We start from the raw sequence: 66,348 nt of genomic DNA on the forward strand, positions 1-66,348 counted from the left end.
TCTTACCTCATGCTCACTTTGAATTCATAGTTGGCCCTTCATAGAGTGCACCAAGACAGAACCAACTCTACAACACATGATTGGAAGTGGATATTTTCTTGAGGATTTCATGGACACATAAAGGGGAGGTTGCATTCTACCATCTTAAAATGTTACACTGTGTTACTGTTAAACATCCCTATTCCATTCCCAAAGTCCTTATCTAGCTGACAAAAAAGATAAGAGGGTTGGATTCTGGTATCAAGAACATAAGGAAATTTTAACTACATTCTAAAAGGGGAGAGTGCCTTGAAAGTACACTTCCCATAGAATAAGCACCATATACTTACAAGTTCCTTTCCTTTAAAGACTTTGGAGAATCTCTTAGAACTCGTTATCAATTTTTAGGGAAAATGGGAACATAGGCATCAATAATTGTGGAGAAATGGCAAAGAAGAAAGCAGAAGCTGTTCTTTGTCTCAGTACACTGTTGTTTGCCTCTTTCAGTACATGTGTTTGTGTGTGTGTGTGCATGCATGTGTGCGCTAAGCAGGGATAGAAAGGTTACACAGAAGCGTTTAAGTGGCCATGGACCAGTGTACTTTCTGTGAATTCTCCTGGAAATTCTCCCAATTATTTACATGTTCCATGCTAACGGGCTTGCCCATCACAGCCCTCTGGAAGAGCGGACTCTGGTCCTTTATAAGAGCCAGAGAGTGTCTCTATTCCCTGGAGCTGACTGCCTCTGTTTGTTTTCATTAGTGGAAATGAAAACAAATGGAGTCCCTAGGTGCCCTAGGCAGAAGGGATGCTGTGCACCCACACTGCTGCTGCCTGCAGACTTCTAAGCTCATTCAGAAACCTTGCCAAGAGAGGATTGCTTCTGCCATGGCTCTCCCCTTCAGGGCCTCGGGACACGTTATTTTGAATTATATCAGAAGAGGAGACTGTTGGCCAATTAAAATGCAGCACTACTACTAACTTATTTCCAACCGAATGAAAGCTATGTAGAATCAGTCTCCTCAGATATTACCATTTCTAGGTGAATGCTGAATACTTGCTTCCTCAGCCTGAATTTAGCCACCATCCTCATACAACACTCAAGCTCTATTGCTGTCTATGGAATTTTGCATGAACAAAGGATCTCATAAATAGTCACAGTGATTTGTTGGAATTTGTGTTTACAAAAGTTTTTTTCCTGCTTTGCAAACTCAGGCTCAGATCTGCAGCATTGTAAAGCTGTTTGCCCTCAACAGATGTTCTGCCTCTTGCTGGCTGTGTTATTGGCTGCACTCATTTGCCTCACTCTGCTATTCACTTCCATAACACAGCCTGGAAATGTTATTTCTCCTCTCCCCTGTACAACCCTCTCTACTAGTGACTTGTCCACTGCTTCACTCCTGAAACCACAGCTACTGAGCTCTGTATCCTCCTCTGTATTGCAGTCATTTCTGCTTCCATGGCTCTTCACAGTTGGACACTAAAAGCAGTGATGACTAATGCCTTCATTTTTTCTCTTGACATCATCTCCCCATGTTTAAGCTTTTCTGTCACAGTGGGAGACAGCACCACTAGAAAAATTCGGTCACCCAGCAAGGATGTCTTAGAGTAATGTTGACCCTTCCCTCTCTTTTGTTTCTTTAGTATTTTAAGCAATCTCTATATGCTGCTGAAATGTGTTTACTCTAATCTTTATCATCTTATCCATTATTGTAGTCAAATACCTAGTCCTATCTCTAATCCAACCTGTTGTAATAGTATCCTCACTGAACATCACATCTGGGGCTATAATTCAACAAATGTTTACTGAGAAATGAGGAAACATTTATTGAGAAGTTGCTTCTGTATGTAGACTCCCTTTTTGTCCATATTCTCAAGCTTCTGGAGAAGTGATTTTTTTGTTTCACACAGACAAGTAACTCCTTTCTTATTTTCCTCCAAAGGGTTATGCCATTGGACCCTTTGGTCCTCTTGGAGGACCTCTTGGAGAGGTACCTTTGAGCATCAAAGATGAAAATAAGAGGATGAGCATATTATTTAAAGAGGGGGTTATCTGAGACAAGTCATAGCTCTGTGACAAGTCAACAGTACCTGGGTGTCAGTGGACCCTAAGGTAGTTTGCCTATGGTGAGTTGTGAAATTTGACAGTGTGTTATAAATCAAGTGTTTTCCCTGATTAATAAACTGTCTCTTGTATTCTGTGCCAAGCACTGTGTTTGAGGCTGTGGGAGATACAAAGATGTGGAGATGAGGTTTCTTCCTCTACTTATTTATTGTGAGTTCCCACTTTGACTAGGATCTCCACCCCTCTCTCCAGCAGCCACCTGCACAGACAAGCCTATAGCAGCTGCAAGAAGGGGCAGAGAGTTAGGAGGGTCAGTGTGACACCACAAGCCGCCCACTAAAGATATCAACATCCAGTCTAATGTTCTGTGGGGTTCTGAACACCTTAGTGTCTCTCCATTGTCCTCACTCTCTATGAATCTAAGTAGTTCTCAAGCCTGGGTGCACATTAGAATTATTGGGAAACTTAAAAAATAGATATAAAATCTAAAATTGTTAAAATGATAAGTATTATGTTGTGTATATTTAAGATAAGATATATATAGAATAAGATACATATAAGATAAAAAATGTAGTGGGCCTTCAGGCCTCAGTAATTCCTTCAGGAGGTGGAGCATAACTTTCCACTCCAATTGTGGGCTGCCCATTGTGTGACTTTCTTCCAAAGGGTACAATATGGAAAGTGGGGTAAGTATATAATGAAGAAACCTGCCAAACCTCAGCCAGGTGATCAAGGATCTCAACAGTGATAAGATATGTTGATAACATGTGCCATTGGAATGTGGTAGAAATGGTACTTTTCTCCTGTAGTCTTTCTCTCCAAAATCTGTAACTCAAATCTAATCATGAGAAAAACATCAGAAAACTCCCAATTGAGGGACAGTCTAGAAAATACCTAACCAGCAATCCTCAAAACTGTCAAGGTCATCAAAAATAAGGAAAGTATGAGAAACTGTCACAATCAAGAGGAGCCTAAAGAGACATGACAACTATGGGATCCTGATACAGAAAAAGAACATTAGGTAAAAATCAAGAAAATCTGAGTAAAGCATGGACATTAGTCAATAATAATGTATCAATATTGGCTCATAATTTTCCCAAGTGTCCCATAGTAATATAAGATGTTAATAATAGGGGATAATAATAAGCTGGGTGTGGGGTATATAGGAACTCTCTGTACTATTATTTCAATAATTCTATCAATCTAAAGCTGTTCTAAAAGAAAGAAGTTTATTAAATAAATAAATAAATATGCTTGGCTCTTACCCCAAGTAAATACAATCTATATCTTTGCATGGGGGGGTCTGGGAAACTTTTATTACAAGCTCTCCAGGTGATTTTGATGCACAGTGGGGTTTAAAAACCACTGGTTCACCTGGCCCTGCCCCTGCAGTCAAGATTCTGATGTAAGCCTGCTGTCTCATTTCACCTGCTTTTGCCTTCCTCAGCTCTTACAAGTAAATTTATTGATGGGCCTCCTTTCTTGGCCCAGGTCTAGCTTGTTTTCTGGGTCAAATCTGAGCAGGCCAAGATATCCAGCTTATAATGGGAGTGAGCTCAGGCTGGGGCTGGACATTTTCTTCCCTTACCCCGCATAGACTTGAGACAATGTTCAGTACTCCCTGGCTCCTCACAGCCAGCAATGACCCAGTGTGTAGGAATGTGCTTTTATGTTAATTCTTCTCCGTGGTCTCTTTGGGGAAACTGTTCCTACCAAGATTTCCTCTTGTGTAGGGGCCTCATACCTCTTATGTGGAGACCTTACCTTTGTTAATTTTCTTTCTTGAAGACTTTGTGCCCTCTCCTTGGTCACTGATTAGACACTGATGGGGGTATAAAGAGGCTCTAAATGACTCTGCCTAAATCTCATGTCACTGACTTTCAGTTTTCTGAAAGTTTTTCCTTTCGTGCTTCATCTGCCAGGTTAGACCTCCTGAGCCCTGTGCCATGAACTGCCCAACATTCTATCTCAAGCTCTGCAGCCTCTGGGTAAGGTTCTCCAGTCTATACCTAAATGTTAGAAATGATCCTAGCTCAACTTCATCTTGCTGGCCCTCTTTTGCTCACCATAATACATTGAGACTTGAATCCACTGCCATTATGACAACAGCCCTTCTGCCAAGTCAAACTTCCCTTTCTCTTCACATTCAATTTGTACCTCTAATGGATCTGCCACCCTGATATCCAAATACATGAGTCTGGGAGCAGCACTCTCACATCTACTGCTCTCCACTAAAACTTCTTTCTTATCCCACACTTATCCCATTCTGCTAGATTTCATCTATATATTCGCTTTGCTCTTTCTTTCTGCCATTGCCTGTGGAATTTTTTCAGTTCTTCTTCCTTGCCTCACCAATATCATCACCAGGCAAATGAAGAAAATCTGAAATTTGAAAAACAGACAAAAACAAACAGAAAGAAAGAATTTAGAAGAAACAGACAATATAGGAAGTAGAAGAAAACTTAAAAGAGAAATAAAAACCTCTAACTATTATCCTAAAAGTGATGAGAAACTATTTCATCCATGAAACATAAATAAAATGGTATATTAAAAATGTAAAAATAAGAGAGTTCTTAGAAGTTAAAATTTGATACAGAAAATTTAAAACACCATTAGAAAAGGTGTTTGTTTGGTTTTTGTTTGTGCTTTCACTTCTGGGTGGGAACTTGATAGGTACCCTTGACTTCTTGCCTCTTTTAAATGAACAAATTAGGCAGAATATTCTTTGGCTACTGCTATTGGGTGTGTGAGGCTGCTCTGGAGTGCTTGACCAAGTACCTGGTTGGATTAATGAACCTAAGTCTACACTGCAGGGTCATTCATATATCTGTAGGATCACCTGAGTTGGGAGGGGGTCTCAAGATCAAGATTTAGGTTGAGGATCAGAAAGTTCCCTTTTAGCCTCAAGTCCAAATCAGATTTTTTTTTAAATTCCAACTTTTATTTTAAGTTCAGGGGTATATGTGTAGGATGTGCAAGTTGGTTACATAGATAAACGTGTGCCATGGTGGTTTGCTGCACAGAGCATCCCATCACCCAGGTATTAAACCCAGTATCCATTGGCTGTTCTTCCTGATCCTCTCCCTCCCACCCCCTACCCTCTGACAGACCACACTGTGTTTTTTTCCCCACTATGTGTCCATGTGTTTTCATCATTTAGCTCCGACTTATAAGTGAGAACACGTTGATATTACAGAGTTGAAAAATGCAATTGACATAGATACTGCAGAGTATCTATGATGTTAGAGTGTAGGGGTTGCTTTTGTTACCTTTACTTTCCTTGTCATCAAAGTTAAGTCATTATCAGTTTAAAATAACCTGTTATAACTATAAGATATTTTGTAAGCCTCATGGTAACCACAAACAAAATCCTGTAATAGATGCACTATAAACAAATAGTACAGCATCAAAACATACTGTTAGAGAAAAACACTTAAGAGCAGGAAAACAGAAAGACAGAAATGGAGAAAGGATTTACAAAAGAAAAAAACAAAAAAAATAAGTATCAAAATGGCAGTAGAAAATCCTTACCTATCAATATCATTGAATGTAAATGGATTAAATTCTTCAATTAGAATAAATAGAGTGGTTGAGTGAATTTTAAAAAACAAGAACCAAATACATACTGTCTACAAGAAACTGACTTCACCTATAAAGACATGTACAGAAAGGGAAGGGATAGAAAAAGTGAAGAATGAAAAATATTGCAATCAAATAGACACAAAAAAAGAGCAAGAATAGATCTTTTACTAGTAACTCTTTTTTTTAAAGTAGAGTTTAAATAAAGAATGGCAAAAAAGGACAAAGAAGGCCATTATATAATGATAACAAGATCAATATAGCAAGAGACATACAATTTTACATATATATGCACTCAACCCTGAAGCAGCCAAATATATAAAACAAATATTAATAGAACTAAAAAGAGAGATTAGCTACAATACAACAACAGTAGGGGATATCACCACCTCACTTTCAGCGATGGACAGATCATCTAGAAAGAAAACCAAGAAATAAATTCAGAGTTAGACTGCACTCTAGACCAAATGGGCCTAATAGATATTTATAGAACATTCCATTCAGTAGCTACAAAATACATATTTTCCTCAACAGTATATGAAACATTTTTGAGGATAGACCATATGTTAGGTCCCAAGACAAGTCTTAATAAATTTTTTAAAAATGATATCATGTCAAATATCTTTTCTGACCACAATGAAATAAAATTAGAAATCAATAACAGAAGGAACACTGGAAACTAAAACTGCATGCAAATTAAACAACATGCTCCTGAACCATAAATGGGTCAGTAAAGAAATTTAAAAGGAAATTTAAAAATTCCTTGAGAAAAATGAAAATAGAAACAGAATATATCAAAAATCTATAGGATATAGCAAAAGCAGTTCTAAGAGGTGAGCTTATAGCAATAACTGCCTAAATCCAAAAAGTAGAAAGATTTCAAATAAACAACCTAATGATGCATCTCAAGGAACTAAAAGAGAAAGAACAAACCAAACCAGAAATTAGTAGATGAAAATAAATAATAAAGATCAGAGCAGAAATAAATGAAATTGAGGCTAAAATAAGATTAATGAAATGATAGTTGGTTATTCAAAATTAAGAAGAGTTGACAAACCTTTAACTAAACTAAGAAAAAGGAGAGAAGACCAAAATGAATGAAAGCAGAGACAAAAAGGAGACGTTACAACTGATACCACAGAAATACAAAGGATCATTAAAAAGTTTATCAACAAGGATATGCCAACAAATTGGAAAACATAGAAGAAATGAATAAATTCCTGAACATATACAACCTACCAAGATTGATTCATGAAGAAATAGAATATCAGAACAGACCAATAACAAATAATGAGATCAAAGCAGTAGTAAAATGTCTCCCATTAAGGAAAAGCCCAGGACCTGATGGCTTCACTGCTGAGTCTTACCGAGCATTTAAAGAAAAATACCAGTTGTACTCAAACTATTTCAAAAATTGAAGAAGAAGAAGAAATGCTTTCAAACTCATTCTAGGAGGCTAGCATTACACCGATATCAAAATCAGACAAGGACACAACAACAACAACAACAAGAACTACAAGGCAATATGCCCAATGAATGTAGACAGAAAAATCCTCAAAAAAAGCTAACAAACAATTAAACAATATATTAAAAAGATTATTGTACTTGGCCATAAAAAGTAATGAAATAATGTATTTTGCAGCAACTTTGATGGAACTGGAGACCATTGTTCAAATGGAAAACCAAAATACTGTATGTTCTCACTTACAAGTGGGAGCTAAGCTATGGGTATGCAAAGGCATACAGAGTAGTTTAATAGACACTGGAGACTCAGAAGCAGGAGGATTGGAGGTAGGTGAGGGACAAAAAGTCACCTATGGTGTCAAGGTACACTATTTGGGTGACAGGTACACTGAAAGCCCAGACTTCACCACTATACAACTCATCCATGTAATTAAAAAACACTGTACATTTAAAGCTACTGAAATTGTTTTAAAAAAGATGATTGATCATGATTATGTGGGATTCATCCCAGTGATGCAAGAATGGCTCAACATATGCAAATCAATAAATGTGGTACATCATATTAACAAAATCAAGAACAAAAACCATATCATCATTTCAATAGATGTTCAAAAAGCATTCAATAAAAGTTATCATAACTTCATGATAAAAACTCTTAACAAACTGAGTATAGAAGGAACATACCTCAAAACAATAAAGGCCATATATGACAATCCCACAAATAACATCATAGTAAACAGAGAAAAAATAAAAGCCTTTAGTCTAAGATCTGGACTAAGACAAAGATGCCCATTTTAACTGCTTTTATTCAACATAGTAATGGAATTTCTAGCCAGAGCAATTAGGCAAGAGAAAGAAATAAAGGGCATCCAAACTGGAAAGAAAGAAGTCAAATCATCCTTCTTCACAGATGAAATGCTCCTATATTTAGAAAAACCTAAAGAATCGACAAAAAAGGGTTAGAACTGATAAATTCAGTAAAGTTGCAGGATACAAATCAATATACAAAAATCAGTTGCATTTTTGTACGCCATCAGTGAGCATTCTGAAAAAGAAATCAAGAAAGAAATTTCACTTACGATAGCTACAAAAATACCTAGGATAAATTTACCCAAAGAGGTAAAAGAGTCTTACAATGAAAACTATAAAACTCTGATGAAAGAAATTGAAAAGGACACCAAAAAATTTAGATATCCCATGTTCATGGACTGAAGAGTTAATATTATGAAAATATCCATGCTATCCTAAGTGATCTACAGATTCAATGCATTTGATATCACAATATCAATTACATTCTTAACAGCATAGAATAAAATACAATGCTAAAATTTGTATGGAATCACAAAAAAAAAAACCCTAAATAGGCAAAGCAATCCTGAGCGAAAAGAGCAAAGCTGAAGGCATTACACTACGAGACTTCAAAATATTCTACAAAGGTGAAGTAACCAAAATAAGATGGTACTAGCATAAAAAACAGGCATGTAGACCAATGGAATAGAATAGAAAACCCAGAAACAATTCCCTGCATTTATAGTTTTTCAGCAAAAGCATTAAGAACATTCACTGGGGAAAAGACAGTCTCTTCAATAAATTGTGCTGGGAAAACTGGATATCCATATACAGAAAAATAAAACTAGACCCCTATCTCTCACCACATAAAAAAATCAAATCAAAATGGATTAAAAAATTACATTTAAATTTCAGCTTTCTACATATGGCTAGACAGTTTTCCCACCATCATTTATTAAATAAGGAATCCTTTCCCCATTGCTTGTTTTTCTCAGGTTTGTCAAAGATCAGATGGTTGTAGATGTGTGGTATTATTTCCGAGGGCTCTGTTCTGTTCCATTGGTCTATATCTCTGTTTTGGTACCAGTACCATGCTGTTTTGGTTACTGTAGCCTCGTAGTATAGTTTGAAGTCAGGTAGCATGATGCCTCCAGCTTTGTTCTTTTGGCTTAGGATTGTCTTGGCAATGTGGGCTCTTTTTTGGTTCCAAATGAACTTTAAAGTAGTTTTTTCCAATTCTGTGAAGAAAGTCATTGGTAGCTTGATAGGGATGGCACTGAATCTATAAATTATCTTGGGCAGTATGGCCATTTTCATGATATTGATTCTTTCTATCCATGAGCATGGAATGTTCTTCCATTTGTTTGTGTCCTCTTTTATTGCGTTGAGCAGTGGTTTGTAGTTCCCCTTGAAGAGGTCCTTCACATCCCTTGTAAGTTGGATTCCTAGGTATTTTATTCTCTTTGAAGCAATTGTGAATGGGAGTTCACTCATGATTTGGCTCTCTGTTTGCCTGTTATTGGTGTATAGGAATGCTTGTGATTTTTGCACATTGATTTTGTATCCTGAGACTTTGCTGAAATTGCTTATCAGCTTAAGGAGATTTGGGGCTGAAACGATGGGGTTTTCTAAACATACAATCATGTCTCCTGCAAACAGAGACAGTTTAACTTCCTCTTTTCCAATTGAATACCCTTTATTTCTTTCTCCTGCCTGATTGCCCTGGCCAGAACTTCCCACACTGTGTGAATAGGAGTGGTGGGAGAGGGCATCCCTGTCTTGTGCCAGTTCTCAAAGGGAATGCTTCCAGTTTTTGCCCATTCAGTATGATATTGGCTATGGGTTTGTCATAAATAGCTCTTATTATTTTGAGATGCGTCCCATCAATACCTAATTTATTGAGAGGTTTTAGCATGAAGTGCTGTTGAATTTTGTCAAAGGCCTTTTCTGCACCTATTGATATAATCATGTGGTTTTTGGATCCCTTCCTTACGCCTTATACTAAAATTAATTCAAGATGAATTAAAGACTTAAATATTAGACCTAAAACCATAAAAACCCTAGAAGAAAACCTAGGCAATACGATTCAGGACATAGACATGGGCAAGGACTTCATGTCTAAAACACCAAAAGCAATGGCAACAAAAGCCAAAATTGACAAATGGGATCTAATTAAACTAAACAGCTTCTGCACAGCAAAAGAAACTACCATCAAAGTGAACAGGCAACCTACAGAATGGGAGAAAATTTTTGCAATCTACTCATCTGACAAAAGGCTAATATCCAGAATCTACAAAGAACTTAAACAAATTTACAAGAAAAAAAAACAACCCCATCAAAAAGTGGGTGAAGGATATGAACAGACACTTCTCAAAAGAAGACATTTATGCAGCCAACAGACACATGAAAAAATGCTCATCATCACTGGCCATCAGAGAAATGCAAATCAAAACCACAATGAGATACCATCTCACACCAGTTGGAATGGCGATCATTAAAATGTCAGGAAACAACAGGTGCTGGAGAGGATGTGGAGAAGTAGGAACACTTTTACACTGTTGGTGGGACTGTAAACTAGTTCAACCATTGTGGAAGTCAGTGTGGCGATTCCTCAAGGATCTAGAACTAGAAATACCATTTGACCCAGCCATCCCATTACTGGGTATATACCCAGAGGATTATAAGTCATGCTGCTATCAAGATACATGCACAGGTAGGTTTATTGCGGCACTATTCACAATAGCAAAGACTTGGAACCAACCCAAATGTCCATCAATGATAGACTGGATTAAGAAAATGTGGCACATATACACCATGGAATACTATGCAACCATAAAAAAGGATGAGTTCATGTCCTTTGTAGGGACATGGATGAAGCTGGAAACCATCATTCTCAGCAAACTATGGCAAGGACAAAAAACCAAACACCGCATGTTCTCACTCATAGGTGGGAATTGAACAATGGGAACACATGGACACAGGAAGGGGAACATCACACACCAGGGCCTGTCGTGGAGTGGGAGGAGGGGGGAGGGATAGCATTAGGAGATATACCTAATGTTAAATGAAGAGTTAATGGGTGCAGCACACCAACATGGCACATGTATACATATGTAACAAACCTGCACATTGTGCACATGTACCCTAGAACTTAAAGTATAATAAAAAAAATTAAATTTAAGACCTAAAACTATAAAACTACTTGAGAAAAATCATTGAGGAAATTATCCAGGGCATTGGCCTAGATGAATATTTTTTGGGTAAGACCTCAAAAGCACAAATAGCAAAAGCAAAAATAGATAAAAGGGATTGCATCAAGCTAAAAAGCTTCTGCACAGCAAATGAAACAGTAAACAAAGTGAAGAAACAACCTACAAAATGGCAGGAAATATTTGCAAACTATCCATTTGACAAAGGATTAATAACCAGAATATAAAAGAAACTCAAATAACTCAATAGCAAAAAAAAAAAAAAAACAAATAATAATCCAATTTGAAAATGGACAGTAATCTGAATAGACACTTAACCAAAGAAGATATACAAATGGCCAACAGGTATATGGAAAATATGCTCAATATCACTAATCATCAGGAAAATGCAAATCAAAATCACAATGGGATGAAAGCTCATCCCAGTCAAAATGGCTATTATCAAAAAGACAAACATATATATATATATATATATTTTATATGTATATATTATATATATATTATATATAAAATATATACATATAAAAAATATATATATAATATATACATATAAAATATATATATATTAAACAAATGCCATTGAAGATGCAGGGAAAGGGAAATGCCAGTACACTGTTGGTGGGAATATAGATTACTACAGCTGCTAGGAGAAACTGTATAGAGGTTCCTTTAAAAACTAAAAATCTATCTACCATACGATTCAGCAATCCCTGCTGGGTATATATCCTAAAGAAAGGAAATCAGTATATCAAAGACATATCTGTACTCCCATGTTTATTGCAGCACTATTTACTATAGTCAAGATATGGAAGCAACCTGAGTGTCCATCAATGAATGAATGGATAAAGAAAATGTGGTATATATACACAAGAGAATAATATTCAGTTACAAAAAAGAATGAAATACTGTCATTTTCAGCAACATGGATGAAACTGGGGGACATTTTGTTAAGTGAGATAAGCCAGGCACAGAAAGACAAATATCAAATGTTCTCACTCATAAGTGGGAGCTAAAAAAGTTGATCTCATGGAAGTAGAGATTAGAATGGTGGTTACCAGAGGCTGGAAAGGGTAGCAGGGAGGAGAAATAAAGAAAGGTATTTTAATGAGTACAAAAATGCAGTCAAATAGAACAAGTTCTAGTACTGTAGCACTGTAGGGTGATAATTGTTAATAATAACTTATTGTATATTTCAGAATAACTAGAAGATTTGGAATGTTCTCAACACAAAGAAATAATAAATATTTGACATGATGGATATCTCAATTACCCATATTTGATCCTTACACATTGTATGCATGTATCAAAATATCACATGTAATCCAAAAATATATACAATTATTATGTATCAAAGAATTTTTAAAAAGAAAACAGAGGCACAGAGAGATCAAGTAAATTGTTCATGATGTATTAAGAGAAGGGCTCTGGATTAGAATACAGGAAAACTGCCTCTAAACTATATTCTCATTGCTAAACTTCTTAATAGTGCTTTAGTGCAATATTAGTTCTTTGGCTAGAGTCTCTCTCCTTTCCCTCTCTCTATGGAAAGCTTGTTTATTACTCAAATGCCAACTCAAATGTCATTTCTTCCATGAAACATTCCTCTCTCAGAATTCCTCTCTCTCCTCAGTATTCTCATCAATTTTTAAAAATACCCATATGACACAGATGGGGTTCCCCAGAAGCAGACCTAATATGAAGGATTTTGTGTGATTTATGAACTAAGTGGTCCCAGGAGAAACTGGTAAGGGAGTGGGGAGGCTAGACAGGGAGAAGGAAGAAGACAGGAAAAGGGGAGATTTCAGGTGAAGCCCTAGCCACAGTTTGATCCCACAGGAAAGCTCTAAAGTATAAGTTAATCCTCAGAGTTTGTCTTGACCTAAGGCAAAGGAGCTAAAATTTCACCTACACTTAACAATCGTTAGCTAAGCACCTCACCCCTGGAAGATATAAGCTTACAGATATTTCAGGCTTTCGATATGTCAAGACAAAGTGGCTTAATAGCCAAGAGAGTGCTCTCATAAGAACATGGAAGCTGGCCGGGCACGGTGCTCACGCCTGTAATCCCAGCACTTTGGGAGGCCGAGGCGGGCGGATCACGAGGTCAGGAGATCGAGACCATCCCGGCTAAAACGGTGAAACCCCGTCTCTACTAAAAATACAAAAAAAAATTAGCCGGGCGTAGTGGCGGGCGCCTGTAGTCCCAGCTACTTGGGAGGCTGAGGCAGGAGAATGGCGTGAACCCGGGAGGCGGAGCTTGCAGTGAGCCGAGATCCCGCCACTGCACTCCAGCCTGGGCGACAGAGCGAGACTCCGTCTCAAAAAAAAAAAAAAAAAAAGAACATGGAAGCTATGGGCTCTTAGAGGCAAAATCATCCAAAAACTGAGGAGGGGTTCACAAAAATGTTAAAAGGGATATGAGGGCATCAGGGCAGAGCCCCAATAGTGTCTGGTAATCTCTGCAATAGAAGTTACAGTATTACTACATCTGCACTAATCTTGATTTCAGTATGTGCATCCTTTACTATACTACTTGATAACACCTCCTGCATCTTTTTATTTGCACCTAACAAATGTTATTTTGATTAAATTCACTTTAATAATGAAGAGAGGCCATGACCAGACTTGTGAATTATCAATTCATTTCTTGGCTCCTCTGAAAATTATTGACTCTCTATCACCTATGATTAGTCCCATTCTTGTTAAAATCTTCAAAGATATCAACATCTACTGAATGTGCCCTTTTAAATCCTATGAGGATAAAGTTCAGAGGACTTAGCTAAAGACCACTCTCCAGGACTATTTTCATCTTAACAGAGAACTCATTATGAACAACCAAGTTAGCCATTGTACTACCCTTCTAGAACCAAAGAAGTTTCTACCCTCTCAACACCATCCCTTCCCGCTTCTTAATTTCAATACTGAATAAAGAAAATTTGAGGATAACTTTGTAGCTGACTTAAGGTAAAGACAGTGAGTGAATTCATATGTGAATAACTAATCTCACAACATCAAGATAGAGAGAAAGCTCTGCATGTTGAGTTGCTGCCATTGCAGTGTTGTTCATGAAACAACCTGCTTGCAGTCTCATAAAACCATTTCCTTTCAGTGCTTTCTCAAGGCTGGAAGGTGACCTTAGTGCAGAGTCATTTGATTTCCACAGAATACATATAGCAAGAACTGCAACGCAGAGAAATCCCTGAAATAACTTGTGCTATAAACATAAAGTAGAAGCAAGAGGTAGCCCTTTATGAAATTTCTACGTAATAATGCCCAACATTATTTAATACATATTGTGGGCCAGCCCATATGTGTTAGAGATGTCTTAGCTAGTTTACCCACGTAACTACACTTTGATGTGTTTTTTTAGATGAGGAAACTAAGATCTGAGGGCATGAATCGTGATCAAAGTCAGATTTCCCAAAAGTTATATAGTAGAAATCTGAGATTTGAGTACAGGAATAAATGACTGATGTCAGCATCTGAACTCAGAACCTTGTTCCCTTCTAGTTCCCCACATGGAATCAGAACATGGTGGGTCTTCAATCAAACTCTCTCAATACATATAGAGCCTGTTTAATATCAATATCATCAAATAGTTTTGAAAGTCTCACATTGAAGATAATGTTACTCCCAATGAAACCTTAAATACCTATCCAGCACTCAACACAAATGTCTTAAATACCTCTTTAGAATCCCTCATCATGTACAGCTTTGCTGAACTTACATGAATTATAAATAGAATATTGATGTATAAAAATAATAGAAATAAGGATACAAGGAAAATATTTATCCTATTAGACAAAATGACTTAGGGTTCATGTGTTTGAGAGCATTGGAACTGATCAGTAATGTTCACTAAAAGTAACAACTATGTAAATGGACCTCTGTTCTAGAACATGTGCTTAGCCATTAATCCATATTTGTGTACACATAGACAACAATGCATATATAATTCTCTAATTCAGACTTTTCATTACTTCAATCCAGCTTTATGTCTATTAATCCTTTTTAATCGAACTTCTAATTAAATAGTTTTCAATTGAACTATTAAACTGCTTGCTATTTTTTACTTAAAGTAATGAATTCTGGTATGTATGTCTGTTGAGAGTAGACAGAATTTTTAATTTTGTTTGTTATTTTAAATTTTGTTTCATTCTTTCTTAGGTTAAATGCCTGTCTTTCTTAGGGTATCAAGGTCCTACCAGGAAACAGAGGCATGCTTAAGTATGTGGGGAGAGTTTAATGAAAGGACAATATACAGAGAGGTGGACAGGATGTAGGGAAACCATTAAAAAAAAATGGCACAGTACCCAGGGCTAGTAAAAAGGGCCTGGGCCTATTATTTATTGCTAGCCCTTGGTCCAAAGGGAGGGAGCTATTATCAAGACCTAGAGATCTATAGGGTTGTATGGGAAGGCGGCTAACAGGCCCTGCGAGAAGAAAGCTAAGAACATAAATACCCAACCTTAGTCTTCTTCCTCCTTCCAATCTCCCACTACATGATGGCTTGCACCTGTAGTCCCAGCACAACATGGCGAGACTCCATTTCTATGAAAAAAATTAAAAATTAGCTGAGTGTGGTGGTGTGCACCTGTGGTCCCATCTACTTGGGAGGCTGAGGTGGGAGAATTGCTTGAGTCCAGGTCAAGGCTATAGTGAGCCACGATCATGCCACTGCACTCCAGCCTGGGTGACAGAGTAAGACCCTGTCTCAATTGAAAAAAAAAAAAAAATAGTGGGAGCAAAAGAGAGGGAGGGAGGAGATGAGGAGATGCCATACTCTTTTTTTTTTTTTTTTTTTTTTTTTGAGACGGAGTCTCACACTGTTGTCCAGGCTGGAGTGCAACGGCGCGATCTTGGCTCACTGCAAGCTCCGTCTTCTGGGTTCATGCCATTCTCCTGCCTCAGCCTCCCAAGTAGCTTAGGACTACAGGCGCCCGCCACCACGCCCAGCTACTTTTTTGTATTTTTAGTAGATTCGAGGTTTCACTGTGTTAGCCAGGATGGTCTCAATCTCCTGACCTCGTGATCCGCCCGCCTCGGTCCCCCAAAGTGCTGAGATTACAGGCATGAGCCACCGCGTCCGGCCCATACTCTTTTAAACAACCAGATCTCATATGAACTAACAAAGCAAGAACTCATTCATCACCAAGAGGATGATGCTAAGCCATTCCTGAGGGATCCACTCCCATGACCCAAAAACCTTCCACTGGGCCCCACTTCTAACATTCGGAATTACATTTTGACATTAGATTTGGAGGGGACAAATATCCAAACTATATCAAATGCTTTTGTTGGAAAGAGATGAAGTATTAGTAAATAGTAAATTAAAAGGATATCATTGAAACTAAACGTATTTATTTAAAAGATTTGAAACAATCTTTTTCTCATACAAATACTCCCACTCTACCAGAGATCCGGGCATTTGATTCTAAAATCAACATTATTATTTTCATGATTACTCATCACTAATTGTGCACCTATCATGAAATTGGCTCTTCTACTCACTAGCTGGGTATTTAATTCTGTATACCTCGGAGCCCTAATCTGTAAAATGGAGATCAAAATAATACATATCTCATGAGGTTGTTATAAGAATAAATGAGCTAATACATACAAAATGCTTGTATGACTGTGCCTGATCCTTACTGTTCTCAGTAGCAGCTATTATTTGAATCAATGTTAATATTACTATCACTTTGCTTTCTTTCAGTTCATCTGTGAAGATTAAATTAGCTATTATTATTCTAGTTTTACAGATGAGAAAAGTGAAGCCCAGAGAAGTTAAGCAACTTTCTCAAGGTAATACAGCTAATCGGTGTAGAAGTCTATCTGAAGAGTGTGTTACCAAGGACACTGTAATCTGAATTTCGTTGATATTGATCTAAAGGAAAACATTGTTTTAACTATGTTGAAAATAGACTGTTTTGGTACATTTATTCAGTGACATTTTCATTACAAAAAGATCTCTGCTTCCAGGTTTCCTTGGCCCCATTTGTTTTCCAATTTTTCCATCCCAGGTCCTCCCTCAGCAATTATAGATTGCAGGATGGAAGAGAAGAGGGAAAGGTGGCAAACAAGCAGCAGAATCAGGCTGGAGGAGGGTGTGATGCTCTTTGCCCATTTATATCCAGAACTCAAATGTTCAACTCAGCTTCAGCAACAATTCATCTTATAAATCAGTTTGGCAGGGCATCAGCTTTAAAATCCATTACATTGAATCAAGAATGGAGTTTGCAGCTAATTTGCCGACAGGGAACCCTTACATGGCAGTGACCTTTTAAGCTAGCATAAACCAATGTTCTTGCTCGCCTCTGCTTCTCTCCACACCACTGAGTCAGTTTTGCTCCTGCCTGTTTTTTCATGTGGAAAGAAGAATTGAAATGTTTACTCTCACTCTCCTTAGAAAAATAGATATTAGCAGAATGATTACATTGTTCCTTATTCTAGATTATCTCTTCGACTTTTACTTACCACAATAGCTGTCACCAAATCATTTTTCTTAATAAGAAGAGGCTTAATAACTATTTTTTAAATGCTCATTTATTTATTAGTTACTTAAAATCTGGCTTCCCCTCACCAAAACTTGACAGAAATTGTTTCTTGGAAAACCACCCATGATACCCTAATTACCAGACCCTGAAACTTATTTTTTCTTTTTTTCTTTGTCAGTGCTTCTCCAGCATTTGACCATTTGGACTACCAATCTTTTCTTCTGAAAATCTCTATTTCCTTTGCTTCCACAGCATTCAAATATTTTGGTCCTTTATTCACCCACCTGAAGACCACTCAATATCAAGCTCTTCAGCCTCTTGTAGATAACCCATGAGCTTATTTCATTAACTTCCATGGTAGACAGGATATTGACCATCCCACAGAGGTTCATATGTCCTAATCCCTGGGATCTGCAAATTTTGCATGGTAAAAGGGAGATTGCAGATGTGATTATGTTAAGGATCTTGAGATGGGGAGATATTCCTGTATTATCCAGATGGGTCAAATGTAATCACAAGGATCTTTATTAAAGAGAAGCAAGAGGGTTAGAGTCATAGCAGGAGATATAATATTGAAGCAGAGGTGAGAGAGGAGAGAGAGATTAGATTGCTTGCTTTGAAGTTGGTGGAAGGGGCCATAGCCAAGGAAACTGGACAATCTCTAGAAGGTGGAAAAGGCAAAGAAATAGATTTTCCCCTAGAGACTCCAAAGGGAATTCAGCCCTACCTATACCTTGACTTTAGGACTTCTGACTTGCCACACTCCCAGATGATAAATTTGTGTTATTTGGAACACTAAGTTTGTGGTGATTTGTTACAGCAGCAATAGGAAACGAATAAAACTGTCTTTTTCAATTTTTTATTTCTCACTGTGAAAATTCTTCCAAATTCCAGGATTGACAATTACCTTCTAGACATCCTTACCTGGATACTTCAGCAGCATCTCAAACACAACTAGTCCACCATTAAAATTATTGTCTTTCTCCAAAAATCTATTCCTCAGTGGACTTTTACAACTGCATTCATTCATTTATTTATTGACTCTTTCATTAATGTATTTATTCACAAACTAATATGTTTATGAGTGCCTACATGCTGATACCACTGAGACTCTTAGAATGCAAGTGTGAACAAAATATAAAGTTTCAGCCCCAGTGGGGATGATATTCTAGGGAAGAGATAGACAAAACCAGGAAAAAAGCAAACAAACAAATAAAATAGTTCCTGCTAGTGAAAGTTTTATGAATACTGTCAAGCAAGGTAATGGAATAGAAAGTAACGTGATGTAGGACAGGTGGGTGGTGGCTCTTTTAAATAGGATGTTCAGAGAATGTCTGTCTGAGAAGGTGATATTTGAACAGAGATCTAATTGAAGAGAAGAAGTAAGAATGAGAGTATATAGAGGACTAGCATTCCAGAAAGAAAGTACAACAAATAGAAAGGCCCTGAGACAAGAATGAATTTGAATTGTTCATGTTCAACTGATTGCAAGAAGATGGGAGTAGACTGGGCAAAGTGGGGAGGGGTAAAAAATGGGGTCAGAAAGATAGGCAGACTTTTTTGGGTCACGGTCATAATTTCGATTGTTATCTAAATGTGATAGGAAACCACTAGACAATTTTGAACAGGGGAGTGAAGTAAACTGATTTATAGTTTTTTTAAAAAAAATCACCGCAGCTTCTTTATAAAGAACAAAATGAAGACAGAAAGAAAAAGCTGTGATAATGGGGGTGATCTTCTAAAGAGGGGATAATTTCCAGAGCAAAAATATCAGGTGGTACAGAGGAGGAGGTTTACAGTGTAAGTTTAGTCATTATTATTATTCCTTACTTTTTACAGGTGGCATAGAGAGAATATCAGTTCTGGTAGAAGAGGTTGTAGATTTGATGACAGTAAAATAGAGTATGAATATGATGAAGGATTGGAAAAGAGAAAAGAAGACAGGAAATAGACTTTTCAACAAGTAGCACAGCAACTTTACCAGCGAGAGAAGTCACATTTGCTAGGCAACAGTGATGAAGGCCCACTTAGACAGTGGTTAGGAATTCTGATAGGATTTAAGAATAGTTGAAATGAGGGTAATAGAATTATGAGCTAGAAACATAGATGACTGTGGTCATGATGTTTGAGTTCAGATTAAGGATATTTTCCAATATGAATGAGGCTGAGTAACTAGGAGTGTAGTATACAATGACTGCTAAAATAATAAACTAGGAATTGTGATGTCTGGAGCAATGCAATTCAAAGACCTGTGGCTTTTGGTGGAGAATGAAGGTAAAATGATCTGGAAGTTGCAAGGACACCTACCTTACCTTGAGGTCCTATAAGTAGCATATAAGAGGGATGCAGAAAAAAACCATTATTGTCCTTAGGAAACAGCCAGATTATAATTAAAACAAGAAGGTGAAGGGAACATTAAGAGATAAAGTAAAGGAAACAGGGGATTGTGCTGATGGCAGGCCTTTGAATTTCAGAGGATGTGGAACTGAGGATCAGGGAAATGTGAGAGATGATATCAGACTTGCACCTGCATGGAGGTGGATGGAGAGAAAGTCTAGATGATGATGGATGACCTGGGAGATTTGGACTTCTGGTAGTAACTGATGAAAACACACATGGGAGGGAGGTTGATGGAATAGGGAGGAAAAAGAATTAGTCTTAATATGGTCTCTTAGAAGAAGATGAGGCATCAGTTCTATTGAGAGTGACAGTTGATATCAATGGCCTTCACAATGTTGAGTTGTGTTGTAAATATTGTCTTTCCTGGAGCACTCTGAGCCCCGTGGGCCTATTTTATAGTGGAGGAGGAGTCCACTAGAAACAGGTGCTTGTTAAGCTTGTTAACCTGTCTTGAATCTGGTTGAGAGTGATAGTGTTCTGGCCAAGGGATAAAGCTGATCTTACTAGGGCTTCTTGCCCGGATTTGCTTTTTGAGTCCTAGGCCTCCATATCCAACTCTCTGCTCAACTTCTTCATTTCAATGGCTCAAAGGTATCTCAAATTCAACAAGTTCAACACAGCACTGATAATCTCCAAACTCTATACCCCAAATTTAATCCTCTTTCATTTGTCTCCTCATGTATGGGACTATACAAATCAAAATTGAAGAGTCATCCTTGACACTCCTTTCTCCTTAACCACCGTGTCATATCTACTCTGGAGGAAAGTGGAGCAAGATGGCTGAAGAGAAACCCTACTGATCATCCTCCCCACAGGAACACCAACTTGAACAACTATGCACACAAAAAAGCACCTTCATAAGAACCAAAAATCAGGTGAGTGATCACAGTACCTGGTTTTAACTTCCTATCACTGAAAGTCACTGAAGAGGGTAAGAAAGGCAGTCTTGAATTGCCAACGCCAACCCTCCCCCATACCCTGGCAGTAGCTGTGTGGCATGAAGAGAAAATCTGTGTACTGGGGGGAGGGAGAGCACAGTGATCGTGGGACTTTTCATTGGAACTCAGTGCTGCCCTGTCACAGTGGAAAGCAATCTGGGAAAAACTCATCCAGTGCTCATAGAGGGCATGTTTAGACAAGCCCTAGCCAGAGAGGAATTGCCCATCCCAGCAGTTGGAACCTGAGTTCTGGCAAGCCTTGCTGCTCCAGGTTAAAGTGCTCTGAGGTTCTAAATAAACTTGAAATGCAGTCTAAACCACAAGAGTTGCAATTTCTATACAAATGCTGGTGTTATGCTGGGCTCAGAGCCAGTGGACTTGTGGGGCACACCACCCAGTGAGACACCAACCGGGGTGGCCAGGGGAGTGCTTGAGCTACCCCTCCCCCAACCCCAGGCAGTGCGGCTCACAGCTCTGGGAGAGACTCCTTCCCTCCATTTGAAGAGAGGAGAGGAAAGAGTAGAGGGGACTTATTCTTGCAACTTGGATACCAGATCAGCCACAGTAGGATAGGGCACCAGGCAGAGTCCCAAGACCCCCATTTCAGGCCCTGGCACCCTGAAGACATTTCTAGATGCACTGTGGGCCAGAAGGGAACCTGCTGCCTTGAAGGGAAGGGCTCAGTCCTGAAAGAATTAATTGTTTGCTGACTGAAGAGCCCTTGGGCCCTGAATAATCAGCAGCAGTGGCACCCAGGGAATACTCGCTGTGGACCTTGGGTGAGACTCAGAGATGTGTTGGCTTTAAGTGTGACCCAGCACATTTCTAGTTGTGGTGGCAATGGAGAGGGACTCCTTCTGCTTGAGAAAAGGAGATAGAAGAGTAAGGGGATTTTGTCTTGTAGCTTAGGTACCAGCTCAGCCACAGTGGGGTAGAGCAACAAGCAGCCTCCTGGGGCCCCTGATTCCAGGCCTTGGCTCTTGTATAGCATCTGAACCTGCCCTTGGCCAGAGGGGAGCCCACTGCTCTGAAAGTAGAGTCCCAGACCAGGCAGCAGTCAGCACAAGCTGACTGAAGAGCCCTTGTGCCTTGAATGAACATCAGCAGTAGCAGACAGTGTACAATCTGGGCCTGAGGTAACCGTGGCCATAGGGAGAAATTCCTCTATTTGTGGAAGGGAAGGGAAGAGTGGGAAGGATTTTGTCTTGTGGCTTGGGTGCCAGCTCAGATACAGTAGAACAGAGCACCAGGTAGATTCCTAACGTTTCCAACCCCAGGCCCTGGCTCCTTGGTGGCATCTCTGGATCCAACTGAGACTGTGAGGAACTCACCACCCTGAAGAGAAGGACACAAGCTTGGACAGCTTTTCCACCTGTTGATTATAGGGCCCTAGGGCCTTCAGTGAACATTGGCAATAGCCAGGCAGTGGTTACCATGGGCCTTGGGTGAGACCCAGTGCTGTGCTGGCTTCAGGACTCACCCAGCACAGTCCCACTGGTGGTGGCCACAGGGGTCCTTGTGTCACCCCTCCCCCAGCTCCAGGCAACTCATCATGGAGAGAGAGAGATTTGGGAGAAAGTAAGGGAAGAGAAAAAGTAAGGGAAGACAACGAGAATCTCTCCATGGTGAAACAGAGAATCCTTCCAGATCTTATTCAAGACCACCAAGGCAGTATCTCTACCAGTCTGCAAGAGCCACAGCGTTACTGGACTTGGGATGCCCCCTAATGCAGATATGGCTACAGCAACCAGTAAGTTAGATCACAACACCTAAGTCCCTTCGAATACCTGGAAAACCTTCCCAAGAAGGATGGGTAAAAGCAAGTCCCGACTGCAAAGACTAAAATAAATATCTCACTCTTCAATGCTGAGACACCAATGAACATACACAAGCATCAAGACCATCCGGGAAACATGACCGAAAAAATAAACTATATAAGGGACCAGGGATCAATCATAGAGAGACAGATATGTGACTTTTCAGACAAAGAATTCAAAATAGCTGGTTTGAAGAAACTCAACAATATTCAAGATAACACAGAGAAGGAATTCAGAATCCTATGAAATAAATTTAACAAAGAGATTGACATAATTAAAAAGACTCAAACAGATATCACAGAGTTGAAAAATGCAATTGACATAGATACTGCAGAGTTGAAAAATGTAATTGATATACTGAAGAATGCATCAGAATCTCTTAACAGTGGAATTGATCAAGCAGAGGAAAGAATTAATGACCTTGAAGACAAGCTATTTGAAAATATACACTCGGAGAAGAAAAAACAAAAAAAGAATAAAAAAGAATGAAGCACATCTACAAGATCTAGAAAATAGACTTGAAAGGGCAAATATAAGAGTTATTGGTCTTAAAGGGGAGGTAGGTAGAAAGGAAGACCAGGGTAGAAAGTTTATTTGAAGGGATAATAACAGAGAACTTTCCAAACCTAGAGAGAGATATTAATATTCAAGTTCAAGAAGGTTTTAGAATACCAAGCAGATTTAACCAAAAGAATACTACCTCAAGACATTTAATAACTAAACTCCTAAAGGTCAAAAATAAAGGATTCTAAGAAAGCAAGAGAAAAGAAACAAATGACACACAATGGAGCTCCAAAACGTCTGGCAGCAAACTTCTCAATAAATACTTTACAGGCCAGGAGAGAGTGACATGGCATATTTGAAATTCTGAAGGGAAACAAACAAACAAACAAGCAAAAAACTTTTATCCTAGAATCCAGTGAAAATACCCTTCAAACATGAAGGAGGAAGAGAGACTTTCTCAGACAAACAAAAGCTGAGGAATTTCATCAACACCAGAACTATACTACAAGAAATGCTAAAGGTAGTTCTTGAATGTGAAAGAATAGGACATTAAGGAGAGATAAGAAATCATCTGAAGGCAGAAAACTCACTGGTAATAGTAAATACAAAGAAAAATAGAGTATATTATAACACTATAATTGTGGTATATAAACTCGTATTTTGAGTAGAAAGACTAAATGATGAACTAATAAAAATAATAACTACAACTTTTCAAGACATAGACAGTACAATAAAATACAAATCGAAACAACAAAAGTTTAAAAGCAGGGGCATAAAATTAAAGTGTAGAGTTTTCGTCAGTTTTCTCTATTACTTTGGTTGTTTACAAAATCAGTCTTCTGTTGTCATCAGTTCAAAATAATGGGTTATAAGATATTATTTGCAAGCCTCATGGTAACCTCAAATAAAAAAAAATACAACAGATACACAAAAACTAAAAATCAGGAAAGTAAAACATACCACCAGAGAAAATCATCTTCACTACAAGAAAGATAGGAAGGAAGCAAAGAAGGAAGAGAATACCACAAAACAGCCAGAAAGCAAATAACAAAATGGCAGGAATAAGTCCTTACTCATCAGTAATAACACTGAATATCCATGGACTAAACTCTCCAATCAAAATACATAGAGTACCTAAATGAATTTTTTTAAAAAAAGACCCGAAGATATGTTGCCTACAAGAAATACAATCCATCTGTAAAGACACACATAGAAAATAAAGGGATGGAAGAAGACAGCTCATGCAAATGGAAACCAAAAAGAGAGCAGGAGTAGCTCTACTTAGACAAAATATATTTCAACAGAAAAACTATACAAAGAGACAAAGAAGGACATTATATAATGATAAAGGGGTCAATTCAGCAAGAGGATATAGTAATTGTAAACATATATACATCCAACACTGGAGCACCCAAATATATAAAACAAATATTAGAGCTAAAGAGAGAGATAGACCCCAATACAATAATAGCTGGAGACTTCAGTACCCTATTTTCAGGATTGGAAAGGTCATCCAGACAGAAAATTAACAAGGGAATATCTGACTTAATCTACATTAAAGACCAAATTGACCTAATAGATATTTACAGAACATTTCATCCAATGGCTGCAGAATACACATTCTTTTCCTCAGCACATGGATCATTGACAAAGGAAGACCATATGTTATACCACAAAACAAGTCTCAAAACCTTCAAAAAATTGAAATAATATCAAGCATCTTCTGTGATCACAATGGAATAAAACTAGAAATCAAAAACGAGAAATTTTGGAGATGATACAAGCACATGGAAATTTTAAAAATATGCTCCTGAATGATCAGTGGTTCGATGAAGAAATTAAGAGAGACATTGAAAAATTTCTTGAAATGAATGACAACAGAAACATGATATACCAAAACCTATGAAATACAGCCAAAGCGGTACTTAGAGGGAAGCTTATAGCTATAAGTGCCTACATCAAAAAAGAAGAAAAACCTCAAATAAGAAACCTAACAGTACATCTTAAAGAACTAGAAAAACAAGCAAAACAAAACAAAAAAAAATTGGTAGAAAAGAAATAATAAAAATCAGAGCAGAAATAAACGAAATTGAAACAAAAAACTATAAAAAGATCAACGAAAAAGTTGTTTTTTGAAAAGATAAAAAAGTTGGCAAATCTTTATCCAGATTAACTAACAAGAAAAAGACCCAAATAAATAAAACCAGAGGTGAAAAAGGAGACATTACAACCAATACAGTATAAATGCAAATAATTATTAGAAGCTACCATGAGCTTCTAATAATAGAATAAATTGGAAAAGCTAAAAGAAATGCATAAATTGCTAGACACATACAACCTACCAAGATTGAACCATGAAGAACTCCAAAACCTGAACAGACCAATAACAAGTAACAAGAGCCATGATAAAAAATCTTGCAGTAAAGAAAAGCCTGGGACCTGATGACATCACTGCTGAATTCTACCAAACATTTAAAGAGGAACTAATACCAATCCTACTCAAACTATTCTGAAAAACAGAGTAGTAGGGGATACTCCGAATCCATTCTATAAAGCCAGTATTACCCTGATATCAAAGCCAGACAAAGGCACATCAGAAACAGGAAACTACAGGCCAATATCCCTGATGAATATTGATGTGAAAATTCTCAACAAAATACTAGCAAACTCAGTTCAACAACACTTTTAAAAAATCATTCATCATGACCAAGTGGGATTTATCCCTGGGATACAAGGATTATTCAGCATATGCAAATCAATTAATGTGATGCATCACATCAACAGAATAAAGGACAAAAATTATAGGATCATTTCAATTTGATGCTGAAAAAGCATTTGATAAAATGCAACATCCCTTCATAATAATAAAAAAAACTCCCAAAAAACGCAGTGTAGAAGGAAAATACATCAACACAATAAAAGCCATATATGACAGTTCCAGAGCTAATATCATACTGAGTGGGGAAACACTGAAAGCCTTTCCCGTAAGATCTGGAACACAACAAGTATGCCCACTTTTACCACTGTTATTCAAGATAGTACTGAAAGTCCTAGCTAGAGCAATCAGAAAAGAACAAAATAAAGGACATCCAAATTGGAAGCCAAGAAGTCAAATTATCCTTGTTTGCAGATGATATGACCTTATATCTGGAAAAACCTAAAGACTCCACACAAAAAAAATATCAGGACTGATAAATTCAGTAAAGTTGCAGGATACACAATCAACATACAAAAATCAGTGGCATTTCTATATGACAACAATGAACAATCTGAAAAAAAATCAAGAAAATACCCCATTTACCTAGCTACAAATAAAATAAAATACCTAGGAATTAACCAAATAAGTGAAAGATTGCTCTAATGAAAACTGTAAAACATTGATGAAAAAAATTGAAGAGAACACACGCACACAAATGGAAAGATATCCCGTGTTCTTAGATTGGAAGAATCAATATTGTTAAAATGTCCCTAATGCCCAAAGCAATCTACAGATTTAATGCAATCTCTATCAGAATACCAGTGACATCCTTCACAGAAATAGCGAAAAACAATCCAAGTTTATATGGAACCAGAAAAGATCCAGAATATTCAAAGCTATTTAAGCAAAAAGAACAAAACTGAAGGAATCATGTTACCTTACTTCACATTATACTACACAGCTATAGTAACCAAAACAGCATGATATTGGCATTACAACAGACATAGACAGACCAATAGAACAGAATAGAGAACCCAGAAACAAATCCATACATCTATAGTGAACCTGTTTTCAATAAAGTTGCCAAGAACATACACTGGGGAAAGGACAGTCTCTTCAGTAAATGGTGCTGGGAAAACTCCATATCCATATGCAGAAGAATGAAATTAGACCCTATCTCTTGCCATATATAAAAATCAAACCAAGATTGATTAAATATTTAAATCTAAGTCCTCAGAATATAACACTACTATAAAAAAAAAAAAAAACATTGGGGAAACTATCCCACTCATTGAACTGGGCAAAGATTTCTTGAGTAATACCCCACAAGCACAGGCAACCAAAGCAAAAATGGACAAATGAGATCATATCAAGTTAAAAAGCTTCTAGACAGTGAAAGAAATAATCAACAAAGTGAAGGGAAAACCCACAGAATGGGAGAAAATATTTGCAAACTACCCATCTGACAAGAGATTAAGTAACCAGAATATATGAGGAGCTCAAACAGCTCTGTAGGAAAATATCTAATGATCCAATTAAAAAATGGGCAAAAGATTTGAATTGACATTTCTCAAAAGAAGACATACAAATGGCAAACAGGTATATGGAAAGGTGCTCAACATCACTGATATTCAGAGAAATGTAACTCAAAACCACAATGAGATATTTCATCCCAGTTAAAACTGCTTTTTTCCAAAAGACAAACAATAACAAATGCTGATGAGAATGTGGAGAAAAGGGAACCCTTAAGCACTGCTGGTAGGAATGTTAAATTAGTATAACCACTATGGAGAACAGTTTTAAGGTTCCGCAAAAAACTAGTAACAGAGCTACCATGTGATTCAGGAATCCCATTGCTAGGTATATACCCCAAAAAGAAATCAGTATATCAAAGAGATACCTGCACTCTCATGTTTATTGCAGCACTAGTCACTATAGCCAAGACTTGGAAGCAACCTAAGTGTCCATCAAAAGATGAATGCCTGAAGAAAATGTGGTACATATATACAATGGAGTACTACTATTCAGCCATAAAGAATGAGATCCTTTCATTTGCAGCAACATGAATAGAACTGGAGGTCATTACGCTAATAAGCCAAGCACACAAAGACAAACATCACATGTTCTCCCTTATTTGCAGGATCTAAAAATCAAAGCAATTGAAATCATGGACATAGAGAGTAGAAGGATGATTACCAGAGGCTGGAAATGTTAGCAGAGTGGGTTGTGGAGATGTGGGAATGGTTAATAGGTAGAAGAATATAATTAGATAGAATGAATAAGATTTAATACTTGACAGAACAACAGAGTGACTCCAGCCAACAATAGTTTATTGTACATTTAAAAATAACTAAAAGAGTATAATTCGATTGTTGGTAACACAAAGAAAGGATAAGTGCTTGAGGTGATGAAAACCCCATTTACCCTAATGTGATTTTTACACATGGTGTGCCTGTATCAAAATATCTCATATAGCCCACAAATATATACATCTATTATGTACCCACTAAAATAAAGTTAAAAATTTTTTTTAAAAATCTACTCCTACAACATAACCTGAATCTATCCACTTTTTTTTTTCCATTTCCAGTACAGACACCCTTCACAGATACTACCATAGAACAAGTCACCATGTTTTGTCCTCTGTTCTATTATAACAACCTCCCAGCTGGACTTACTCCTTCCATTCCTGCTCCTGATACAACTATCAGATTGCTTTTTGTAAAAAACATAAATCATATTGTATTCATCTCCAGCTGAACCCCTTCTATGATTTTCCAATGTATTTAAAATAAAATCCCAATTGTTTGTTCATAATATTTATGACCCAACAAGAACTGGTTCTAGCTCACCAAACTCTAGTCACACAAAACCTTCTAGCCATACAAACCCTTCGATCTTTGATCATCCTAAATTTGTTCCAAAGTTTGGACTTTTGCATTTGTTATTCCCTCTCCCTAGAACTCTCAGCTCTAGAGTTTCAAATGGATGGTTCTTTCTCATCACTCAGGCCTCAAAACAAATTTCACCTTCTCAGCACTGCTTTGTCTTACATGCAATATAAAGTAGCCAACCCTCACCCCTTGCCTGCTTCAGTCACCATCACATTACTGTTTTATTTTCTTCATCTCTGTTGTAATTTATTTTGTTTATTTACTTATTGACTTATTTTTTGCCTGTTTCTCTTTTCTAGAATGTAACCTCTAGAAAGACAGGAGCTGAATCATGTCCCCCACAATATGTTCAGTGCCTAGAAAAGTGCTTGGTACATAGTAGTCATTCACTATTATTTTTTGAATGAATATCAAAGATTTCTATTGTTAAATAATTACACTCCCCATGAACTGGGTAGACCCAGTCTCATAAGATTACCAGTTGAAAATTTTAATGTACCATTATTTAATAGGTCACTATTTAAATTGCTCCATAAACTCTTCTTTACCTTTACATTTCTGTTTTTGCCCTTTTACAAGGATGAAGCTACTCTGATTTTGAGGGACCTAGCAAAAGATTACAATATCATAATAACTTACCAGATCTAATCTGAAAAGCAATGTACTTTTTAGTGTGCAAAATTATTTGGATGAAATCATGTTCAAGGTTTAAATGCCTCTATTTACCACTAACATATTATAAAATATTTACTTAGCTCTCTTTAGAAAAAAGCAAGATCTCTCTGTCTCTCTTTCTACACAGACACACACACACACAGACACACACACACACATACACACACACGCTTTCAAAATAGCTATTTTTTAAGGTCATGTACACTCCAGAAAATAGCTTTATTTGATGGTAATAGCCACTTATTAGAAAAAGATCTGTTTGTTTCTAAAGGATTACTTTTTGTCTTCCAGAAAAATGTCAATAACCATTGGAGTATAGAGAAATCTTTACTTTCTTGATTTTTTTCACTGCACTATTTGATGTCATTTGCTGGGGAGGTTGAGATAACTGTTGGTGAAAGTACACATTTCTAAAAGAACCTGCTGAGGCTATGTGGAAAGATTCGTAATGGCTAAGAATTGCAGGCTGCTCAGTTAATTGATTTTTTCTATCTAGAGAATAGCCATTCCTTTATTTTCACTGTAGTTGGTGTATAATAGACTGATCTCAAGGTGCACAATTGAACTCTCTCCAGTTGTGAGAACATGTGCTTTTAACTGGAATGCTTGGTACCAATTTAATAAAGAAAATTATATGGGCTGACATTAACCCTTCCTATTTGTTCATGTCGGCATGTTATTATTCTCATGGCTTAGAGTTGACCCAGAAGACAAATAAGAAAAGGGCAATAAATAAGTGTATTTATGTCAAGTACCACATGCCTTTTTTCTCATTATATGTGGATTCTTTTTTCTTCTTAGGACTGGAAATAGAGCTATTTTTGGTCCTATTTCTAAGGGGTGTGGATAATATTCTTCTCTCAAAACTAATCATAATCATTATATACGCCATGCACTTTTATGAAACTGTGAATCTTTACAAACATTAATTCTCAGAGCTCCACTATTAAGCAACATAGGTTGACTCCACAAATCAGATATTCTCTTTCCTTGTTGCCAGGATACTACATAGAGTTTCCAGAGCTGGAGTCTAAGACAGCTGTCCTTTTTTATCACAGCTTCCTTAAAGGGTAGTTAACAGGCAGTTTATGGAGAAAACATCTCATTTATTTCTGGGATAGTTGAACTCTGTTGGCAGTTCTGAACTAAAATTCCACTGCAACAGTATAATATGCTAATTACAATCAATGCATTAGTTATAAGTAAAGCAAGTTTGGCCTAGCTATTTCATCCCTGGGATTCTCAGTTCAAGTAGACTTTTCAGATGAGAAGTCCAACTTAAATGAGAATGAAGAATTTCCAAGTCTCCTGGCTTGTATGGTCAGGAGATTAAGATTAGTGATTGGCATTTTATTCATGAAATGTGTCAATAATTCATTTTTTGTGTCTTTTCAAAACACTTGTTTAGGTGTTGAAGGAAGAGAAAAGGAATGCATATTTTGCAGGAAGTACAATTTTTTGGAATTCTAATAAAACAAAGATTTCTCTGTATATTAAATAACTCTTCTCTGCTATAAAGTAAAAGGACAATAGGGGAGGCAAAAATTTATCTGCATTCATGGAACATATTAAAATACCCATTGAAATTCCTGGTGGCTGGTCTTCCCTTCAAAAATACATACTTCAACTTATTTTCTATTTATTTTTTAGGGAAGCCCGCATTTTAATTAAAATCATAAACCTGAAATGTGATTATCAACTGAAAGAAGGAAAAATCACCTACTCTTCAGATACTAAACATATCAGTTAGCCTTTGCTGTATAGCAAACTACCCCAAAGCTTGGTGATTTCAGACAACAACAATTTAATGAGCAAGCAATTCAGGGGATTGGCACCTTAGATTATGTTCATCTGAGCAATTATTCTGGCCTCTGCTGGGGTCATTCATGCATTTGTGATCAGCTGCTGGGTTGCCTGGTGGATGGCTTTTTTCAGATGACCTCATATTAGACAGCTCATTCCTCCTCTGTGTGGGCTCTTATACTGCAACAGGCTGCTAAGGAATGATCCAAGAAGTTAAGCACAAGCACACAAGTCCTCTTGACGTCTAGCCTTGTAACTAACATAACATCACTTTAGTGGCATTCTATTGGTCAAAGCAAATCCCAAGACCAGGGGGTGAGACCTGGTGTATTACTTCATTCTCTCATTGCTATAAAGAACTACCTTATACTGAGTAATTTATAAAGAAAAGAAGTTTTCATCAGTGTGCTATGACTATTTTAAAAAAAAAGAAAGAAAGAAAGAGGTTTAGTTGGCTCACAGTTCCACAGTCTATACAGGAATCAAAGCAGGGGAAGCCTCAGGAAACTTTCAATCATGGAAGAAGGTGAAGGGGAAGCAGGAACATCCTACATGGTTGGAGCAGAAGAAAGAGAGAGAAGGGGGAGGTGCTACACACTTTTAAACAGCTAGATCTCATGAGAACTCAATCATTATCAAGAGAACAGCAAGGGGGAAATCTGCCCCCATGATCCAGTCACCTCCCACCAGGCCCCTTCTCCAACACTGAGGATTACAATTCAACATGAGATTTGGGTGGGGTCACAAATCCAAATTATATCACCCGGTAAATCACAAAAAAAGAAGATTCAGAGATGCTAAAGCAGATACCTTGCCCCAAGAATAGGTCTCAATTATTGGAGGTCAGATCCTAACGTCCTTCAGGTGTGAACATGTACAAATAACTCTCCCTGCTGTCATCTCATGCTCAAAATGCAACCTTCTGATTTAATTTGGTTTTTCATGTTGTATGCTGAGAATTTCCTGGTCAATGGATTCAAGTAGAATTTATATTTTTTATTACAAATGGGTAAATTGGCACTTAGCTCTACTTACCTCATTTCTGACCATCTTTTTTGCTTTCTTTCCCTCCCATTAGATAAAGTAGCTTCTTTCTTTCTCTGAACTCTGTGTTCTACGGTACCCAGATATTGGACGTATAGATCTGTTTCAGCACAGGCTCCATATAATCTTCCTCTTCCTTTTCCTTTGGAGGCAAGGGCTGGGCTGCAGCATGGCCAACATCATGTTTACCCCAAAAGGAGCCACAGTGGTTCTAAAGGTCTAGGTCTGATTACCTGGACCCACAGAGGCTCTGCCTTTTCCAGTGACTGTTTAGCGGGGTCAGATGGGGTGTTAGTGCCCCATGGGGTGGATTTTGATCAAGGAGACTGAAGGAAGAAAGGAACTGGTCGATAAATTGCTTTTCCTTCCTCTCTTTCCAATACAACCAGATGGTTCAGAGAAGCAATGATTCCACATATCCTTTCATGCATTCATAGTCTTGTAACTTTTCATGCATTTGTTAACTACTAAGTAAACGTGGAATTAGGGAATTTGTTTGTTTTGAGTTTTGACCAACAAATAAATAATGGCCTTATTTCAGAATAATCCTGACAAACTGGGGCATGTTTTGCTGAGGCATAACTCTTCCTGTCCCATGCTTTGAGACAGATTAGTGGAGTCACTTAGCTAGAGAATGACAGCACACTGCCTACAGCAAAGCCAGTTTGGATAAATTATGCTATGGGTGGGATTTTTAAAATACTTATAAAAGAAGATTTGTATTTTTTGTTTGTTTGTTTTTGTTTTGTTTTATTTTGTTTTGTTTTTATTGATACACAGTGAGGACAGAAACTCTGTTTGAAATTATAATGGCCTGTAAATATATATATGTAAACCTAGGGGTGAACTGCCTGTGCTATCATCCCTTTTACAACTATACAATCTAAATTAAAAGTTGAATTTATCACATCACACAACTAATAAAATTTAAATAAACCATATTAATTTTATATAGAAAATAAGTTTTTGCTGAAGCTATACTAGTGCTCACCATTGATATTACGTATACAAATATGATAGTGTACCATATGATGATTTGATTATCTCACTGTTTTCTCTGTTTAAATAATTTTAAGACCTTTTATCATATATTAATTCTGCCTCTGTATTTTTCCATTAACCCAAAATAATTGAAGTAGAACATTCCTACAAAACATAGTAGTTTTCAGGATAGGACATCCAACTCTTATGTAAGTAATTTAAGTCAAAATTCAATAATGTCATAGTTCAGTGCTTTTTAAAAGCAAAAGTCTAGGTTTTTTTTCCCTCATAACTGTTTAAGGAAGTCAATGTTTGCCCAATAGCAGGTGCTAAAAGTTTTCATTTGTGGCATTAGAGGGGGCTAACAAGAGCAAAGCAATGTGCTTACCAGCATATTAAAATGTAAATGCTGGTGCTTCATGATCCTTTTGTGCAACGTGGTCACCTAAACACAAGGGTAAACATGCACATTAAAATAAAGTAATGCTCAATCATAAGATGGTCATCTAGCAATGAGACAAAGACAAAAGGAGAAGGAAAAAAATGGGAGAGGTGGGGGATGGACAACATTAAATCCTGTAGAATATGTGACCTCCAAGATGTCTCCCCTCCAGGCTGTGCCCCAGCTGCAAGGTAGAGGATGGGTAATCCACATTGAGTACGGAAGAGAATGGGCCAGGGAGTACAGGGTCTGGGTACCAGAGCTGAGAAAGCTGAGACCCACATGTGCACCTTGGTGACTTCACCATGTGACTCCACATGCCATATGGGACAGGTCATATGGGAAACCCCAATGGTGCCTTTGCTGCAAATCTGGAAAAGACATGGTCATAGGGCACCTCCAGTGTCCTGCCCCTGCTTGGCCCAGTTTTATTTGCTGGTGTTTTGCCACCAGAAATAGCCCTTGCATTGTCCTAATCTGTATTTGTGAATTGTGCTGGTTTCCTGGAGATTGTCACCACCTGCCAAAGGTGGGTGCATTAAAAGGCACCACTGGTTCTTGGGCTTCGTGGTGTCTCATGAGTTCAAGCATACCTCTGGCCCAGGCCACTGTCACTGTCTGTTAGTTGAAGAAAAAGCAGTTCTCAGCTGCAAGCAAGGACCACCTTTTGTAACTGTCACTGTCCTGGCCTTGAGAAAAGAGTCCACCCTCCTTGGGGCACCCCACGGATGACACAGTCAGTACTAGAGGTTCCAGAGAGGGTGGGTGAAGCTGTTGATCTCTTCATAATTGGCACAGACTATTTTGGATATTTCTAGGTGGGCAGTTTCTTTGCATGTTTCAGGAGAGGTTAATTGATTTTGGGGTTGCATGGCAGGCCTTTAGTTTGGGTCTTATTTTAGTGGTTGTTTGGGGCCCCCAGGGAGAGAGATGGGCAGTGGATGGGGCTTTTCTATGTGCTCCTGTGTGCTTTTGTTTTCATTTCGCGTTCTTCCCCCTCCACAAGCCAAAGTCGTTTCCTGTGGTTTCCACTGTGTGGACAGTGCTCAAGCACAGTGCTTGCCAGAAGGATTAGGGGCTGGGTAAGCCCCAGGTCACAGACAGATGAAGCAGATAAACTGTTCTTCTGGTTCCTGTCCAACCTCAGAGGGGCAAAAACCCTCCCCAGGAAGGAGAAGAGTGTTCAAAAGCCAGACTTTTGGAGAAGAGGCAGCTGGGCATTGCTGAAAGCCTTCATTATGAACTGTGGAGAAGCAGCCCTTGCCCCTACTGTGGGCTGAGGGGACCACAGCTGGGTACCCTGGGTCAGACTGAAGCCAACAATGCCAGCTGCCCCTTTTGGCCTGCTGGCAATGCCACGGGTGCCAGAGAAGATGGAGGATCCCTGTGCCAGGAGCCCACTTGGACTTCGCAAGGGGCAGTACCCGGGTGAAGAGGGAAGAAAGAATATAAAGTTCCCTGTAGGTCCTCTGTCAAAAAAAGTAAAAATAAAAATTAGATGGCCATCCATATGATAGAGAACATGCTACTCTTATTAATTTTAAATATAATTGGAATGAAAATTCATACTCTTAAAAAGAATCTTGTAATAAACTCAAGGACACAAAACACTCCTGGAAACATGACGTCCACCACTGGGGAGACATGCTCTAGGGCAGTGGTTCTTAATTTATTTGTCATCTCTTTGTAAATCAAGTTAAAAAAAAAAAAAAACATTGGTTTTATCCCAGCAAAGTTTACATGTGTGCACAAACAATATTTTGAATATCGTTTCAGTAAGTTTATGAATGTCCTGATGGCAATCCAAGGACTAGCATAATTACATTATTTCATTGAATTCTTCCAATTATCTTGGTAAGTAGTATCCTGTAGAGAAATCTCAGAGTAGCATAATTATGCTCCCTTTTGTATGTTAATTGCTTTTTCTCCAAGATTTCCTTAGGATACTTTTTTCTTAATCTTCAAATATCAGTAACTTTACCAGTTACTTTCCCTAGGAAACAGCCTAATTTGCTCTTCAGAGTCAAACAAGACTTTTATTTCAAAAACACTTTCTTCTATTAAATCTTTGAATGCATTTTTCCATCTTTTCTGTTCTTTTCTTTCATCTGAATTCCATATCTAATGATCTTTTTATAATTTTATATCTCATTCATTTTAATTCTCATTTTGTGTAATTTTTTTGAAGTTTCACTTCCATGTCACTGATTGTGGCATCAAATACTGTTTATTCTGTTTATGATTGCATCCAATGTGACACTTATTTTTGTAAATATTTAATTTCTAATTTATTTTTATTTCTCATATTTCTCTTCATTGATGACTTTTCTTCATCTTCTGCTTCACATCTTTTTTAAACAAGACTGTGATACCTGTATGCTTTTTGAAATTATAGACAAATTTCTTTTCACCTCTTAGCTTTTAAGTCATCCTTGTTATAATACATGCTATTCATTTGCTTTTGAATTATGTTTTTCCTTTCTTGATTTTGTAATTTCTACTCATTGGTCAAATCGTTTTTCATTGATTCTTTATCTTTGTTTTGAAATTGGACCAGCTGTTGATGAATTTAAAGAGCACCCTTACTAGTGCTGGCCTTCCTAAGAATAAATTTTTTATCTTTCTTACTATTAGTAAGACTCTCTGTTACTCATGATCTAACATAATTTCTAATTGATGCATGTTCAATTGATAATGGAGATGTGACACTTGTGAATGTTTGTATACCAGATATCATTGTGTTATCATTCATAAAACAGAAACTGTAAGAAATGCAAGAAAAAATAGAGAAAATTACATTAGTATTAATATTAGTAAGTCTTGGTTTACTTGTCCTCATTCATATTACATCAACTATACAGAATTATACAAATATATTGACTAAAATAAATGCCATACTTCAATGAGGTAAAACTAATTGTAATATTTTGAACTCAAATTAACTGATCGAAAAAGTAAGCCAGGAGGGGTGGCTCATGCCTGTAATTCTAGCACTTTGGGTGGCTGAGGCAGGAGGATAGCTTGAGGCCAGAAGTTTAATACCAACCTAGGCAACAAAATGAGGCCCTGTCTCTACAAAAAATAAAAAATCAACCAGGCATGGTGGTGTACACCTATACCCGCAGCCCCTCAGGAAGCTGAGGCAGGAGGATCACTTGAGTCAGGGAAGTCGAGGCTGCAGTGAGCTGTGATTGTGCCACTGTACTCCAGTCTGGGCAACAGAGCGAGACCCTGCCTCAAAAAAACAGCAACAAAAAAACAAAACAAAACAAAACAAAAAACGCAAAAAATATTTTGGCAAGACCATAGAAGACGTAAATAATGTGATTCATTAGCTTGGCTTTGCAGTAACGAAAATGGTGAATTAAAATTTACCAAAATTCTTTTGAATTTGTCTATTGCTTCCATTTATTCTGTCACTTTTTGCTTTGTAGACTTGAGGAGTATGTTATTAGACATGTACAAGTCCAGAATTGTCATGTCTTTTTGATGGATTAACACTTACATCATTACAAAATATCTCTCTTTCTAGGAATGGTTTTGCCCTAAAGTTTACTTTGTCTGATATTAGTCCAGCTACACCAGATTTCTTGTGGTAAGTTGTTGTATCACTATTTCTGTGCTCTTTAAACATTTTTGCATACGTATATCTAAAGTGTGTATCTTACAAACAGAATATATTTGAGTTCTGTTTTTTGTCCAGTCTGGTAATTGCTGGAATATTCAAACCATTAACATTTAATGTGATTACTTACATATTTGTATTTAAATCTGCCATCATACTTGCTTTTCTACATGTTTCATATACTTCATGTTTTTTCTCTCCTTTCTTGCTTTCTTTGCATTGATTAAATATTCTTTTATTGTTCTATTTATCCTCTATTATTTTCTTTCCCCTCTATTAGCTTATTATTCTATTCCCCATTTGTTAGCTTATTACTTAGACATTTTTACTCTTCTTTTCAAGATTATCCTACAGATTAAAACATGGATTCTTTATTCATTAGTTGTAATATAAATTAGATGTTTTCCTACATCCCAGAAAATTCAAGGACCTTTGAACACATAAATTTCATTTATTCTTTGTGGTAGATTGTATTGTTTCTTTTTTCAGATTCAACATAAATAAAAATGTAAAAAATACATTTTTATTTCTGTATTCTGGTAAAAGATTGTATAAGTCTTTGGCTACATGACTAACATTGGTCAAAAGAATGTAAATAGAAGTGGCTATATGTGATGTTTAAGAAGAAACTTTAGCGGTATTGGATAATTCTTCCATTTCTCTTTTTGTTCTGCTATGAGAATAGAATATCTCAAATAGTGGTTACTTCTACTGGCTGGTTTTTGCAATGAAGACAATATATGGTGAAGAACTAAAGCCAACTCAGAGCTACTGTGGTCAACATAAAATGTGAGAAAACAATAATTGTTGTGATAATGTATTGAGATTTGGGTAATTGTTACTGTAGCATAGCTTATGGATGCTAACCAAAACACTCCTTCTTTTCTTTTGTGTTATATTGAAATGTATTTTACTTCTAAATGTATAAAAACAGTCTTGGACATTATCATTACAGCTTTATGCAGCCTATATTTATTTAAAATTATTTACATGTTTACCTCCTTTTTTTTTTTTCTTAGAAAACTTTTCATTCCTTCTGACTTCTCTGCGTTTCTATCTGGGATCATTTTCCTGTTACATGAAGAAATCCTTTTGGTAATTCTCACTATGTTGTTATGCTGGTGATTAATTTTCTTAGTTTTTGTTTCTCTCAAATCATTTTTGCTTTTTTTATTTTTAATTTTGTAGAGGCAGAGTGTCACTCTGTCATCCAGCCTGGAGTGCAGTGATGTTATCACAGCTCACTGCAGCCTTGAACTCCGGGGTTCAAGTGATCATTCTACCTCAGCCTTCCAAATATCTGGGAGTACAAGCATGCACCATCACACCCAGATAACTTTTTTTATTTTTCTTTCTTTGTTTTCTTTTCTTTTTTTTTGTTTGTTTGTTTGTAGAAACAGCATCTCACTATGATGCCCAGGCTGGTCTTGACCTCCTGGTCTCAAGCAATCCTACGTCAGCCTCCCAAAGTGCTGGGATTATAGTTGTTAATCACCATGCCCAGCCTTGCTTTGCTTTTGAAGAATGTTTTTGGTGGGTAGAGAATTCTAGGTTGGCAGTTATTTCAGCATTTTGAAGATTCCATTCCATTGCTTTCTGGCCTCCATCATTTCTGTTGAGAAGTTTGTTAGATGTTATAGGATTTCTCCTTTGAAGATAAATATATCTTCCCTCCGATTGCTGTCAAGATTTTATTTTTGTTTTTGATTTTCAGTAGTTTGATGCATCTGCATGTAATTTTCTTTACATGCGTCTTACTTGTGGTTTCTAGTACTTATCAAGTCTGTGGGTTGGTATGTTTCATCAGTTTTGCAAAATTATCAGTTTTTACCTCTTTAAATGTGTTTCTATTTCCTCTTTTTCTGGGACTCAGATTTTGTATATGCTAGATGTTTTCACTGTGTACCATGTACACTATATATACTTCGTACTATTTTGTTTTGTTTTGTTTTGTTTTTTTGAGACGGAGTCTCACTCTGACACCCAAGCTGGAGTGCAGTGGCGCGATCTCGGCTCACTGCAAGCTCTGCCTCCCGGGTTCACGCCATTCTCCTGCCTCAGCCTCCCAAGTAGCTGGGACTACAGGCGCCCGCCACCAAGCTGGCTAATTTTTTTTTTTGTATTTTTAGTAGAGACGGGGTTTCCCCGTGTTAGCCAGGATGGTCTCGATCTCCTGACCTCGTGATCTGCCCACCTCGGCCTCCCAAAGTGCTGGGATTACAGGCGTGAGCCACCGCACCCGGCCCATACTATTGTTTTGTATTTTCTATCCTTTTATCTCTTTATGTCTCACTTCTGAGCATGTTATTCTGAACTATATTCCAGTTTTATAATTCTTTCATTAGCTATATCTAATCTTTTAAATGTACTTAATGTGTTCTTAATTTTAGTTATTATAATTTTTCTATTAAAAAATTTCCATTGGCTTCTTTCTTAATTATAATTTCTAATTCTCTAGTGGAATCTCTGAACATAAGAACAGTTATTTTAAAGTAGTGCTTGGTAATTTTAATATCTGATCTCCTGGAGGACTATTTCTGCTGTTTCGTTTTTCTCTTATCTGCACACCAATTTTTTATTGTATCTGATCATTGTGTATAAAAAACTATAAAGACAATTTGAAGCTCTGGACTATGTTTTCTTCCTTCAGTGAGGATTTAACTTTGTTTTTGCTAGGTAGTTATGGTAAAGGTATATCACCTTTACCAATCAGGTATTGAGCTATTTTAAAGCTGGATTTTAGTCATTTGAATGAAGGCTAGAGTATTTGCCATTCAGCATTATTTTTAAATTAGAGGTCTTTGGGGATCCCAACTTAAAGGCTATGATGTTTAGCAAGCTCCCTCCTTTTTCACAGGCTCTGAAGTTTAGTCCTTCCCCCAAGCCTATGGAACTTCCAGAAGCCTTCCTCATCTTTTCAGCTTCTTAAGCACCACCATCTGCTTGTCTTCTTTGCTTCTCAGACACAGTATTTTGCTCAGCTTCCTGGCCTCTCAGAAGGCAGTTTGGATTTTCAAAGGCCTTGAAGTATGTATATTATCTTCCTATTGTGGCTTAAAACAAAACACATTTATTATCTCATAGTTGCTGTGGGTCAGGGGTCTGGGCCCAGCTTGCCTGGGTGCTCTGTTAAGGAACTCACAAATATGTGATCAAGATGTTATAGAGGCTACATTCTCATCTGGAGGCTTAACTTAAAGAATCTGGCAGAATTCATTTCCTTAAGGCTATATGATTGAGGGATCCAGATTTCTGCTGGCTAGAGGTCATCTTCAAGTCCTAGAGGCCACCTGCTCTTTCCTGCCATGTGACCTTCTCTGCTGGCAGTTCACAACATGGCAGGTTGCTTCTTAAAGGCCTGCATGAGAGTATCTGTCTCCAAACAGCTAAGATAGAGTCTTACATAATGTAACCTGATAATGAGAGTGACAGCCAGCACCTTTGCTATATACTATAACCAAATTAGGTTAGTGAAATCTCATTTCCTATTCCATATGCTATTGACTAGAAGCAACTCAGAAGTGCCATCCACACTTAAGGCCTCAGGGTCGTATGAATTCCTGTAATGCCTCCAAAATGTGGTACTGGTTTTTATTTATTATTTTCATAGTTAGAAGCAGTTCTAGTGGCTTTCATTTGGCCTTTTCTTCCATAATAGCCTTCTCTATATATGTCACAGAACCAATGTGGTTATTGTGCCAGTTACTGAGCATGTCTATTCCAGGTATATATATTTTAAATGGAGAAATAGACCCTTGATGGGTATGGATACCCACTGGGACCACTTTGGGATAGAACTGAGCTGAAATTCCATCACCTGACCTTTTACCTCCATAAGTGCGTACTCTAAGTGTGTGGACATCAGTGACATTTTGGGTCTTCAGGAATTAGTGTCAATTCAGAGCCAGCATCTAGTAATTCCCCCAAAGACTGATTATTTCCCCTTCCCAAATGTATAATCACCTAGGTAAATAGTAAAAGTCTGCAAGTAACTCTGGGGAAGGCTAGTAGGAAGACTAATAGAATAAATTTGTGGCAGTGTATTAGGCTCTTTCCTCAAGTGGGCCCGATCTCCCCTTTGTTCAATCAATTTTAGGTTGGTGAACTGGCTCAAATCTGGGAATTGACTCAAGGGTTATCATATTTTAGGGATTCAAGTAAGGCTTCCGTTCACTAAGGCTAGATCTGTTCTGCTTATATAGATCAAGTAAGAATTTAGTAAACTGTCCATCTATTTTTTTTTTAGAGGCACTGTGATCAACCAGCCAACACTAAAGATTTCTGGGAGCCAGACTCTTCTAATCACTGCTTTGACTCTGCTGGCAATTATGGTAACTATACTAATCTTGTCTTAGGCAATTTGTATTAGTTTCTTAGGTTTGCCATAATAAAGTACCACAAACTGGGTGGCTTAAAACTATAGAAATTTATTCTCCCACATTATGGAGGCTAGAAGGCTGAAATCAAGGTGTTAGCAAGGTTGGTTCTTTCTGAGGCTCTGAAAGGGAATCTATTCCATACCTCTCTTCTAGCTTCTGATGAGTGCTGGCAATCCTTGGCATTCCTTGGCTTGCAACTGCTTTGCTCCAACCTCTGCCTTCGTCATGACACAGCATTCTTCCTGTGCATCTCTATGTCTAAATTTCCCTCTTATGAGGACACCAGTCATTAGATTAAAGACCACTTTAATCCATTACAACCTCATCTTAATTTAATTATATCTACACAGATCCTATTTTCAAATAAGGTCACATTCACAAATACTGGGGGCTAGGACTTCAACATATCTTTTTGAGGGAACACAATTCAATTTACAAAGGCAATTAAGTGCTGCCACTGCCACTTGGCCTTTGTCGTCTCAAGAGTCTATCATTGTTATTACATTTAGGGATCCTAGTTTATGGTAGCAGTTCCCATGATAATTTCTGGTCTATAATGAATAGTCAGCACAAAGCTCATCAAGGATGCTGGAGCTCCCCTTACAGATTTATTTCTCATAGCCAGGGTAAAGGGTGTGTTCTGAGAGCCCTCTCAAGGTGAATGAGTAGGTCTTATATGATAAAGACACTCCAACATTCAAATGTTTCTAAGCCTTTAGATATCTTCCTCTACAGTATACCCCAAAAGTTCTGGCATATTTTGATTTCATTTATTGTAGGTCACTTTTGGGTCCATGTTTCAGCCAACCAACCAAGTAAACTGTCAAGCCCCTCAACCTGAAACACTGAATCTAGAATATTTGCTTAGTTGGCCCTGTTATGGACTGCATTGTTGCCTCCTCCCCAAAATGTGTATGTTGAAACCCTAACCCCCAATGTGACTATATTTGGAGATGGGGATAATTAAGTAAAATGAGGTCATAAGGGTGAGGCCTTAATTCCATAGGGCTGATGTCCTTATAAGAAAAGGAAGAGACATCAGCGCTGTCTCTCTCTCTCTCCACGTGAATGCCCAGAGGAAAGACCATGTGAAGGTACAGTAAGAAGGTAGCCATCTGCAAGCTGGAAAGTGCCCTCCACAGAAACTAAGCCTGTTGGCACCTTGATCTTGAACTTCAATCCTCCAAAATTGTAAGAAAATAATTTTTTTGTTATTTAAGCCACCCTGCCCATGGTATTTTGTTATGGCACGCCAAGCTGATGAATACAGGCCCATATCAACTAATTCTGCCCAATCCAACTTCATTTTCCTTTCACTTTGACTCCATATCTTTAAAATTGATTCCTATGCATATCCCCCAGGTTTCTGACTATATAAAGTGATAAAACTGTACAATGCTTTTGGTATGCATAGCAGCTCCTCATGGGTTACACTTTGTACTTTACCCCTCTGAGCCCGCTGGGACTTCAGGTAAGTTATAGGTTTAGAAGCAAAGAGAGGTGGTGGGGGTAGGTCTTAAAGAGGATCAGCAGTGCCTTACCAGTCAACTACCTCAGGAAAGGCAGGCAAAGGAGGGCCAATCTTCTCAAGACAGGAGTAGAAAGGCTGCTTCTACTGGCAAAAAAGGCTCAGCAGAACTCAGGGGTTAGAGTCCCCAGCTTTGTGAGAATCTGCCCATAGGATCCCATTCCAGCTTTATATTCATACAGAGGCTACAAGGCTGAGAAATCACTTTGCATCATTCAGCCACTGGCAGGGCGGAGACTCTGAATTTTGGTTTTCAGGGCCCTGTGGCTATGGAAGGAAGATAAGAATTTCTTTCAGGGCAAACAGAAGCTTTCAGTTTCTTTATGTGGACTTTGAGCTGATAATTCAAATTCCCGAGCCTATCCTTTCCCTACTTTCTCCCACGCAGTTAGGAGCAAACAGCCAACCTCATTGTACTCCTTGGTTTGACTAAAATGTGCTAAGGCATCAAATACATGGTCACCCAGAACCTTGTCTTCTGTAAGTGTTTGATTAGGAGTAACTGTAAGGGATAATTGGAAGGATGGCCGAGAAAGGAATGAGGCCAATAGACCCAAGTTCAGGCAAGCTGATTTATTGTCAGTCCTGCCAGGCCACCTCTTGACAAAAGCAGAGGAGGCAGCCCCACTTACAGGCTATAGCAAGGTTTTATAGGGTGTAGAACTGGGTCAAGGTGAAGGAAAAAGAAAAGAGACGGGGCGGGGGGGGGGTCCTTTGTGCCAGGTGTCTGACCACTTCCTGGAGATGTTTTTCTTGCCAGTTCTGTTGTGCAAGGTAGATGTCTTAACCACATCCTGGAGCAGCTGGCCTCTGGTCAAACAGTTACAGGAGGGTTTGGGGTAGGGTGTTTTGCTTTTGGCCTTTGGGGCTTAGATCTATGGGAGGGGGAAACAGTCCAGTTGGGTGGACCCTAACAGTAACCAGTGGGGATATTTTGTGTATCTCTATTGCCACATCATGCCATTGACTACCAGTGCCCTTCTTACTGCTAGAAGTAGACTCATTAGTGCTTTTAAATTTAATCATATTAGAGAAGACTCAAAACCAAGTCAGAGAATTCATACTTAAGATTCTATCCCCCTGGAACCACTCTTGGTATTAAAATCTGTATCAGTTAGCATTTAATCAGAGAAGCAAAAACTAGTATCTATCTAGATCTCTATATTTATATCAGATATTCTGCAGAGTGGCATTATTGACTTTTGGGCTGGATAATTCTTTGTTGGGGTGTGAGGGTGGGGGACAGTCCTGTGAATTGTGGGTTTATCTATGGCCTCTACTCACTATATGCCAGTAGCACAACTCTCTACCCTCCACCAAGTTGTAACAACCAAAAACGTATGCAGACACTGCCAAATGTTCCCTGAGGGTGAAAATTGCCTCCAGCTGAGAACTACTGGTATCTCTATATTATCTATATTTTTATTTATAGCTATATGTATCTCTTCCTCTATCTGAGAGAGAAATTGGTTATACGGAATTGGCCTTATGCAATTGTAGGAGCTGGCTAAGCAGTCTCTGTATGGCTGTTTTCTCACACATGATGCTGAGGCTTCAAGATCACAGGGATGGCAGTCAGAAAAGGAAAAACACAAGCAGGCTGGAACCAACAAGCTTAAGCTGGAACTCCGTGGAGAAGGACTAAAACCTGTGTTCATTCTTGTTGCCTCTAACCTTGGTAATGAGGGTATCCAGCAGAAGTGGGGCCCTTTGTCACAAAGTGAAACACACACCCCTGGTCTAGGAGTCTGAGAAGCTGAAAGAATATCAGCGGCAGGTAGAGCAGCCACAGAATCAGATGCTGCTTCACACCAGTAGGGTGAATCTACAGATCAGCAACAATATGTGTGAGCCACAAAATGGCCACTGCTTCTCTTTCAGCCTCTAAATGTCTCAAGAATCTTCCCTATGTCTTACCTCAACTCAAAACAAACAAGAGAAAAAATTCTGGGAAATGCAATTCAGCCTAGACAAGGTGACATATGAGAAAGCCATTACAAGATAGTTTGCTCAAAGTAGGATCCAAATTATGTCCATACTCAAATGAAAATATTATCCAAGCTGGGAGAATGTGTGGTTCCAAAGACTGACTACAAAATAAATTATGAGCTTAAATGGATTAAAATCATATTAAATATGTAGAAACTTCAAAACTCCACAAATCCAAAGTATGTCATGTACGGATAGAAATTTTTTCTTCACTGATGAGATAGAAAAAGAATTTGTCTGGCACAATGTATGACCCTTTGTCTATTCAAAAATGATCACAGCTAATGCAAAACATTTAACAGAAAGATAAATTTAATGTTAACAAGCACATTTGATAATTGTCCCAGGAAAGATTATAGGTAACTGGATGGAAGTATTTTTCAAGTAATCTAGGATAGTCAACATTTTAAATGCACCACAGAGACATTTATCTCAGCAATTCAGCAAAGCAGCATCAACTCTTGAGCCAGAATAAAAGCTTTCAGCTTCTCTTTTGAGAAGATTCTGAGCATTTACTTCATTTATAGTAAGGCTCTCTCAAATTTTTCTCTAAGATTTCCCAGAACCTTTCTGAGGCTTCATGCAATTTATATAAGTCACTTAACAAGCACTTGTTGAGCTGTTACCATGTGTCTGGCACTCTTCTAGGTGCTCTCTATAGACAAAGAATAAAATAGACAATCTATTCTCAAGAAACAAGCCTTCAGTGAATCAATAAACAAATATATATACACACATATAGTTGTGACAAGTGTTAGGAGGAAAAATATGACTGGGCAAAAGGATGGAGAGTTATACAGAGGAATGCTCATGCCTTTTTATATCAAGTATTCAGGTCTTTATACTTTATATCAAGTATTTACTTCAAGATACTTTATATCAAGTATTCAAAGTCCACTAAAGATTATCTGTAAGTAGAGATTTGAATCAAATGACGAAGTAAGTGAGTGAGGATTTCTAGAGGGGAAATCCTAGCATTCTAGGAGAGGGAATCATAAATGCAAAGGCCCAGAAGATGGGAGCTGTTAGCATGTTAGAGGTCCAGCAAGGAGTACCTGGAGTAGAAGGAGCCAGGGAAAGAGAGTTGGGAGGTGAAGTCAAGAGAGATCCAGGGGCCAGACTCAGAGACCATGGTTAAGATTTTCTTCTGAGAGACAAGAGAAGCCACTGGAGGATTTTGAGCAGAGTGGCAAGATGTGAGTTTTGTTTTTAAAGGATCTTTCTGTTTGCTTTCTGGCAAGTTGACATTAAGGGGACAATGGTGGAAACAGGGAGACCAGTGAGGAGGCTATTGCAATAATTCACTATACTAGGGTGGTAGTGATGAAATAAGGTGGGATAGTCAGATTCTGGAATTCTGGGTATATTTTAAAATAGAGATTATGGGATTTGCTTATAGATGCTATGTGGGATGTAAGAGAAAGGGGTCAAATAAATGTAATTATGTTTAAAAACTTCGTATTTAACTTCTCTCTTCCTTTTCTTCAACAGAGTTATCATTTCTCTCTCTCCAAACACTCAGCACCCTACCACTTGCCTCTAGCTGTCTAAAACTCTTACCATTCCCCCTACCCCTATAATGAGACATCCAACCCAACTCTACAACTTCTATTTGTCTATTTTTGCTATAAAAATCCTCCCTTTCTGCCTGTTCCTTATTCAATGCTCACCCCATCACTCCATTCAAAGCCTTTATGCTCTGAGACTAACTTTTTTCGCTCACATCTTAAACAGAAAGTATCTGATGTGAGTAATTCAGATTCGGGTAGAAATGACTAATAATTTAAATTAAAATAGTTTACTTTTCAGGGAGGTATTTTAAAAAGCTTTGAAATCACCCAAAGAAGCCCTTTTCTTGTAAACACGCCTAAGTTCTATGATCACCTACAAATTACACTTACCCTTTTCTTGTGGTAAACACTCCATGAGTTCTATGATCACCTGCAAATTACACTTAGTTGCTGACTGCCCCCCATCCATGCAGGCCTTATGCTGACATTATCGAGGCTCACGCTTTATCGGAAAAGGAAACTACAGGAAATGAATCATGAATCATTATTTTTAAAGAGCAACTCCATCACAGCTTGCTTATCATTATTAATAAATGAAGAAAAGAGCTAAACATGTGAACTTACATCACAAGAAGAAAGATTGAAGTCTCTTAACATACCCGGACAGACTTGTCATAAACTATTGCCTGCTCTGTGGACCCAGCAGACTTTGTCCCAGGCCATTGAATGTTCTGAGCCCATTGAATTCCCCTAAGAATCATTTACTACTCCCCCTAAAATCATCCATGTTTCCCTATCTCCCTTTCCACTAAGAAGAAGGGTAAATAAGCATCTCTACCCAATTGTGTGGTGGGGTAATCTCTCTGTGATTTTTCCCTTCGTGCACATGAATACATTTGTATGCCTTTTCTCTTACTAATCTGCCTTTTCAGTGGGGCTTCAGAAGGTGAATGGGAAGTTTTCCCTTGGTCCCTACAAGGTCTTAGTTACCTGGCCAAACCTAGCAGCAAAAGTTGGGAAATTTTTAGCCAACTTTAGAGAAGAAATGCTAAGTGAATATTATTTTGTTATCAAGGTAGCCCTGATGAAGTAGCTGGGAAAGTTCTTTTACTTACTGTTTTTCTTCAGCCCTTATTTATAGGTACAGCCACTTAAAAAAAACAGATGAGCCCCATGATGGAGTCAGAGCTTCCTGACCCCTGACCAGATACCAGAGGGAGATAAGACCCTGAAACCAACCCAAACTGGAAGAGATAACCCCAGTGGCCTTTAGATCATTAACATATCATCATAATGCTAAAATTCCCACTACAGAAAGAAAATTTCTGCCATTTTATGTACATGGGTTGTACGAAGATGTGTGTTTATGAGTTAAGTCTGCACATGTGTAGTCCCACCCTACACATGCTAACCTTCCTTCTTGCTCCTTGGACCCAGCCCTTAAAAACTCCATGTCTTCTATTGGTCGGGGAGAAAGGGTCTTTAGAGTGTAAGCTTACTCCTTCTTCATTTCTGGAAAGAAATAAAACCTGCTTGCCTTTTGTTCCAATTGGGTGTTCTTTCTCTGTGACCAATACAAAGTAGGGAAAAAAACTCAATTTGCCAGTGACAATACGAGCAACTAGCAATTTGAGCAAGTATAGCCAGCTTATTTTCCCTGTACCATTCCATTTGAGATAATGTGCGCTTCTAAGGATATATGCTTTTATTGTCATGATGGAACTGAAGTGGATGAAAGTGCCTCTAGCTGCTCTGTATCTAGTTATTCAGTGGATCCCCAAATCCGGTTATAAAACCTATAAGATTTTATTTGTTCATATTTCCCAAATGAAAAAAAGATTTAGTTTTATTTTCTTTTTGTCTCCTCAAACAAACAAACAAAAGCTAAGCTAGATTTGACACAAAAGTATCTAGGTTCTTCTCCCCATCGCACCCCCAACCCCCAAGAAACTTACGCTGAAAAGAGAGAATAATAGAGATTAAATGTCAGCTGTGTCAATCTATAATTCAAAGTGATAAAATGAAAAGAGACCCCCAATATCACCCTGGCTCAGGTGATATAGCAGGGTAAGTGGCAAACCCTTATCTAGGCATCTATTCCAAGACAGGCTACTGTGAGGTGATTTCAAAATTGCTGGCTCTAAACAGAGACAAAGATCTTAGGGGCTTTGTTCACATGTTTTACCTCTTTCTTCATTTATTAATAATGATAAGCAAGCTGTGATGGAGTTGCTCTTTAAAAATAATGATTCATGATTCATTTCCTGTAGTTTCCTTTTCTGATAAAGCGTGAGCCTCGATAATGTCAGCATAAGGCCTGCGTGGATGGGGGGCAGTCGGCAACTAAGTGTAATTTGCAGGTGATCATCACTACTTAGAAGTGTTTACCACAAGAAAAGGGCTCATTTGGGTGATTTCAAAGCTTTTTAAAATACCCCCCTGGAAGAGACCAGAGGTAATTGTTTTCTTCTTTGATGGGTCTAGACTTTGGGCAGATAAGAGAATTTCAGAGAAGAACTTCATCCAGTGCTTTGAGAGAGACAATGAATTGAGAGAAAAGAGTGGGGGAGGTCAGAGAAATCTTGACGCTTCTTATTCAGTTCAGCATGTCGAAGTGTCACATTTTGGGAGTATTAGTTTTTGCGACCCAGCATTCCCCTGTCTGAAACTTACCAAGAAGTTTCACACCTAGAGTTTGTGGCTATGGAGAAAAAATTGAGCCAGTAGCTGAATGGCAAAGGATCCCACCAAACCAGTCTCTCATTTTTGGGACTAGGCCAGTTCAACTAAACAGCTGTGCCTCATTTTAGAAGACGGTGTTGCAGATGGCTCTCAAAGCTAGGCCACTATATTATGTAGGAAAACAGATCTTTAATAAGAGGCATCTCTATGGAAATAGAAGGGAAAGAAAGCCAATGTCTGAAGCAGTCTGCAAGCTAGTCCTTCTAAAGTTTGGAGGGCAGCCAGTTGAGAAGACCAGTGGCAACCTGACAGATTTTCCTAGATTGTAATTTGCGTGTAAAGTGTGTCCAAATATGAGCTATTGCAATGATTTTTCTCCACAGCCAATTTGACTAGCCTCAGCTTGCAGGGCTTCAGGAAAAAGGCATTTTTAATTTCAGTAAGTCCAAGTCAGAAAAAAAATGAAAGGAAAATTTGGAAAGATTACTTTGAAGACTTGTCACCAGGAAACAATTCAAGATTCAGCCCAAATTGCAAGCAGATAATAAAAACTCAAAAACAATGAACAAGGCAAGAATCTAAGAACAGATGTACTATGGTTTTCTTCTGAAACATAATTTTTTCCCTCCAGTACTCCATTTTTCTAAAGATAAAACACGGTAGAACGAATCTATTTGCAAAATAAGCTTTAGTCTTATTATACTTGGTTTGATTATTTGTATAAAATACAGCAAGAATAGTGATTGGCTATACAGGCTCTTTTAAAGTTAGCTTTGGTGGGACTTTTTCGTAAGAAATCTCAGATTTGACTTTTAAAATCCAGTCAAGGACAAGAAACCAAGGCAAGGATTTGCCATCAGGCTGTACCTATAATACCTGTACAAATTGGGAAAATCCTTCTATTCCTAAGGTCCCCAGAATATCTTGAGTTTCCTGGGCCTGTGAGAGAGTAACATTCTTTACTTTCCACAAGGTTAGGAACCTTATAAAATAACTGCATAGACAAGGTAACAGGCCAGTCTTTATCCAAGTCTATTGGCTTAGTAAAGTCAATCCCAATCATTTCAAGCAGTTTGATCACAGATGAAAACATGCTATTCTAGTCAAAGCCTTGGTAAAATAATCAGTATCTCCAATTGTGTCCTGTTACCAAAGAAAACAGATTCTTGTTAAACTTATGCAAATAACTATTTTGCCATAAAATAAGAATTCTCATGAATAGTTTCTGAATTCTGGAGAAATCAGGGTAGAGAGAAAGGTATGGGTTTACATTTTTCTTACCAAAGTATACTTAACCCAATTGCTGTAAGCTATAAATAACTTAAAAAAATATTTTCTTAACTCTGGAAAATAAAACATACAAATAATAAGTAATGTTTCAAACAAAAAGATTATTAAAAAATCTTTTCAGTCCTCTATCGGTTCGGTTCCATGTAATTAATTTTTATTTAGCTTGATGTTGGCTTAGTAATCTTCATAAACCCATCAGTTTTCTTTTTTTAATTAGAGTTTTGGAAGGTTTTACCTAGTTCAATAATATAATCTCCAGAATTATCAGAAACCTATATTCAAGAGTACTTGTTAGGGTTCTTTCCATGAATTTCACTGAAGACACAACACTTCAGGATTTGCAAAATGCTTTTAGAAAAAAAAAAAAACAGAAACAACTTACTTCTTATACTAAAACATATCAGATTTTTAGAAATCTCATACAATTTTGAAACACATTTCAATAATATATCTATACAAATATAACCAAAGAATACTAAAGTTTTGTGAACTTGAAAAGTATTTGGGCTAGTTTCTTGGCACTCATTTATTTATAATTCAATTTGGTACAATAAGGACAATATACAAACAGACATCTATACACACGTATGCATAAAAATACAGACACAAATAAAGACCTTAAAGCTTTGATTTTAAAATTTTAGTTATGAAACACGTAAAACTCACTAGTTTAAAAAGACAGTTTAATTAAATTGTGCCTCTGTAAAAGGAACAAGTTAGTTTGTTTGTCCCACACTGCCAAAGCCCTTACTAAGTTTTAGAGAAAACAGGATAGCAAATTTCCATTTCAAAGCACAGAGACAGAATTTATGTTTTTCTTAAGAATGAGCTTGGGTTTGTTAGTTAGAGAAGGTTAAAAATGCCGAGGTGACACAAAATTATAGAAATTTACCACAGTATTTTCTAAGGAGATTGATTGTATTTAGATAGGTAGTTTCTAATTTAGTCTCTGTTTTCTAACTGGACCACTGAGCTTAGGGTGGAGCTCATCAATGAATAATAGGGCTGATGAAGCATTTGCAGTTTTCAGGGCCTAATATTTAAATATGAGAAAAGCAGGTGCAGCTGGAAGGCAGGGCATCTAGATCTCCAGAAATCAATAATTCTGTTTTTACACTGAATCTCAGCTCCCACAAAATCGGGCAATATCACAGGACAAGGCTGCACAAGACTTCCACAATGCATCTTGCTACAAGGATGCTCCAACACCAATCAGCCCTCTCTGTGATAAGTCCACCCCCATAGGAGTCTTATCCCTTGGTGCTGAGTGTTTCCACAGCCTCCAAGTATTCAAACTGTGCCTTTCTTAAATAAACTTGCAAAGAAACAAATAGACTCCTACAGTAATAACCACTCATTGAAACCACTGTTAGCCATCTCAAACACTGTAGCCCTCATCAGTGACACAGAAGCCATACCATATACAAAGGTCAAGTACTTTCTCACAGTACAAAATATCCCCTGGTATCCCACAATGCCAAACAGACCAGGTAATAGCATGCAAAAGAGGGCAGAGCTGTAGACCTAAGAGGAAACTGCCATGACTCCTGGGGTTCCATTTGGAAAACAGGAGAACTCAAAAAAGGAGTCTGTGCCACCTTTTTTCTGTGTTCCTCAAGAGGTCTCAGAGTCACTAGAAGTCCCTTCTAGATCTTTTCATGTGGTATTGAAGGTGGCAAAAAAGAAGGAGGAATAGAAGAAAATGGGAGAACAAGTCTTAGAACAGTCAATTTCAGGAGATTTTAAGCTTCCCAGAAGGCCAATGAACTTTTACATTTTTCTCAGCAAAAATTAGACCAAGAAAGAAAGCAAACAAAGGGACTAAACATATAAATAAAAGAGGGTTTTGATCAACTGAAAACAATTCTCAGAAACAGGATCCAAAAGAGAAAAAGCAGAAAGATGTTTTTAAAAAATTTTATCTTGAATATCAGTTTTTAATTAAGCAGACTTCTGACTATAGAGGTCTTGAAAAAAATATTTCCAAATCTCTTATTATCACATTTTAGCTGGGACAAACAGCCAATATTCCTGGCTTTTGAACTGTTTTTATTTTCTTTCTTTCCTTCTTTCTTTCTTTCTTTCTTTCTTTCTTTCTTTCTTTTCTTTCTTTCTTTTTCTTTCTTTCTTTCTTTCTCTTTCTTTTTTCTCTTTAATCCCCCTTCCCTTCCCTTCCCTTCCCTCCTTCCCCTCCCTCCTCTCCCCTCCCCTCCCCTCCCTTCCCCTCCCTTCCCCTTCCCTTCCCTCTTTTAAACCAAGGATACCTTTGCAAATGACTCACCAAAACCAATAAGCTTTAACCAAGGTTATGACTTAACCAAGAATGTACAAGGTACATCCAAGGAGGTGCAAAGCAATCCTCACAAGTCCAGAACCATCCCAAAGACAGCTCAAAAAAACCAGTTTTGCTAACCACAAATGGGGTACAACTCATATTTTTGTCTGGCCATGTTTTCTGGGGTCTCCACTTCTTAACTGACCCTAAAGCCTTATGTGCCTTCTACAAATGGAGGAAAACAGAAAATCCAAAGCCGTCTATGAAAGGGAAAAAGATCAATAACAAATGGGCACTCCCAAAAGTCAAAAATCACACAAATATCAAAACAAGTTTTCAATAAATGTTTCTTTTCCTCAATTAGAGGACATAGATCTGCAAGAATTGGTTCTCTGACTGAGAATCAAACCTAGGTCATGGTGGTGAACTTGTGGAATTCTAACCACTAGACTACAGGATGGAGTGCACCTTATTGTAAATCCGTCAGGGAGTCCAAAGTAGGTAGTTTTAGTGTACAAAGGATTTTAACTTTGTTTTAGGTCAGATTTTTTTCTCTTTAATTTTCTCAAGAGAATTTTTTTTTTTTTTTTTTTTTTTTTTGAGATAGAGTCTCTCTCTGTCAGCCAGGCTGGAGTGCAGTGACACGATCTTGGCTCACTGCAACCTCTGCCTCCCAGGCTCAAGCAATTCTCCTGCCTCAGCCTCCCAAGTAGCTGGGATTACAGGCGTGTGCCACCACTCCCGGCTAATTTTTGTATTTTTAGTAGAGATGGGGTTTCACCATGTTGGCCAGGCTGGTCTTGAACTCCTGACCTCAGGTGATCCACCTGCCTTGGCCTCCTAAGTGCTGGGATTACAGGCGTGAGTCACCACACCCAGCCATTGTCAAGAGAAGTTCTAAGGCTAGCCATGACACTAGTCATGTGTCTTTTTAAAATTTGATCCTCTCATAGATACAAGGTAATTGTTTAGAATGAGAGATCTCTAAAATCTTTTTTTTTTTAAATTAATCGTCTTTATAAGTTGAAGGATCCATCTTTTGCTCACTGACAATTAGAATTTCCAATCATGTACTTACTTATTCCAGTAGCAATTGAATCCAAAAAGCCTTTTCATGGAAAGCCTAAGAGGTGATTTTCCAAGTTTAGAATAAGTTTTTAGCACATAAGCAAGCGGTGTTCCTGGAGAGGGCATAGAAGAGATATTCTTAATAATTCCAAAAAAACTTATTCCCAGGAAGAGGCTAAGCCAGTGAAAGACTTGTTGCCATAGATACTTAAGGATGGTGTTTGTATGTCCTGTTCCACCAGTATCCCACAAATTTGTGGGGGCCTGCCAGTTCCAGACCCATTAATTCATGACACCAGGCTCTCCTGAGATTGGACTTTCCCAGGACAAACCAGGCAACCACAGTTGAAACAACAAAAACTCCTATGAATGGAGCTTCTTATTTAAGACAAACTCCCCTAAGAGATTGGTACATTCAGAACAAAACATGTGCTGCTTAAAATCTTATGTGCCTCAGCTTTCCAGCCATTTTCATATGTGACTTGAAAATGAGGACTGTGATGGTTATAAGTATTTATTCCTTATTTTGGTGTTTTTATTTAATAATTTAATTTTACATAAAATTTAATAATTTAATATTTTAATTTAATTTTACCTCTGTCATTCCCTTATCATCTAACATGACTTGTTAATAATTAACTTGATATTATATTTAAGTTACAAAATATAAAACAGGGAGTATGAACCAGGAAGAAGAAAATGAACATCACCCAAAGGCACAAAAGGGACTCTACACCCTCTTCTGGGAAAATAATTAGTTTGTTATGTAGGATTATTATATCATTTTTGATGGAAGTAGGTCTTTTGTTATTGTTTTTATTTGGAGATTAAGTGTGGTTCAAGGAAGCTTATTTGAGGTCAAAGTTGCCAAGAATGGACTGTGGTAGCTTTATAATGTGTCAGCTTGGTTAGGTTTAACTACATTTCACAGAATTTATCATTTTATTTCTGGTGAGGTTGAGCCACATGTATACTCTTTATACCAATTGCATTATTTCTCCACTGTTGTAACTCAATCATTAATGTATCTACGGTTGATAGAATAAAGGACCAAAAAATATACTTATTCTAATTCCTAGAATCTATGATACGGTATATTACATGGCAAAGGGAAGTTAAGGTTACAGATAGAATTAAGATTACTAATCAGATGACCTTAAATAGGGAGATTAGGATTATCTGGGTGGGCCCAATGTTATCTCAAGGTCCTGAAAAGTGAAAGTAGGAGACAGTGTCAGAGTGATTTCATGCGAGAAAGAATTGACTAGTCATTGCTGGCTTTGATGAAAGGGGGCTACAGTCAAGAAATAGAAGAGCCTCTAGAAGCTGGAAAAAGCAAGAAAATGGATTCTGCCCTAAAACCTCCAGGAAGGAACATAGCCTTACCTACATCTTGATTTTAGTCCAGTTAGCCTGGTTTCAGACTTCTGACATACAGACCTATAAGAAAATAAATTTTTGTTTTTGTAAGCTGCTAAATTTGTGCAAATTTGTGATGCAGCAATAGTAACCTAATGCAGTAACCTTTTATTGGCCTTCCTCCATTCGGTGCCTTCAACTACTCACTTTCTTACTATTTTTATTGGGTCATTTTCCAAATAAACAACTGTACTTAAATCATTGTCTCAGTTCTGCTTTTAAGAAATTCAAATGAAGACAGTCTTTCTCCACAACAAATTCTACTGGTATGACCAAGGGTATGTAAAAATAGGATATAATCTGTACAGTGATTAGGAGATATGGATAGATATTATTAGTAACAGGCCAAAAAGGCAGCGTGCAAATTGGCTTAGATTGAGGGAAGTGAAAACTATCTCATATTTCAATAAGATTAGTTGCAAGAAAAGGAAGTAAGCAGAACTAGGAAATCTCCACCTCTGAGAAGGAAGGGCTGGTAAAAAAAAAAAAAAAAAAGGGCCTTCGGGACAAAGTAGATGTGATGAAAGTCAAAGCACACTAGAAATCACACCAAAATTCCTCAGAAAAGTCAGCTACATGGAGAATTCACTCTCAGCTTTCTCTTGGTGCAAGCAAAAGAAAGTGAAAATGTCATTATACTGGATTTCTATATATGTGAATCTGACAGAAGCAGTATATTGGGCTCTTACAACATAATCATAAAAATTAAAATGAAATAATTCAAAGAAGAAACAGCTCCTTTTCTATTAAGTTGTCCTCTTACTAGCTGTATTAGAGTCAGGGTTCTCCTGAGAAACAGAACAGAGTGTGTGTGTGTGTGTGTGCATGTGTGTGTGTATGTGTCTTGGGAGAGGGAGGGAGATTTTTAAGGATTTGGCTCTCATGATTGTTGTAGCTTGGTGTCTTAGTTCACTTTGCTAAACAAAAATCCCATAAACCGTGTAGCTTTTAAACAACATAAATTTATTACTCACAGTTCTTTAGTCTGGAAAGTACACAATCAAGGTACCAGCAGATTCAGTGCCTAGAGCAGATCCTTTTCCTTGCTCACAGGTGGTGCCTTCTCACTGTGTCCTCACATGATGGAAGGGGCAAGAGAGCTCTCAGGCCTCTTTATAAGGGCACTAATTCAAATCATCTGGGCTCTACTCTCATGACCTGATCACCTCCTAAAGGCCCTGCTTCCTAATATAATCATCTTGAAGGTTAGGATTTTGACATATGAATTGGGAGGAGGGGGTTCACAAACATTCAGACCATAGCACATGGTAAATATAAAGCCTGATAGAATAGACCAACAGACTGGACATACAGAGAAGAGTTGCAGTTTGATTCCAAAAGTGCTCTCTGCTGGCAGAACTCTTTCTTGCTTAGAGGAAGTCAGTCTTTTTTCTAGTAAGGCCTTCAATTGATTGGATAAGGCCCACCAACATTATGGAGGGTAATTTGCTTTACTCACAGCCCACCAATTTAGATGTTAATCTTGTCCACAAAACACCTTTGTAGAAACATCTAGAATAATGTTTGACCAAGTATCTGAGCACCATGGCCCAGCCAAGTTGACACATAAAATTAACCATCACGCTAGTTCCCAGGCTTCTTCCTAGAAAGGAATATCTTCATGGGAAAATGTGGTTCTGTCCTGACACATGAACACCATGAACACCATGTCTCCAGTGTATATGAGCTAGTCTGTGGGGGAGGTTATTTGAAACCAATCTGAGTCCTACAAAGTTGTTTGAGCTGCACCCATCAGAACTCATATATGTAGCCAGTGAAAAGAAACCATTTGGAAAATCAATGAACTTTCCTGTCATGCAGCTTTTCTCTCCATGGCTCACTCCCCATTCATGTGGACAATTTAATTCAACCTGTAACAAAATATTGCTATAGCAAACAGGAACACCTTTATATTCCCATTTTCTGGGAATAAAAGATTTGAATTTTGACACAGAATCATCTCAAATTTCAGAATTTGAAGAAGTTGGAGTCTCCTCAGTAAAGCTGAGGCTACAAAAATACTATTGGACTTTTGAAAAATGCTCTGAACATCTAAACAAAATAAAAGGGCCATTTGGGGATTCAGAATAAGTTTATCTATGTGAAACAGCTTTATGCCAAGAAAAGTTAACAGTTAAAAAGTCTTATTTGCATTTCAATAAGATTTCTTGAAATTCTACACCCATTGGAAAAAAAATCATATAACATTAGGAAAGACAGCATTCAAATAAAAACTAAGATTACTAAATTTAAACATGTAATGGAAGCAGTAAAGAGTAGATTGAAAAATGCAAAAAAAAAAGTTCTCTCAGAACAATTAGGAAAATGACGACTGAAGGGATGAAGCAATAAAGCTTATAGATAAAAATATGTGCATGTTTTTCTAATATATTTTCCAAAAAAATCAGATGATGCAGACTAAATGTCATAAGAATTTCAGGAAAACATCTTGTTTTCTCCTTTAGATCCACTCAGCCCTTTCCCAGCCTGCTCTTTGTCCCATGAAGCTGACCTGTATAAATGGTTTCAAGGGACTAGATGCTTGGTTCAGTCTATGAGAAGCAGTCACAGGAGATGGGAGCGTACGAGGAGTGCAAGCCCCAGATTTCTCCAGTTGGCCATAGTTAACTGCCTACATTCCCCTAGGGAAGGTTGCAGTTCCTGCACATAGCCCTCTCACAGACACAATAACACGGCTGTGGTCTACAGCACTTTCCAAGTCCTGAAGACTACTTTTCTCAACCCTTTCAGATCCATGGGTGGTAATAGATCCCCGGCTATTTTGTTCTAGGTTCTTAACCATCCCTTTGGTTTCCTTTAACCTTTTCGATACCATTGCAAATCATTAAACTCTGCTCAATTTTCCTGTTTGAGAATTTCCACCATTTTCACGTTACTGACTGATATAAGCAAAAATTAATAGCAGGAATAGAGGAAAAACTTGAGGCTTTAGATCAGAGTGGCTCATGTAATAGAAGGAGTTAATAAAAGAAGTTCTTGCTTTAAAATTTAAAAAGCAATCCTTAGGATATAGCAAAGATTTTTTTTAACTGTAAAATCATCCAGGCAAGGGGAAAATAAGTTACCTATGGTAAAATAATCTTAAAAGGTCAGCCTGACATCAAAACTTTCTTCTGCAATACTAATTGTCAGAAGGCACTAAAACATCATCAACAAAATTGTGAGCCATTCATAGCCATGAAAGAACTTAAAAAGTATACAATCAGCAAAGAGCTCTGAATAACGTTTTTAGGAAAATGGTAAACTGACAAACCAAAAAAAAAAAAAAGAATCACAATAAATAATTCCAATAGAGAGAAAATGTAATTTAAAAGCAATTGTGGTTACTACTGATATCAGTAATATGTATGCATAATGTTAAAATATTTGCTAACATGTGAAACTTAATGAACATCAATTTTTAAAAGACATGATATGTAATTATAAAATAAATTAATCTAGTTATATTAACCGAGATTATTCCAACAAAAACTGTGATGTGAGGGGAGGGAAATAAAAATAAAATGTACAAGTATTTCTTTATTCTTCCTATTTAAATAAAAATAATTGAGCTCACCATTTTTCAATTGTGTAAAAGAAAAAAAATCTATGTTAGTGTATAGAGAATTACCAAAAAAAAAAATAAGACTTCTAAATTACAAAAAAAAAAGAGCAAGTTATAGTAAAATGTCTGAGTGTCCATATGGTAAACTATTAATAATGCATACTTCTGAATTGTGAGATCTTGGAGATTTTCACTTTTCATATTTTGTTTATCTATATTTTTATAATGCACATATGTTTATGAGTGTATGAATAAACATTTACATAAACTTCTATATCTTATAAAATGAAATTAAACCATAATGCTTTTAATTTCTTGTGTCTCTTGTTTTTCTCACAAGTATTTGAAGCAGTTAACAAATAGATTTAAAATGTGAGTAAGACAGACAATGGATCTGGATCAAGTTCTGTAAATTTTGGTCTTGAGGATTCCTTGGAATTTAAGAGCAAGAAGGAACCTGAAGTATAAGTAAATGTACTATTTAAACAATGTAATCTTTTAAAAATATATAAAAATGCCCTAGAAATAACTAAAGTCAAAAAAATTATTTCTAAAAATTAATAATCCTAAATGCTATGTAACTTCTTTTTTTTTTTTTTTTTTTTTTGTGATGGAATCTTGCTCTGTTGCTCAGGCTGGAGTGCAGCGGCGTGATCTCAGCTCACTGCAACCTCCGCCTCCTGGGTTCCAGCAATTCTCCTGCCTCAGCCTCCCAAGTAGCAGGGACTACAGGCATGTCCCAACATACCCAGCTAATTTTTTGTATTTTTAATAGAGATGGGGTTTCACCATGTTAGCCCGGTTGGTCTCAATCTCCTGACCTCATGATCCGCCCACCTCGGCCTCCCAAAGTGCTGGGATTACAGGCCTGAACCAGCACACCTGGCCACTATGTAACTTCTGCTAGACATTCTGTGGTGTACATATTTTGCATTTTCTGCTCAACTCTCCTTTTCTAATAATTTTCCTCCCCTCATATACAAAATGGCAGTATAAATGGCTACATGCCATGTTGTTACGGTGAGAACACATGGAACCAAACTGGTATCCAGACTCAGGCCTGAGAGAGTCAAGCCATTCTCTCTCCAGAAGTTTCACCTATTAAACACATAACTGTGAGACTTTGGTGGCAATGTAATCACCTGACATGTTCTTCCTGATAGCTGCATAGACAAAATCAACTCACTGAGACCATGGCATTGCTGTAAAGAAAGAGTTTAATTGATGTGAGGCTGGCCCTGTGGGAGACAGAATTTCTACTCAAATCAGTCTCCCAAGTTCTTGGAGGTTAGGGTTTTTATGGACAATTTGATGGCCAGGGGGCTAGGGAATAGGTGCTACTGATTGGTTGGGGATAAAATCATAGGAGTGTGGAATTTGTGCCACTGCACTCCAGCCTGGGGGACAGAACGAGTCTCCATCTCAAAAAAAAAAAAAAATCAGATGAGTCAGTTTATTTATCTGGGTGTGCCAGCTGATCCATCATCCATCAAGTGCAGGGTCTGGAAAATAACTCAAGCACTTATCTTAGGCTTTACAATAGTGATGTTATCTCCAGGAGAAATTTGGGGAGGGTGGAGGGTTAGAATCTTGTAGCCTCCAGTTGCATGACTCCTAAGCCGTAATTTCTTACCTTTTGACTACTTTGTTAGTCCTACAAAGGTAGTCTAGTCCCCAGGCAAGAAGGAGGTTTGTTTTGGGAAAGATTCTTATTGTCTTTGTTTTAAACTATAAACTAAGTTCCTCCCACAGTTAGTTCAGCCTACACCCAGGAATGAACAAGGACAGCTTGGAGGTTAGAAGCGAGATGGAGTTGGTTAGGTCAAATCTCTTTCACTGTCTCAGTTATAATTTTGCAATGGCAGTTTCAGAACTGGCTTGCACCTTTTGTTCTACCTTGATTTTATCTTTGAGGTTATGTGCTCTACTGGGATCTACAGTAGAACACATTCTACAGGGGTGAGAATGGTCAGAGAAGCATGGAGTTGGGCAGGGAGAAGAGGCTTCTTGAACTCTCGTTCAGGCATAAAATTGGAAAGCTGGCATTATTACAAGTTGTTGGAGCTCAGAAACCAATACCCCAAAATATGACATTTTGACAGACTGAACTGAAAAAGACTCAAGGTCCCTCTGACCTTCCCCCCTACCCCATCTTCTCTCCTGAAGCATAAGATAAAGTTGTTCTCTGAAGTTCTTTTATCTGCCAAAAGTCCAGACCCACCAAGAAGAACATTGTTTTTCTTTCCCCTCCCTGTTATCTTATTATCCTTTCCCTACTATCTATTATCTATTCCAGAAATGAAGGCCAAGAATATAATCACACCTGCACCAACCCTTTTATAAAATAATGTCTGTCTCTCAGACTTATCCAAACTCCAAAGAAAACTATGAACCAGTTAATCTCTGTTCCCCATTCATTCTCCCTAGTAATCCTTTATCGCTCCTCAACAGAATTCCTCTTCTTTCTCCTCCAATAACCTGTTTTGCCAGGATCTAATGCCCCATTTTTTCTGTAACCTTAAAATGGTATATAGGCTTCTGAGCCAACTTTGGGGAGTGGGGGCAGGATTGAGTCTTCATTCTGAAGGCTCCCACATATATGAGTTAAACAAATTTGTATGCCTTTTCTCTTGTTAATCTGCCTCATACCAGTGATTTTCAGCAAACCTACAAAGTGCAATGTGGTCCTAATTCCTCACCCCTCCCTGTATCCATGCCCTTTGACTTGTATCTTTGAAATACTCTCCCACTATGTGAAGGATGTTATACCTTACCTCTGGCTCTAAAGTTGGCCATGTGATTTGCTCTGGTCATTGGGATTTTAGCAAGTGTGAAACAGGCAGGGTCATAGGAAAGTGCTTGATATTTTTGTTAGATCTCTTGTTCCTAGGCATTTGCCATGAGAATATAGCCTACTGGAAATGTGATACGTAAATTAAAGCTAAGTAGCTGAAAAAGTTCAGGAAATGCCATCCCAAAACATATTGCTTTGGTATACTGATTACTTTGGTGCCGAAGGCACTTGAAAAGAAACAAATGCAGAGAGGCTTTCTTTCAACTCCCCTTATCTGCCTACACGGAGATTCTCCAAAAAGAATTCAATTTCCATAAAATCCCCTCCCTGGCAGTTTCATCAGCCAGGGAAGATTAACTCATATAACAGGGCAGAAGACTAAAAGTCAACACCACATCCAGACAAACTTTGTCGCAAGGTATCATCTATTCTTCTAAGGGCCCATTTATCTTTCCCCAAAATCATTTACTCTCTGATAAGTTGCCTAAGTCTACCTAAAAGGAAGAAGCTTAGGTGAAATTAATGTAAGCCGATAGTTTATTTGGTCCAAGCTTTAGGATTGCAGCCCAGGAGCATAGATTCAAGTTGCCCTGAATAAATACTCCAATTAGCAGCAGTTACAAGTGCATTTTTAAGGGAAAAAAGTAGGTGACTCAACAATTATTGAGTTGTTTACCAAGAATTTACATTAAAATAACATAAATTATTAATTGGCTATACATTGTTTCTTTGTATCACAAGTTCCAGGCACATGAAGATAATGAGTGAGGCAGCTAATGGGGACCAAATTACTTCAAACAATTTCCCCAAAGTGAGATAGCAAGGGATGGGGCATGATTTAGGTCCCATACACTTATATCTCTGGGCCTGCATACCTCATATAGCTCAGACTACTCTGACCTATTTTTCTTTTTCGTTTTCCCCCTGTTGATCAAAAATTTTCCCATGAAGCATTGATGATTGATCGCTGAATAGGTTAGAATGATAGACATTCTTCATCCCTCAGCATCGGGAAAGCTCATTCCTGGAAAGGCTCAGTCAAGTCACTGATTTATATAATGGTCATCACTTTTTGAATCATCTCTAGCCTTTGGAATTTCATGCTTTCGGTTTTCTTGTAAGAAGGAAAACAATGAGAGATACATAGTAAAACCTATTCCGTTGGGGATTCAGTCCACATTTTAGGAATATAATTTAAATGTTTTTAAAATGGTCAGGGCTGGAATCTAACAACAGGTTTTCTATAATTTTTTTCAGAACGTAATTTTTGTCTCCCAAGTTCCCCATTTCTATGGAAGATAAATCTTAGTAATCTTAGTAGGGCAAATTTACTAGTAAAATAAGTTTTAATATTATACTTGGCCTATTTGCATTAAATGAAACAAGAATAGTGATTGGCCACATAGGTTCTTTTAAGTTAGCTTTGCTGGAACTTTCATAAGAAATTTCAAATTAGATCTTTAAAAACCTTGAGGTTAGAAGCCAAGTCAAGGATTCACCATTAGATTGTGTCTGCAATTAGGTGAATTATTATCTTCTCAAGGTCTCCATATAACCTTGAGTTTTCCAGGCCTGTCAGAAAGTGACATTTTTTTACTTACTGCAAGTTCAGAAACCTTGAAAACTATCCATGTAGACAAGGTACCAGGCCAGTCTTTCTAAGCAGTTTTATTGGCTTTATAAAGTCAACCTAAATTCCTCACAGCAGTCTGGATATGTCTGAAAATATGCCATTCCACTCAAAGCTTTGATAAAATAACTAGTTTCTCCAATAGTGTTCTGTTACAAAAGAAAACAGATTCATACTGAACTTATGCAAGTAAGTAGATTCACATAAAATAAGAATGCTGATGAATAGTTTAAAAATTTTAGAGAAATCAGAGAAAAAGGCAAATGTTTCCATTTTGTTCACAAAGGTATATTTTTTCCAATTACTGCAAGCTATAAGTAGCTCAAAAGAAAGAAAAATTTCTGAGTCTGGAAAACAAAACATAAAAAGAATCAGCAATGTTTCAAACAAAAAGTCATAAAAATATTTTTAGCCCCCTATCAGTTCAGTCTCATGTAATTAATTCTTCTGTTTGATGTTGGGTTACAAAATCTTTATGAACTCATTGGTTTATTAGAATTCTGAAAGTTTTTGCTTAGTCCAATTATATGATCTCCAAAGTTATCAGAAACCTGTATTCAAGGGTACTTGTCATAGTCCTTTTCTATGATTTTTCTTGAAGAAAAAGTAAGTTTTGGAATGTAGCCAATTGTAAACAATGTTTTGAGAAAGAATTAAAGCAATAATTGCCTTTGGATGGCAAAATTTAGAGTAGCCATGGTTAAAGACACAATTGACAAGAAAACTTGGTTATTTGTGTGGCATACAACAATTTAACATAATAACCATAATTATATCTGACATACATTAAGACATACCAGAATTTTAGGAATCTTGTGTAATTTTATAACACATATTAATAACCTAACCAGACTCAAAGAATATTCAAACACCATTATTTTATTTGACAATGCTTCCCATATAATTTTAATATACTAAATAAACCTAATATGTCTTTCTTGGTATTCCAGTGGTTTCTTCCAGAAAAAAACTGAATTTTAGAATTTGAAATTGAATTTTGGGAAGAATGTCAAATATTAAAGATTTAAAACACTTGATCAAAATAGAATTCCAGGTCACTGTAAAATAATAGTCATTAATTTAGCCAAAGTGAAAATTCAAAATTCCGGGCACAGTGGCTCACACCTGTAATCCCAGCACTTGAGGAGAGTGGATCACGATGTCAGGAGTTTGAGACCTGCCTGGCCAACATGGTGAAACCCCGTCTCTACTAAAAATAGAAAAATTAGCTGGGTGTGGTGGCCGGCGCCTGTAATCCCAGCTACTGGGGAAGCTGAGGCAGGAGAATTGCTTGAACCCGGGAGGTGGAGGTTGTGGTGAGCCAAGATTGCACCATTGCACTCCAGCCTGGGCAACAAGAGCGAAACTCAATCTCAAAAAAAAAAAAGAAAGAAAAAGAAAAAAAAGCTTTTATTATTTGATAGAGAGGAATCTCAGCTTTTGAAACAATTGAAAGACCTAATAAAGACAACATTAGACCAACAGAATTGTTTCCATCTTTTTAATTTTTTTGCAGTTTACTCAAAAGGTGAACAAAAGTCTTATTATCTCCCATTAATATTATATAAATTTTTTTCAAAAGAGAAAATCAAATTCTACCTTTGCATCAGTACCATTTCTATCAGCTTTGATCCTATGAAATAATATTTCCGTAAACCTTTTATAATCTCTTACAAGTTTCTGTTAAAGAGAGCTCAGTGTTCTGAGAAAACCCTGTTATTTTGACACAGGCCAAGACACTGGCTCTCTATCAGTATGATTTTGATATTAACGCCCAATTTTTAGAAAAAGTAAATAATGTTCGTATTAGTCCATTTTCATACTGCTGTGAAGAAATACCCAAGACTGGGTAATTTATAAAGAGAAAGAGGTTTAATGGACTCACAGTTCCACATGGCTGGGGAGGCCTCATAATCATGGCAGAAGGTGAAGGAGGAGCAAAGGCACGTCTTACATGGTGGCAGGCAAGAGTGTGTGCAGGGGAACTCCTCTTTATAAAACCATCAGATCTGGTGACACCTATTCACTATCATGAGAACAGCATGGGAAAAACCTGCCCCCATGATTTAGTTACCTCCCACTGGGTCCCTCCCACAACATGTGGGGATTATGGGAGCTACGATTCAAGTTGAGATTTGGGTGTGGACACAGCCAAATCATACCAACGTCCTTTTAATTTTAGCCAACTTGATTATATATAAAATTTCTTTTACATGATTAATCTTCCACAAATCTTCTGCAACATGCTTAAGCTTTTAGTTTTTTCCTATATTTTTATGTATATTGACAACCCGCCTTATGACAAAAATTTACTTTTTTTCTTGCTTATTATATTGAACACACAAAATTCTCTCTCATGTATAAGAAAAGATACTCTCTCTTTTCAACTTTTTTTACATCTTACTTTCCTTATACATTTTTGATACAGTCTGGATATTTGTCCCCCACAAATTGCATATTGAATTGTAATCCCCAATGCTGAAGGTTTGGACCTGGTGATAGGTGTTTGGATTATGGGGGCAGATCTTTCATGGCTTAGAGCTGTCTTTGTGATAATGAGTTTTCATGAGATCTGGTCATACAAAAGTGTGTGGCAGTTCCTTGCGCCACTCTCTGTCACATACTCCTGCTTTTGCCATGTGACATGCCTGTTCACATGTCACATGGCATTAGACTCATTTTCTGAGTCTAATGACTCAGACATTTTATAATTATCTTTAATTTAACATAACATTAAGTTTCTGAAAAAGATTTTTGAAACTCTGAAAAGTTTGTTTATAAACTTTTATCTTAACAATTATTTATTTTATTTATT

At 37.5% G+C, this 66,348-nt stretch overlaps 1 long non-coding RNA gene across 1 annotated transcript, besides 3 other annotated features; it reads left to right on the top strand.

Moving 5' to 3' along the window:
- Positions 1-20,649: 20,649 nt before the first annotated feature.
- Positions 20,650-45,327, top strand: LOC105373188 (uncharacterized). Its single transcript, XR_949037.3, has 5 exons — positions 20,650-20,857; positions 37,311-37,373; positions 38,089-38,192; positions 41,650-41,734; positions 44,811-45,327. It is a non-coding gene; the product is annotated as an uncharacterized LOC105373188 (long non-coding RNA).
- Positions 21,759-22,697: an enhancer, noted in NCBI's record as "H3K27ac hESC enhancer chrX:42780737-42781675 (GRCh37/hg19 assembly coordinates)". NCBI's record gives its function as "activates a minimal SCP1, AML or CMV promoter by ChIP-STARR-seq in naive H9 embryonic stem cells {active_cell/tissue: H9 hESC(naive)}" and the evidence as "EXISTENCE:reporter gene assay evidence [ECO:0000049][PMID:30033119]".
- Positions 44,779-44,838: a silencer, noted in NCBI's record as "silent region_20781". NCBI's record gives its function as "represses an Ori minimal core promoter by ATAC-STARR-seq in GM12878 lymphoblastoid cells {active_cell/tissue: GM12878}" and the evidence as "EXISTENCE:reporter gene assay evidence [ECO:0000049][PMID:35858748]".
- Positions 48,765-49,680: an enhancer, noted in NCBI's record as "OCT4-NANOG hESC enhancer chrX:42807743-42808658 (GRCh37/hg19 assembly coordinates)". NCBI's record gives its function as "activates a minimal SCP1, AML or CMV promoter by ChIP-STARR-seq in naive H9 embryonic stem cells {active_cell/tissue: H9 hESC(naive)}" and the evidence as "EXISTENCE:reporter gene assay evidence [ECO:0000049][PMID:30033119]".

The sequence above is a fragment of the Homo sapiens genome, chromosome X (genome assembly GCF_000001405.40).
Source record: "Homo sapiens chromosome X, GRCh38.p14 Primary Assembly".
Taxonomy (NCBI): domain Eukaryota; kingdom Metazoa; phylum Chordata; class Mammalia; order Primates; family Hominidae; genus Homo; species Homo sapiens.